Below are 70,478 nucleotides of genomic sequence, written 5' to 3'. Positions count from 1 at the left end.
ATCCTAAAATTCACTACATTCATAGTGGCTTGACTGAATAAAGAGGATGAGGATAATGATGATGAAGATAGTGGTCTGTCATAGTCTTCATAGTGTGTTGTTTGATGGCTATCTCACCTGTCCTCTAATAGAGAGGTCCAGACCTGCTTTTGTTGTTTTTGATTGGCCAGAGCCTGCCTGTGGTGCTTCAGCATCCCTGTCAGGACACTCTCTGCCTCATCCAGCTCCCCAAAACGACCAATGATTGCATCCAGCCGACTCCCCAATCTGGAAACAAAACAACCTCAGAACTTCAGAGGGAAGACTCAGAACCTTAGATAGCATAGCAGTCAAGAGCATTGTGCTGAAAGGTTGCTGGTTTGAATCTCCGAGCCGACTAGGTGAAACATCTGTTGATGTATCCTTGAGCAAGGCACTTAATCCTAATTGCATCCTGTAAGTCACTCTGGATAAGAGCGTCTACTGAATGACAAAAATTGTAATATTGTCTGGTAGCGCTGTATGTTTAATACGATAAAGAAATTACAAGGTATTTGTACTGTAAAGTGGCAATTATATATATTTTTTAATTCTTCGGGATTCATTAAAACAGCCACCACTAGGCACGTTGTGGTACATAGGGAGGTACCTGGTAGTATGATATATACCTCATAACTTTCCAGACTCCAAGAAGCCTTTTAGAGAGGTCCCCTCTGAAAACATCCTGTAGCTCTCTATTAAAACACTCACTCCCACACATGCACTCTATACACTCTCCTATGCTTCCACAGACACAAATACACACAGGAAATGATGTTAGCTGTTGCGTGATGAGTGAGTGAGCGAGGTGTTATTTTAAAAAGTGTCTAAAATAGAAAGCAAATGGCTACTCTGGTATCAGTGCAGGTCCATGGGTAATACTAGAGTACTCGTCCACATTGTATTTCTTCTATCTACTTTCTCAGTACAGCGAACAGTGCATGATTATGGACTTGATAAAAATACACTCTGGTTGATTTTATTCACAGAGTGGTTGGCTGGCTGATGTACCGTCTATGGTTCTGGTGAGCGGTGGAGTAAAATTGTCCTTAGTTTGGTTTTACCACCGCTGTGGTTGCAGCACACAACATGGGGGGAGACCGTTGGCCTCAATTTGGACATGGTGTCTAATCTAAACATCTGTTCATTATAATATGTAGGGAAAGCCTAGTATATGCAGTAGTAGAGCCTATGGATGGTAATCTACTAATCAGATGCTAATCAGATGCATTTACATTAGCTGGACAGCAGGGGAAAGTAGTGTTTAATCAACATTATCATCATATATTAATAGTAATGCTCAATTGTTGAGGTAATGTGTTAAAAGAAGGTCTAATGTTTGTTAACCTGTTTAGCTAAAAAAAAGCTAAACAGGTGGGGCTCAAAACAGGTGGCTCTGCCCCACCTGCCCTGAATGAAGGGTCGCCACTGACTGCACCTAATACCAGTCAAAAGTCTGGACACACCAACTCTTTCAAGGGTTTTTCTTTATTTGTACTATTTACTAGAATAACAGTGAAAACATCAAAACTATGAAATAACACATATGGAATCATGTAGTAAGCAAAAAAGTGTTAAACAAATCAAAACATATTTTATATTTGAGATTCTTCAGCAGTAGCCACCCTTTGCCTTGATGACAGCTTTGCACACTCTTAGCATTCTCTCAACCAGCTTCATGAGGAATGCTTTTCCAACACTCTTGAAGGAGTTCCCACATATGTTGAGCCCTTGTTGGCTGCTTTTCCTTCACTCTGCGGTCCAACTCATAGCGAACCATCTCAATTGGGTTGAGGTCGGGTGATTGTGGAAGCCAGGTCATCTGATGCAGCACTCGATCACTCTCATTCTTTGTCAAATAGCCTTTCACAGCCTGGAGGTGTGTTGGATAATTGTCCTGTTGAAAAACAAATGATAGTCCCACTAAGTGCAAACCAGATGGGATGGCGAATCACTGCAGAATGCTGTGGTAGCCATGCTGGTTAAGTGTGCCTTGAATTCTAAATAAATCCCTGACAGTGTCACCAGCAAAGCACCACCACACTATCACACCTCCTCCTCCACGCTTCACAGTGGGAACCACACATGCGGAGATCATCCGTTCACCTACTCAGTGTCTCACAAAGTCACGGCGGTTGGAACCAAAAATCTCACCTTTGGACTCATCAGACCAAAGGACAGATTTCCACCAGTCTAATGTCCATTGCTCGTGTTTCTAGCAAGTCTCCTCTCCTCTTGTTCTTTAGTAGTGGTTTCTTTGCAACATTTCAACCATGAAGGCCTGATTCACACAGTCTCCTCTGAACAGTTGATGTTGAGATGTGTCTGTTACTTGAACTGTGTGAAGCATTTATTTGGGCTGCAATTTCTGAGGCTGGTAACTTTAATGAACGTATCCTCTGCAGCATAGGTAACTCTTGGTCTTCTTTTCCTGTGGCGGTCCTCATGAGAGCCAGTTTCATCATAGCGCTTGATGGTTTTTGCGACTGCACTTGAAGAAACTTTCAAAGTTCTTGAAATTTTCCGCATTGACTTACCTTTATGTCTCAAAGTAATGATGGACTGTCGTTTCTCTTTGCTTATTTGAGCTGTTCTTGACATAATATGGACTTGGTCTTTTACCAAATAGGGAAAGGGGGATAACTAGTCAGTTGTCCAACTGAATGTATTCAACTGAAATGTGTCTTCTGCATTTTACCCAACCCCTCTGAATCAGAGAGGTGCGGGGGCTGACATAATCGACATCCACGTCTTCGGCGCCCGGGCAAATAGGGCTATCTTCTGTATACCACCGCTACCTTGTCACAACACAACTGATTGGCTCAAACACATTAAAAGAAGGAAAGAAATTCCACAAATTAACAAGGCACACCTGTTAATTGAAATGCATTCCAGGTGACTACCTCATGAAGCTGATTGAGAGAATGCCAAAAGTGTGCAAAGCTGTCATCAAGGCAAAGGGTGGCTACTTTGAAGAATCTGAAATATAAAATACATTTTGATTTGTTTAACACTTTTTTGGTTACTACATGATATCATGTGTTATTTCATAGTTTTGATGTCTTCACTATTATTCTACTGTCGTGTCTTTAGCATCATTATAGGTGAAGACTGTTATTTTATCAAATCAATTCTCTGTAATTATTATTACGTGATTAAACTAATCATGTAAATGTAAGAAGAGAAGGGGGTTTTGGAAGGAAGACTAAGGAACATTTGTCTTTATCGGACCTGGAAAGCTATTCTCACATAAATACATGTGGAATCTTCCGTGTCGTCGTGTGAGAAGCTCACGTGGTCTGAGAGGTTCATCTCACTCTGGAGATTCGTCCACGTCTGTCAGTGTTCTCGTACTAGATTTGCTACATTTCCAGCTGCAGTCTCTTAGGCTGTCATCTAGGACTCACTTCTTGAGTGATCAATAGTTCAGAGTTCATACCATTTTACGTGTAGAGCAAGCTCCCATGTTTCCTGGCCTGTATGGTTGACATGGTATTTGGAACTCGAGTGACTTTTCGTTATGTAGAGTGGATATTCAACTATTCGCCACCACAGCTCACGCTGGGGTTTGCTTAGTCCAACATGAATTGGGTCACGGGGACTCTTATAGAAATGTAGAAAATGGGTTGCTTCATAATTTCCAACCAATGCCTATTCACTTGGGAGTGGCTACTGACTTAGTTAAACTTTACAGGGAAGACGATTTTCTAATTTTAAAAGGTAACATCACATTACATCACTTCGCAAATAGTTTCGTCTTTACTCATTCATTTTATACAAGAATTAGATGCAAACCTCATAACTGAGGCACCTGTATAAACAAAGTTAGGGTAATGTGGCTGTATTGTCTTTCATGAGGTCCTAAACATGAAACAAAACGGACCGGGTGGTAGTTGGCTTCTCCACCGACCATTCTCAAATTCTGGGATGTAGTAGAATTGGGCGGGAGAATCCCTTTGTCTTACTGTGAATCTCTCTCTCCATACTGCATGGCCAGGGAGAGTCTCTTTACGGAATTTATGACGTGGGGGTTAAGTCATAAAACTGCCCCCTCCCTAACAGGAGATGTTCACATCTCTGCTAGCCAATTCACTGTAAGGGCTAGCATCATGACACTACAATTTAGAAAATAGTAAAAATAAAGAAAAACCCTTGAATGAGTAGGTGTGTCCAAACTTTTGACTGGTACTGTGTATATACATCTTTTGTTGTTGCCTGTTTTGCATGTCATTTTGCCATTAGTACGTGTCACATATCAGTTGGCAAACAACATAAAAAAAATAGAGGTAAGACATCTCCAAAATGCAGATATTTCAGCCTAGCTCAGTGCTTTCTGTGGTGGTGAGGCAGCCAGCAGAAAATGCGGAGCATAGGGGTTGGTAATGTTCTCTAGTCGTGTTGTGATTTGCTCAGTGTTCTGTCACTACATCACCACAAAATCTACGGGGTGAGCTCTAAAATTCAAGACCCTTGGGTGCTGCCATAGAGTTACATTAGAAGTACCCATCCAAGAAAGCTCAAGGTCATTGGCCACAGAAAAGATGATCATGCCAACATCACACTTTTAAAACCTTAGCTAGCAAGCTACACAAGCAGTCATCATCATGAATCACATCAACTATCTACTGGCAAATCCTTTTCAATCCTTGTCATATGAAGAGAAATTATAAATAAAACGTATCGGTTTCACACCCTGATCTGTTTCACACCCTGATCTGTTTCACCTGTCCTTGTGATTGTGTCCACCCCCTCCAGGTGTCACTTATTGTCCCTGGTGTATTTATCCCTGTGTTTCCTGTCCCTCTATGACAGTTCGTCTTGTATGTTCAAGTCAACCAGCGTGTTTTTCCCCGTGCTCCTGCTTTTCTATTCTCTTTTACTAGTCCTACCGGTTTTGACCTTTGCCTGTTTTTCTGGACTCCATTCCCTCCTGCCTGACCATTCTACCTGCCCTGACCTTGAGCCTACCTGCTATTCTGTACCTCTGGAACTCTGAACTGGTTTTGACCTTTTGCCTGTCCACGACCATTCTCTTGCCTACCACTTTTGGATTGTTAATAAACATCTTGGACTCTAACCATCTGCCTCCTGTGTCTGCATCTGGGTCTCACCTTGTGCCCTTATAATCGGTGCTCATCGGCCATTGGACATGAACATTACACAACAAGTTGGAGATTGCAAATTCAACAATGAGTGGTTTGGAAGGAATCAGTGGCTAACTGCAAGCAGATGCAAAGCAATCACTAGATTGCTATTCAGTGGAGTGGGTGTTTGGTCCAAGTCTGGGTTTATGAGTATCTTTTCCAAGCTTAAGGATAAACATTCAACACCATGGGCCAGAAAAGTTTGAATACATTGACTTCTGCCGCGTTCAAAACAACTGGAAACTCGGAACAGGGAAATCTCAGACTTCAGTGAGTTCAAGACAGCTGGGAACTCTGAAAAAAACAAGCTCAGACTGGGAAAATACGGATTGAACTGTCATCCAACTCGGAATTCCAAGTCGGGAACTCAGGCCTCTTTCTAGAGCTCCGACCTGAAGATCACTGATGTCATAATTCAACCTTCTTTTTTTCAGAGTTCACAGTTGTGTTGAAAGCACCATGAATCCAGAGAATGTACAGTTACATGACCTACAGCATTGTCAAGCAAGTAAATGTTTCTGAGATTTTCGGACCACTAAACAACTATTGATTTAGAACCACAGAGAATTTCCACAAGGTGCTAAGAAAACAGGAGCTGCCTCTACTCTTCCAGCACCATTTCAACTTCAACATTTCAACATCATCAAATCACCTCTGCCTAGTCTAATAAAGTGACAACCAAAAGATACCAAAAACAATTTAGTCCAATCAATGCAAACTAAATATCTTGTGGCTGTCCATGGTTCTGATTTGTGTGTGTGTGTGTGTGTGTGTGTCTGTGCGCGCGCATTCGAGCAAGTAGAAAAACATGTTGACTCAGCCTACTTGTAGAGAAACGCCAATGCCATCCTCTCTTTCATGTTGATGAAATGGTCTATCACTCTGTCATACTATACACACTTTTAATTTTTGTTGTCCTAGGCTACCTGGCTAAAATGCTTGCTCGCTAGCCTAACTTCTTTTCATGGTCAACATTTGCTAGTTAACACTATCCTTTTACATCTAGCTACATATTGAACTTCCATCCTCTCAGGCCAGGGGCACAAGAATGTATGAATTAATGGTTGGATCAGAATCGCCATTATAATCATTGGCCAGTATGGAAAATTATGTAAAACCACAAATCCAAATTCCTATCTCCACCCATGGCTAATTTAGGAAAGGGCCGACTAGCTAGCCACCGGAGAACAACAACACAACGAGATGCAACAATTCAAGTTTTTCTGTCAATGACGTATGTACTCAATGGGATTTGATAGGAGTGACGCCAAATCCAAGATGGCTTCCCTTGACCCTTTTTTTTGGGTCCCCCAGGACCATTCACATTCGCTCAGTTTAACTCAACACTGACTGGCACATTTTTTTATACTTTTTTTGTTTAAGGAGACCAAATGCTTGCTGGCTTCCTTTGTCTTGAATGCTATGGGCAGCAACAATGTCATACTCGTTTGGACCAGACAGCATCAGATACATGGCCTACATGTAGAGAGACAGAGGGTCGCTGTTTCGCTTGCACTGATGCTTTCTCCTGTGAGATACATTCAGCCTCTTGCGATTTGAAGGAAAATTATAGTCCGTTTTTTGGGGGAAGCCTGGCTTCCCTTGGCATCCATGAATACACGCCACTGCATATACAGTGCATTCGGAAAGTATTCAGACCCTTTGACTTTTTCCACATTTTGTTACGTTACAGCCTTATTCTAAAATATATATATTTTTTAATTCTTCATCAATCTATACACAATACCCCATTTGCGAAAACATAAATACTATGTTTACATTAATATTCAGACCCCTTGCTATGAGCCTGGAAATTGAGCTCAGGTGCATCATGTTTCCATTGATCATCCTTGAGATGTTTCTACAAATTGATTGCAGTCCACTTGAGGTAAATTAAATTGATTGAACATGATTTAGAAAAGCACACACCTGTCTATATACTGTAACCAAGCCATGAGGTCGAAGGAATTGTCCGTAGAGCTCCGAGACAGGATGGTGCCCACCAAAAACCTTGTGCAGCATTGAAGGTCCCCAAGAACACAGTGGGCTCCATCATTCTTAAATGGAAGAAGGCTTGAAGACTCTTCCTAGAGCTGGCCGCCCAGCCAAACTGAGCAATCTGGGGAGAAGGGCCTTGGTCAGGGAGGTGACCAAGAATCCGATGGTCACTCTGACAGAGCTCCAGAGTTCCTCTGTGGAGATGGGAGAACCTTCCAGAAGGACAACCATCTCTGCAGCACTCCACCAATCAGGCCTTTATGGTAGAGTGGCCAGACGGAAGCCACTTCTCAGTAAAAGGCACATGATAGCCCGCTTGCGGTTTGCCAAAAGGCACCTAAAGGACTCTGACCATGAGAAACAAGATTCTCTGGTCTGATGAAACCAAGATTGAACTCTTTGGCCTGAATGCCAAGCATCACGTCTGGAGGAAACCTGGCACCGTCCCTACGGTGAAGCATGGTGGTGGCAGCATCATGCTGTGGGGATGTTTTTCAGCAGCAGGGACTAGGAGACTCGTCAGGATCGAGGGAAAGATGAAAGGAGAAAAGTAAAGAGATCCTTGATGAAAACCTGCTCCAGAGCGCTCAGGACCTCAGACTGTACGAATGTTCACCTTCCAACAAGACAACACCCTTAGCACACAGCCAAGACAACACAGAAGTGGCTTCGGGACAAGTCTCTGAATGTCCTTGAGTGGCCCAGCCAGAGCCAGGACTTGAACCCGATCGAACATCTCTGGAGAGACCTGAAAATAGCTGTGCAGCGACGCTCCCCATCCAACTTGACAGAGCTTGAGAGGATCTGCAGAGAATAATGGGAGAAAATCCCCAAATACAGGTGTGTGAATGCATTCAGTTGTACAACTGACTAGGTATCCCCCCTTCTCTTTCCCTTTCCCTTTCAACAAAGTACTGTGTAAAGGGTCTGAAGGCTTATGTAAATGTCATATTACCGTTTTTTTATGTATACATTTGCAAAAATTTCTAAAAAACTGTTATCGCTTTGTCATTATGGGTGTTGTGTTTAGATTGATGAGGGAGGAAAACTATTTAATAAACTTTAGAATGAGGCTGTAATGTAACAAAATGTGGAAAAAGTGAAAGGGTCTGAATACTGTAATGACCTGACTAGATCATGAAGGAACAATTGTCCAGACAGAGGATGGAGTTAACGAATGGACGGTTTATTAACACAACTTAACACAGGCTACTGTTTGGCCGTAGCCCACGCCAAATAAATGAAAGGTACCCTACAAACGAACCGTGACCTTCTCTTGTGAAGCCCAGACGTAAGAGAGGGAACAATGGCTAAACCCGGTCTTAACTTCCAATGCTCCATCCCCCTGCCCAACCCCCCTTCACGCCACTCCGCCAACCACCAGGCTGCCCGGTATCCAAACATTCCAGGCATTCCCGTGATTGGCAGATAGCAAGTTGATTGGCATGACCCCGCGAACACTGGTAAGTACGACACAACCCACTAATAGCCTAACACATAACCCACAACTGTCTGTGCGGGTCGCTACACAGCCCCCCCACCACGAAGTCCCTCGTCCCCGAGGGAACAAACAAAGTCTCTGAAGCGACCCGGAGGTCTCCTTTGCCTGCGTGGCCGTGATGGTCGCAGGCAACTACATCCACTCCCACCCTCTCCATGGGAGCCCCCACTGGGAACTGTTGGAGCTGAGCATGAGAGCGGCCTGGGGGACCCTTTCTCGCTGTGCAGTTGTCACAGCGGCGGCAAAAGTCCTCCACATCCCTCTTGTGCTGCCCCCAGTAAAAGCCCTGACGGAGGCGGCGGAGTGTTTTTGTGACCCCAAAGTGTCCAGTCCCCACCCCCCCATGAGTACTCTGGAGCACAGCCTCCCGCAATGCTTTTGGGACCACCACCTGCCACCTCTCCTCTCCCGTAGCTGACTCCTTCCATGCCCGCTGTAGCAGGCCATCAGCCAGCCGCAGTCTCTCAAACTTTGACCACAACCCTTTGGTCGCGAGTGAGAGCGCTGTCACCTCTTCCCATGGTGGCCTCACCTGTGCCTCTACCCACTGTAGCACTGGCTGTAGGTCTGTGTCCCGTCCCTGCTGCTGCCCCCATTCAGCCACGTCGACAGTCTGCAGCTCACAGCAGACAGGGCCGCTCACCCGACACACTGTGGCACAGACCCCCTCCTCTGCACTCAGCGCTCTCTCCCGTCCCTCTCTCCGTTCACAGTGGCGGCAGCCATCTGCAGTACAGGGCCGACGGGACATGGCGTCGGCGTTGGAGTGGCGTGCCCCTGCCCTGTGCACCACTGTGAAGTCATATGGCTGAAGCTCCTCCAACCAGCGTGCCACCTGCCCCTCTGGTTCTCTGAACGACATGAGCCACTGGAGAGCAGAGTGGTCAGTCCTCACAGTAAATGGCAGGCCACCCAGGTAGTACTTGAAGTGTTTGATGGAAGCCACAACAGCCAAGAGCTCCCGCCGGGTGACACAGTAGCGGCGCTCATGTTTGTTAAATGTTCTGCTGAAGTACGCCACCACTCTCTCCCCCTCTGGCCCCACCTGGGCCAGCACCCCACCCATGCCCACATTGCTTGCGTCTGTGTCCAGGATAAAGGGCAAGGTGAGGTCAGGGGGGGCGAGCACAGGGGCCTCGATCAGTGCACATTTGAGGGTGTTGAAGGCCTCCTCACACTCCCCTGTCCAAGTGAAGGCCTTGTCCTTCGGCAGCAGGCGGTTCAGGGGAGCAGCGACGCTTGAGAAGCCCCGTACAAACCTCCTGTAGTACGAGGCCAGGCCCAGGAAGCTCTTCAGCTGACGCTGGTCGGTGGGGGTGGGCCAGTCCCGGACAGCCCCCACCTTGTCCTCCATGGTGCTGATCCCCTCCTTCCCCACTCGGTGGCCCAGGAAGGACACCTCTCTCCTCATGAAGTGGCACTTCTCGGGGTGGAGCTTCAGACCTGCGGCAGCCACCCGCTCCAGCACACTCCGTAGCGCCACCAGAGCTGACTGGAAGGAGCTGCCATGGGCCAGGATGTCATCGAGGTATACCAGACACTGCTGTCGGGGGATGCCATCCAGCACCCTGTCCATCAAACGCTCAAAAGTAGCTGGAGCGTTGCACAGGCCGAAGCACAGGACCTTGAACTGCCAGTGTCCTCTGTTAGTGGAGAACGCAGTTTTGGCTCTGGCCTCTGGGGAGAGGGGCACCTGCCAGTAGCCACTGCGGAGGTCTAGTGAGGAGAACCAGGAGGACCCCCTAACCAGGTCCAGCGACTCATCGATACGTGGTATGGGGTATGAGTCCTTCCTGGTTACCTCCATTCAGCCGCCTGTAGTCCGCACAGAACCTCAGCTTGCCCCCCATCTTAGGAACCATGACAACCGGCGCCGCCCAGGGGCTGTCTGAGGGCTCGATGAAGTCTGCCCGCTGCATCTCCAACACAGCCTTGTCTGCCGCCTCCTGGCGTGCCAGCGGGATACGGCGGGGACGCATCTTGATGGGTCGAGCATCACCTGTGTCGATCTCATGCTGCACCAGATGAGTCTGACCCACCTCTCCCTCACTCAGCGCAAAGCTGTCTCTGAATTCAAACAGCAACTGCCACAACCGTTCCTGCTGCTCAGGGTCAAGACCAACACAGTTCCTCCCCCATATCTCCCTCACTGCAGACAGTGTCCTCTCCTCTCCCATCTGGGGTAGCTGGACTGGGGGGGTGCGGCCCGGGCTCACGGTGGGCTGTGTCGTGGGGGTAGCTGGGGGAATGTAACACACAGCCGTAGGTGACAGGGGGACTGGAGAAAAGTCACACACAGATGTGGGGGAGGGGGGGCAGCCATGAGTCTCTGCTGCTTTAACTGTTGGAGTAAAGGGTTTGTTGGGTTGAGTGTATGTGATATTAGGGGGGGCCATGGTGACTGCAGGCCCTCCCTGGAAGCTCAGTATCTTCATTCGACCACCCCCTAAAATGAGCTAACAGTTCAAACTGAGCATGAAAAGCTTCCCAATCCGCCTTACCGGAATACTTTGGGGTCTTAACGGATACGGACGCAGCCGGGGGCTGGGCGCCGCCATGTTTGTTTACATCCTGAGCCCCAGATTCCTCGTCCCGCCGCGTCGACGTCACCCCTTCGGTCCGCCCACCAGAATCCGCGCGAAACACGTTAGACGAAGCACTCATGCCCGCTTCAGCCGCCATCACTCTAACGTCCTCCCTCAAGCGGCCTCTGGGATCCGACGCCCTGGCGATCTCCTCAGCCAGATCCTCCGACGTCCATGCACACGCACCTCCTTGGCCATAACCGTCCCCTACCTCCACCGTCACTTTTGGATTCCCTTGAAGCATTTTCAACCCCGTTCTTCACCCACGTTAGCTAGCCACCGAAGTCAGCTAGCTGGCTAACTTCTATACACGTTTTTACTTCTGACACCAGTGTAATGACCTGACTACATCATGAAGGAACAATTGTCCAGACAGAGGATGGAGTTAACGAATGGACGGTTTATTAACACAACTTAACACAGGCTACTGTTTGGCCATAGCCCACGCCAAATAAATGAAAGGTACCCTACAAACGAACCGTGACCTTCTCTTGTGAAGCCCAGACATAAGAGAGGGAACAATGGCTAAACCCGGTCTTAACTTCCAATGCTCCATCCCCCTGCCCAACCCCCCTTCACGCCACTCCGCCAACCACCAGGCTGCCCGGTATCCGAACATTCCAGGCATTCCCGTGATTGGCAGATAGCAAGTTGATTGGCATGACCCCGCGAACACTGGTAAGTACGACACAACCCACTAATAGCCTAACACATAACCCACAACTGTCTGTGCGGGTCGCTACAATACTTTCTGAATACACTGTACAGTATTGTAATGAAACAGGCAGGGAACAGGCCTCGAACCGTCGACCTTCTATAGCCCGAAGTCTGTGCCACAGAAGCATTCTCCAGCGGCAGAGTCGATATCCGCGCTTATAAACCCAGGGTATTTACACTATGTAGCGAATATATACAAGAAGCGGGCATTTGAAAGGTCAGTCGTATCATCTAATTAGATTGCAAACTGTTTTAATGCGCGGACTCTGTCTAAAACCTGTGATTCAGTATCATCTGCCATATCCTGGATTATACACGTCACAGTGTTATTGTAAAGTGGGATTTCACTGACTTTTGCAGCAGCAGTTGGGACTAAAACTTTCGGCAAGCATCCATGACTAGCTTGTCAACTATAGTAAAAGGAGCCTGGTCTTGGAAATGTTATGAGAGTACGAAGCCTTCAGTAAAGTGTCGTTGTCTGTAAAATTATTGCGCAGCATTTTTGTTTAGTTGGACATCTCATCTCTTTTTGGTAAAACAAAATCTCATATTTATACTTGAGATGGTGAGGCTTTGTTTCTAAATGTCTGCGCATTTTCAATGGCTTCATAGCATCGTTTCTGAGGCAAGTCTGACAGACAGGTTTTGGTGTGCAGCTGTCATTTTAAACAAATCCAGGGAGAGAGTGAGCGTGCATGCTGCGCGGCAGGGCTATACTAGTATGTGTGTGTGCTTAGTGTAGCTATACTTCGTCATGGCAACACAATTAGTTTACGGCAGCCTCGGTTCAAAATATATCCCATCTTTATCCTAGACTGCAGCATGCATAGTTCAGCGCATTGCGCAAGTAGGCCCACCTCAAATTGGCCTATTTATTGAAGTCAAATATGTCGCGGCCCAAAAATGATATTCATTACAAAATATTCCTCCACGGACCGGTTTTGTCTGGCTGCACTAGACTACCTGCCACCTATTATATATTATACCATTATATATTAATACATAATAGTAATGCTCAACAGTTCAGGTAGTATGTTAATAGATGGTATGTTTGTCTAATGTTTTGTAAACATGAATATTGTGTCAGGAAGACGGCTCTGATTCACCACCTGATAATCTTTATTCAGGGTAAAACATTTCTTCACATTACCAGGAAGTCATTCAGAGATAAACCTAAAACAGTGCTCAACACGTGGGCTAAATACCAGTCGAAACAGTTAAACACAAATAATTTCCATTTGAATTTCACATTTAGATTTTATTAACAATAAATTACTTCTTACATAATGAAATTACACAATTATTTAGTAATTATTTCATCACATATTGAATATTCAAGGCTTACAATACACATACTGTACTCATCACACACACGTTTTGTCACTCGCATGCCATTGCAGTTCTGTCAGTGTGCTGGCACATTCTGTGCAGATACTTCAGGACCTGGTGTCTGGAGGGTTTTTGGTGTTAGACAGGTTGTGCTGGATTTCCCCAAGTGTTTGTTTGTGTGTGCGCGTGTGTAAGTAGCATATCAGTATTGGCGAGGGAACTGACCCCCAGAACACGTCCTCTGTGTAAGCAAGGCCTGTGATTCTGTAGTGCTCGTCTTCGCCAGTCGATTACCTCCAGCCCAATACTGAGCACCCAGTCATGTGATTGTTCTCTTTACTATACAGAATCATGAAACATTCATGGTTAATTTCCATTCAATGCTGGTGGCCTGTTTTTAAAACTTGCTTCTTGAATGGTTTCAATAGGAGGAGTTGCTCTTTACAAAAGGGTGGATCGCCAAGCCATTGTTCTGGGGGATTTAACTCTCAAGCAAAGAAGCGCTTTAAAAAAATGAAAGAACAAAATCACACCCATGCAGTTGAGGCAAGGTTACGATACATTCACATGCTGCCATCCCCTTGAACTGTTTCTGTGGTTATCCTCTCCCCCCATCACATGCATAGCTCCTGTTCCACCGGAGCCTAGCTTTACAGTTAGACTTAGTGCTTTATCATTCCACTGGAAGTAGTGTAAGACATGCAGTGTGTTGGAGTTATGGACGAAGTGCTCTGATCGTAGGACGCATCAGGGGAGCCTGGGACCCTAAACCCTGGAGCCTGGGACCCTGCAGCCTGGGACCCTAAACCCTGGCACACCAAAACCACCGGAGAAGGGGAAACAGTTAACAGGAAATAATGTCATTGCATCACTTCCTCCAATGCAATCCCATGCTGAAATCACATGATCTCTGTCATTTGACCCATGTGGTCCAGTAAAGATTGGTTGGAACCCCCTGGCAGCAATCACTTTCAGAGTGGAATATTATGTGCTTCACTGGTCCTCCTCTGACTGGTCAGTCCAGGTACCAAAAAAGTTGGAGACTTTGGGTGTTTTGGGGGTGCGTCTGGCCCCCCTGGAGCCCAGTCTGGCCCCTGAGGAAGCACCCCCTCCCTGGGCCAGGTGGATCCTCTGGCACTCCCTGAGGTTCTGGGCCCGCACTTCCTGGTTCTGGATCTCCTCTACCACCCGACAGGGGAACCAGCCCCTCTCTCCATCATGGAGCCTCTCACCCATCATCCAGCCTGAGGGGGTGATAGAGAGGAAAAAGCGAGAGATATTAAATAACAGGCAGCCTGGTGAATCTACAGTAGAGGTCCTAGTAATAACATCTCCCAGGAGATATGTTGTCTGGTCTCACCATCATCTGTCCTCTCCAGGATGTTCAGCAAGTCAGCCATCTCAATGGACAGCTCATCTGGCTCCTGAGACGAGTACGACTGAATACACTGGACCTGGGGAGAAGCTGACCACACACACACACACACACACACACACACACACACACACACACACACACACACCCCATGGCCCATTAATAACATACACTATATACACAAAAGTATGTGGACACCCCTTCAAATTAGTGGATTTGGCCATTTCAACCACATCCGTTGCTGACAGGTTTAAAATAGAGCACAAAGCCATGCAATCTCCATAGACAAACAATGGCAGTAGAATGGTCTTACTGAAGAGCTCAGTGACTTTCAAAGTGGCACCGTCATAGGATGCCATCTTTCCAACAAGTCAGTTCGTCAAATTTCTGCCCTGCTGGGGCTTCCCTGGTCAACTACACTTATTGTGAAGTGGAAACGTTTAGGAGCAACAACGGCTCAGCCGCGAAGTGGTAGGCCACACAAGCCCACAGAACGGGACTGCTGAGTGCATAGCACATAAAAATCGTCTGTCCTTGGTTGCAACACTCACTACCAAGTTCCAAACTGCCTTTGGAAGCAACATCAGCACAAGAACTGTTCGTTGGGAGCTTAATGAAATAGGTTTCCATGGCCGAGCAGCCACACACAAGCCTAAGATCACCATGCGCCATGCCAAGCATCAGCTGGAGTGGTGTAAAGCTCACCGCCATTGGACTCTGGAGCAGTGGAAACGCGTTCTCTAGAGTGATGAATCACACTTCACCATCTGGCAGTCCGACGGACAAATCTGGGTTTGGCGGATGCTAGGATAACGCTACCTGCCCCAATGCATAGTGCCTACTGTTTGGTGGATGAGGAATAATGGTCTGGGGCTGTTTTTCACGGTTCGGGCTAGGTCCCTTAGTTCCAGTGAAGAGAAATCTAAACTCAACAGCATACAATGACATTCTGGATGATTCTGTGCATCCTACTTTGTGGCAACAGTTTGGAGAAGGCCATTTCCTGTTTCAGCATGACAACATCCCTGTGTACAAAGCGAGGTCCATACAGAAGTGGTTTGTTGAGATTGTGGAAGAACTTGACTGGCCTGCACAGAGCCCTGACCTCAACCCCATCAAGCACCTTTGAGATGAATTGGAATGCTGACTGCGAGCCCGGCCTAATCGCCCAACATCACTAATAATATTGTGGCTGAATGGAAGCAAGTCCCCGCAGCAATGTTCCAACATCTAGTGGAAATCCTTCCCAGAAGAGTGGAGGCTGTTATAGCAGCAAAGGGGGGGGACCAACTCCATATTAATGCCCATGATTTTGGAATGAGATGTTCGACAAGCAGGTGTCCACATACTTTTGGTCATGTAGTGTATATACCACCTGGTATTTGGTACCTAAGAGTTCAGCTGTGAGTAGTGGATGTGATCTCTGAGTCGGTGTGTGTCATCTTTGTGTACGTCTCACCTGGTTGATGGGCGCTGGTGGACATGAATCGTGTGCGGCGATTTGGCGTGAGAGCACAAATCCACCGCAGCTTATCACTCCTGGCAGCAGCACACAGGAACACATGGGAGATTGATTCGTTATAAACAATGACATACAGAGAAATACTGTACACTAGGTGCCGAGGGGTCTTGAGACTCATATAATACTATTAGTTGTAGTCGCTCACATGCTGGAGGTCTTGAGCATGTAGTTGACAGGCCTCTCCTCCTGGTTCTCCAGGAGTTTCAGGTTGAACACATTGGCCAGCATCTGACCCTGGTCTTCCAGGTCCTCAGTCCTCAGCATAGCCCGCGTGCACGAGTCTAGCACCTGGAACTTCTCACCACTGACACACACACATACATATATAAACAAACAAACCCTGCTGTGAGCACAGGGCAGTTTGGCAGGTAGTAGACTTCGAAACTGCCTGTATACAAAATAATGTGACGTGGGGGAGCAATAGAAAGTCCCAGACTGAAAGTGGGTGTGCTGTGACCACCAATGACCACTAGCTGTCTGTGTGATGATGTCATGTGCTGACCTGGAGCTGCGCTTGGTGATCAGCAGCAGGTTGTTGAAGAGGAACAGGTAGACAGGGTGGTGGAGCTTCTTGCTCCGCATGGTCCTAGTGCTCTTGGGCCCGGCCATCTGCTGCACCTCACCCTTCTTCAGCAACCAGCGGGAGTGGGAGATCACCGGCACCGACTGGAGGGAAAGGGTCACAGTTCACAAGGTCAGAGTTCAACTCAGGGTTATTATAAATCATGGAGATCTTTTTTTTTTACAATAGTTTTTATATTTGAAATGCCAACATTTTTGGTCCATCGACCTCCTTAAAGGATTCAAACAGACAATAACCCTAACTGCGATAGATAACCTTTGACTAAGTCTGTTTGTGCCAGTCTGGCAGTGTAACTGTTTTTCTATACAGAATATTGACATGCTGTCACATGACTGGCAGCTGCAGGTACCTTAGACTTGAACTCCAGTGTTTTCTCAATGCTGATGAGTTCCTCTGTACGACTCATCTTCCTCACACCCTCGTTGCACTCCTTCACAATCTGACATGCACACAAACAAACCATTAAATATAAAGGAACACATCCCAAGGCTCCCTTGGAATTGTTTTTAGTCAGTTAAGACATGCTCCAGAACTTTGGCGACTAAGCATTTTTTAAACCTCCCGCTTTGAGCTGGATGTAAGGGATAATCAATGAGGGGCTATGCGTTCTATGGAAAATAATGAATGACATGGAAGTTTTTCCAAGACGCGCTAAAGGAGTGGAACACCAAGTTGATTATCCCTTTAATACCATGGCTATAATTAAACACATTTGCCACTATAAATATATGTTAATTTGCCAGTAGAAATGTGTTCAACACCCACTGAAGTATCTAGCAAGTTTACTAGATAGCTACAGTAGTTGCCGTGGTAACCAAACAGACCTACTAGTTTAGCTAACCAAACCATCAGTCCTTGCTTGCTATTACGAAAATTGAATTCAACAGCAGCTCAAACAAAACATGTAAAAAGGAAATATAACCATTGAATTCTGACTTGCAAATATACCATGCGTTATAGGGACATAATGGGTACTCTAGAATGCCCTTCAAGCCAATCAGAAAGGAGTATTCAACAATGCCATTGTACAAACATGCATAATCTATAAACAGAATTACTGTCTTACCTCAATTAGCCACAAATTCCCTAGTTTGAAAGCGACTGTTTACTGGAAGCTAAGCGGCGCCATTTTCCCTAAATTTTCCCACACGGGGGCCAGCCCCCTAGCAATTCCAGTTCTAGCCAATGAGTTTCAGCCCTCGCCATTTGAGAGGCAGCTAGCAAGGTGCACAGACAGAAGAGCGAGAGAGAGAGCAATGATGTGGTTAACATATCTGCACATATGTGACGTAGTACCACATTTTCGGGCACCACTTTTGGCTCGTGAGCACTACTTTCAGAACTACTGGCAAAAATGTATACAAAAGTACCGGAGAGTCTTTTTAACAGAACATTACTGGGAGGTATATAATATATGCAAAATGTGAGTCCAATGGAATGGGTGCTGAACCTGTTTCAGAGCGCAAACCCTATGTTTATGTCTATGTTTATGTAGGCTATGCTCCAATTAAAACCCTATGTTTATGTAGGCTATGCTCCAATTAAAACCCTATGTTTATGTAGGCTATGCTCCAATTAAAACCCTATGTTTATGTAGGCTATGCTCCAATTAAAACCCTATGTTTATGTAGGCTATGCTCCAATTAAAACCCTATGTTTATGTAGGCTATGCTCCAATTAAAACCCTATGTTTATGTAGGCTATGCTCCAATTAAAACCCTATGTTTATGTAGGCTATGCTCCAATTAAAACCCTATGTTTATGTAGGCTATGCTCCAATTAAAACCCTATGTTTATGTAGGCTATGCTCCAATTAAAACCCTATGTTTATGTAGGCTATGCTCCAATTAAAACCCTATGTTTATGTAGGCTATGCTCCAATTAAAACCCTATGTTTATGTAGGCTATGCTCCAATTAAAACCCTATGTTTATGTAGGCTATGCTCCAATTAAAACCCTATGTTTATGTAGGCTATGCTCCAATTAAAACCCTATGTTTATGTAGGCTATGCTCCAATTAAAACCCTATGTTTATGTAGGCTATGCTCCAATTAAAACCCTATGTTTATGTAGGCTATGCTCCAATTAAAACCCTATGTTTATGTAGGCTATGCTCCAATTAAAACCCTATGTTTATGTAGGCTATGCTCCAATTAAAACCCTATGTTTATGTAGGCTATGCTCCAATTAAAACCCTATGTTTATGTCTATGTTTATGTAGGCTATGCTCCAATTAAAACCACATTCCTTTGTTTGTGGCGACGACAATTAACCTCATGACAATCATCATTCCATACAAAGCATAGAGAGGCGTGACAAGACTAAGTCTTCTCAACATGATGATGGCGATGATTGTTTTTTAATGTAACACTCAACACCATGACATGCCCTGAGCCTATAATCACCACCAGCACTACTTCCTCCAACACGCCCCAGGCCAGTACTGAACCAAATCCAGCATGCTTTCATCTCTCCCAGACTGGTTTGGTACTGTAAACTGGTTTGGTACTGTTACTGTACCTGCGTCAGTACTGGACCCAAGCAAAGTCAGCACCCCTCACTACTGTACCTGCTCCAGCTGCTGGTGAGCCTTGATGGCATTAGCCTCAATCTCTGAATTCTCCTCTGCCTTCTTCAGAATGTTCTGCAAGCAAACACAGCATCAGAAGTTCAAAGCAAAACCTACATCCTGAATACTGATACTGCAATATGTTAGCACACAGTAAAGCATTATCACAACTATTATTAACTTTTAAGAAGCACCATGTTTACCTGGACCAGCATTTTGAGTCGTGTGATCCTCTGGAAGGGGAGGATGAGGAAGGATGTGAAGGACAGGCCTCGGACACACGGATGGTTCTCCAGCTGAACCATGGCCTCCCGGAATAACTGATTTCCCTGTCTGGACAAAACACAGGCATGTTCAAACCACCACAAAGACAGCCAACACAAAACACAGGCATGTTCAAACCACCACAAAGACAGCCAACACAAAACACAGGCATGTTCAAACAACCCCAGACTGAATCAGTGATGTTGTCTGACCCCATACGGTCCACGCAGAGAGTAGACAAGCTTCAGAGTTGATATATGTTGCAGCAGACTACTACATGAGCAACAAATCATCACACTGACGTCATCCAGGCAAGTCCAAACACACAGACCTCACAGATCCATCCTTCCATACAATGTGACCTACTGAAAACCACAGCCACCTGCTGACTATGACTTCACACTGTCTTGGCAGTACAACCAACTGCCCAGCAGAGGTCTCCCTCGCTAAAGTTAGCTTGATCTCTAGCTCAGCAAGCTTAGTTCTTTCCACACAGTGTTTAATAAGAATTAGAGGGTTTTTTGCATAGAGAGGACAACAATCGCCTTTACAAAATTTTGACGCAAGCTACATGCAGCCTGTCAATAATCGGGTTAGGAATGAGAGGCATCAGTGAAAACCTCTTAAGAATCTCCCAGCCAGCAGGGCTAAACAGCTGCTCACACTAACGTCACCAATACCTTGGTGACTCAGAACACAGTCACTGACGTTCTATATGTCATTAATGGTCGTTAATGCTATGCCGATGATCGCTATATCACATTATATGGAATATGTCAATACAGCACATACCGGTAACTGCCAAAATAATGGAAACACTTGAGTAAATAATGGATACAAAGTACATTGAAAGTAAGTGCTTCCACACAGGTGTTGTTCATGAGTTAATGAAGCTATTAACATCCCATTGTGCTTAGGTTCACGTATAAAAATGCTGGGTAGTCCATTATTTTGGCTACCATGGCTATTCCCCCAAAGGATGACAATGCCCCCATCCATAGGGCACGATTGGCCACTGAATGGTTTGATGGAAGAATGGTGTCGCATCCCTCCAACAGAGTTCCAGACACATGTAGAATCTATGCCACGGTACATTGAAGCTGTTCTGGCTCATGGTGGCCCAACACCGTATTAAATCAAATAAAACGTTATGTCACATGCACCGGATACAACAGGTGTAGATTTTAGTGAAATGCGTACTTACAAGCCCTTAACCAACGATGCAGTTAAGAAAATTGAGTGTTAAGAAAATATTTAATAAAATCAACTGAAGCAAAAAAAAAAGAATTAAAAAAATAAAACGGTAACAAGGCTATATACAGGGGGTACTGGTACCGAGTCAATGTGCGGGGCTACAGGTTAGTTGATGTAATGTGCATGTAGGTAGAGGTAAAGGGACTATACATAGATAATAAACAGAGAGTAGCAGCAGCGTAAAAATGGAGGTGGGTCAATGCAAATAGTCCAGGTAGTCATTTGATAAGCTGTTCAGGAGTCTTATGGCTTGGGGGTAGCAGCTGTTAAGAAGCCTTTTGGACCTAGACTTGGCGCTCCGGTACCGCTTGCCATGCGGTAGCAGAGAGAACAGTCTATTACTCGGGTGGCTGGAGTCTTTGGCAATTTGTAGGGCCTTCCTCTGACACCGCCTGGTATAGAGGTCCTGGATGGCAGGATGCTTGGCTCCAGTGATGTACTGGGCCGTACGCACTACCCTCTGTAGTGCCTTGCGATCGGAGGCCGAGCAGTTGCCATATCAGGTCAGGATGCTCTCGATGGTGCAGCTGTAGAACTTTGAGGATCTGAGGACCCATGCCAAATCTTTTCAGTCTCCTGAGGGGTAATAGGCGTTGTCGTGCCTTCTTCACAACTGTCTTGGTGTGTTTGGACCATGATAGTTTGTTGGTGATGTGGACATCAAGGAACTTGAAGCTCTCAACCTGCTCCACTACAGCCCCATCGATGAGAATGGGGACGTGCTCAGTCCTCAATCATCTCATTTGTCTTGATCACGTTGAGGGAGATGTTGTCCTGGCACCACACGGCCAGGTCTCTGACCTCCTCCCTATAGGTTGTCTCATCGTTGTCGGTGATCAGGCCTACCACTGTTGTGTCATCCGCAAACTTGATGATGGTGTTGGAGTCGTGCCTGACCATGCAGTCATGAGTGAACAGGGAGTACATGATGGGACTGAGCACGTCCATTTTGTGGAATTTCTTTCTTTCTTAATGCGTTTGAGACAATCAGTTGTGTTGTGACAAGGTAGGGACGGTATACAGAACATAGCCCTATTTGGTAAAAGATCAAGTCCATATTATGTCAAGAACAGCTCAAATAAGCAAAGAGAAATGACAGTCCATCATTACTTTAAGACATTTAGGTCAGTCATTACAGAACATTTCAAGAACTTTGAAAGTATCTTCAAGTGCAGTCACAAAAACCATCAAGCACTATGATGAAACTTGCTCTCATGAGGACCGCCCAAGGAAAGGAAGACCGAGAGTTAACTCTGCTGCAGAGGAGTGCTTTGCACAGTTCAAATAACAGACATCTCAACATCAACTGTTCAGAGGAGACTGGGTAAATCAGGCCTTCATGGTCGAATTGCTGCAAAGAAACCACTACTAAAGGAAACCAATAAGATGAACGGACTTGCTTGGGCCAAGAAACACGAGCAATGGACATAAATGGTGGAAATCTGTCCTTTGGTCTGATGAGTTCAAATTTGATATTTTTGGTTCCAACTGCCGTGTCTTTGTGAGACGCAGAGTAGGTGAACGGATGATCTCCACATGTGTGGTTCCCACTGTGAAGCATGGAGGAGGAGCTGTGATGGTGTGGGGGGGCTTTGCTGGTGACACTCAATGATTTATTTATAATTCAAGGCACACTTAACCAGCATGGCCACAGCATTCTGCAGCAATACACCATCCCATCTGGGTTGCGCTTAGTGGGACTATCATTTGTTTTTCAACAGGAAAATGACCCAACGCGCCTCCAGACTGTGTAAGCGCTATTTGATCAAGAAGGAGAGTGATGCATCAGATGACCTAGCCTCCATAATCACCCGACCTCAACCCAATTGAGACAGTTTGGGATGAGTTGGACCGCAGAGTGTGCAAAGCTGTCATCAAGGCAAAGGGTAGCTATGTTGAAGAATCTCAAATACTATTATTCTACAATGTAGAGAGCGCGCGAGAGCGCGCGAGAGCGCGCGAGAGCGAGCGAGAACAATCTCTATAGGCACAGAGACCAATCAGCCCAGACACAAGTAGGGACACATACACACACACACACACACACACACACACACAGATAGAGGGGTGAAGTGTGTGTGTGTGTGTGTGTGCTTCATCCAGATCAGGACAGGTGAACAAAATGTTATTCAATGCAGAGGTGTTCTGTTGTTATCATAGCCACAGCTCAAGGTTCTTTCTCAAGGATTTGTTCTGTTCAGTCAATATGATGGACAGCCACTTTCCACTGTGCTGAAAGTCATGTGTTATTCTGTCAGGTATGCTGTCATACAACTCACAGACCATTTTATTCAGTGAGTACACATACAGTACATAGGTCTACTGCACATAAACCACATAGATAGTCTTACTCAACAGTCAACTCTAAATTGAAAACAATGATCTGTGATGATCAACAGTTTGGCACAGCTGCCATACCAACCACAACACCATCTCTATTGTATTACTGCATAGAGAGGTTATACAACATATGGTACTACTGTAGACAGTTGGAGGGTTACCCACAGAATGCGTCGGTAGTTCTTCTCCTGATACACCTGGTTGATGACGTAGGTGATAAAGACATGGAAGTGCTTGACGGCGTGCTGGTGGACGATGTCACACACCTCTGAGATCTGGAGGGACTGTTCGATGCGGTTCTCCAGGTCCATTAGGAACCTAAGGAAGGATGAATAGTATGACGTCAGCAGCAGGGGACAGGTGAATAAATATCACCATACAACTATTACAGTATGATATGGAATGAAAGATGATTAAGGACTTGTTTGCTTTTTACTTTCAGAAAGCTTAACAGCAGTTTAGTGGTGTCAGTAATCAAACATTGCAGAGAGGATGGGGGGCTGATTAGTCAGACAAACGCTTCTCTTACCTCTCGCTGGCCTTCATCACCTCCTCAATGTTGGAGAACAGGAAGTGCATGTCTGATTGGCTGAGTGTGTTGACCAGCACAGGGTTCTTCAGGAAGTGGGTCTCCAGCACCTCCAGACTCTTGTAGTAGGACGCCTCTGAGGTTACCAGCTCAAACATGGCCTAGAGAAGAGAGAGAAGACACAGGTCAAGAAGGCACTCACTTACCATTCAGGTAAGACCTCTGAACTTTTTACCCTACAGTATAACCTTTCACCTCTCTCTGCTGTACAGCCCTTCCCTCTACTGTATGACCTTTGACCTCACACCTCTTGTATGATGATCTCTCTCTGCGGTAGCTGGGTGAGCAGGCCGCTCTGCTGCACAACCTCCAGGTTCTGCCACAGACTCAGAGAGCGGGAGTTGTTCCTCAGCTGCAGCTGCAGGGCTGGTGGGGACCTCACCCCTAGCCCTGCGCTGACCCCATAGGTCAACCCTTCCTGCTGCCGTCGCTGCTCGATCTCCTGCTGCTTGGATGTGTCCCGGTACTCCTGGTACAGGAAGGCTGGAGGGAAAAAAGGGACAAAATAGAAAGAAAAGACAGAAGGAAGACAACATGAGTCTGAGCACATGGTCAGGTTTGATAATATTATATTATTAGGGATATTTAGCTGACACTTTAGTCTGAAGCCACATCACACAGCATGTGGCCCATGGGGGAATCAAACGTATAACTCACAACTACACTTGTCTTTACATTGACCCCCGTTACCTAGAACTAAAATGTTCCCTTTATATTTATGTGAAATCGTAGAGTTGTAAGGACATGAGTTATTGTGTACAGTCAATTTGGAAAGAATGGATCTCATCTCTTATGCAAGAATGGATCTCATCTCTTATGCAAGAATGGATCTCATCTCCTTTGCAAGAATGGATCTCATCTCCTTTGCAAGAATGGATCTCATCTCCTTTGCAAGAATGGATCTCATCTCCTTTGCAAGAATGGATCTCATCTCCTTTGCAAGAATGGATCTCATCTCCTTTGCAAGAATGGATCTCATCTCCTTTGCATATTGGCAGGCCACCAATGGCTGACTGACTTCACATTTCTCTATCAGTCCTCTTTACCTTTCCCTCAGCCAGTTTCAGGTGAAAGAGGGCTGGATATTTGCACATTGATAAGCGAGGTGGTTAGCTGTGGAGGAGAACATTGGCACTGTGTGTATGTGTGAGTGTGTTCTGTCCTCTCACCCTACATAGAGGTTAAGGTGACGTTGAACAGCAGGAAACAGTTGCATAAGCCCCCTAAGTCAGATTCAAATGCTAACCTATTGTAGGTGGGTGTCTGGTATTGACACTTATATAAGAGAGGGAGAGAGAGAAGAGGGATATAAAGACAGGCAGAGTGAGATGGAGAGAGAGGGTAAGATTGAGAGAGAAGGAGAAAGAGGCATGCTTGAACCAACATGTTGACAAGAAGCACTTTCGCCTGAGTTCTTCTATTAATGCATCTGTTCAAAGGACATCCTTTTATTTACACAACAGAACAGGTGTGAAGCACATGATCTTTCACCCTGCAAGTGTGCAGCACCTGACCTTTGACCTTGCTCTGAACTCATCTATACCCATTACTGTAAGTAAAGAGAACAGAGCCCCGCCACACACTAAACTTAACCTTCAACCTTGACGGATGCACAGTGATATTTTAAGTGATAGATGGATGCAACTTCAGGGAAATCTTGTTCTTTTTAAGGCAATGTCATAGGATAGATAGGTTGTTGTTAACAGCAGAACAGAGAATATCATTACATCAGTGCAGCAGCAGCTCTGGAGGTTGAAGTGCTATGGGTGGAATACATATGTTACCTCCAACTTGCATGGAATTGACACTTCTACTGGCTACATTTCTCACCAATGTTCTTGACAATGTTGAGACTGTAGCAGATGGATTCTATTTTCAATGGTGTTGAGCCCTTTCTTTCCCCATTGCTCACCAACCTGAGTAGAGAGAGAGAATGAGAGAAAGAGAAAAATAAAGACGAGAGATGAGCAAGGAGATGCTTTGACGTCAACGGCAAAGCACTGTTCATCCTATAATTTACAACAATTCGAGGACAATCATTGGAGCATCTGGAGGTCTATGAGAGTCAGATTGAGAGCACTTCATTTCACATTGTCCAAATACCATCTGTTCATTATGTGTGGCCTCCTGACACTGCATGAGAAATGTTAGATATTCACATCTCAACAGGCTACCAATAGATCCTTGTTCCCACAGACATTCCTTCTATGTGAGATTCCATCCACAAAATCAATAATATGCATTTTAAAAAGATTCACATAAAATAAGGAATATATTCATGTCGCAAGATTTAAACCAGAGCCCAGGGACTCCTTTTTGCTACCAATATGGATTTGATAGAAGGTACAGAAATGCTGCAACTCCCACTTCCTCTCATTCTACAGGCACAAAAAAAAAGAGTACATGTTTATCCCCACACTGCCTAGCTCACTACGTACTGTTTTAGTACTTCACTGAGCACCTCTTCAAAAAGCTCACCCTCTTCAGCATATTATTACACAGAAATAAATCACCTGCAACATACTGCACTTTCACTAATCAATTGCCAATTAGCACATAATTACCACTTGCAGAACCCAACAGTTCTTCTCCCCATCTTTTTACCTGAGTTTGACTCCCTCTACGTCGACCCCCTGTTCTGCTGATTGCGGTGACTGCGTGTCCCCTCCGGGCTCCCGTACAGAGCAGGCGGCGGTGCGTTCTGAGAGGCTCTCCATGTCTTCAGTGTGTGCGTGCATGCCATGTGTCCGGTACAACAGAGCGCTAGAAGCGGAGATGGAGGAAGTGGAGCCCCCTCCACACTGACCGCTAGCTGGAGAAGCATATACGCTCTTCCTCCCTCCTCCGCTCCTCATCCAAAGAGGGGAAGAGGCCCCGCTAGAAAGTATGTGTGGGCTCCTGGGCTCCCCGTTGCTTGGCAACACAGTTCCAGAATGGAGTGGACGTGGAGATGTTGGCATACTACATACAACAGGTACACAGTAATAAGCAGCTGCAACAATAAGCAAAAGAGATCTCTACTTGAAGATGAGGCAAATATAACTAACTGTATTACAGTAACAAAAAAAGTATGAAAATGTATGCACTCACTACTTTAAGTCACTCTAGATAAGAGCATCTGCTAAATGACTAAAATCTAAATTTAACTGTAACACTCAGAAAACAGATATTTCTTGACACAATATATGGGACAAAGAGCAGTGCAGCTTGCTCTAGGCTCATCTCTCACTCAATGGAAAGGCAGCTCATAAAAGACAATGATAAATTGGTTGCTTCTCAGTTTGAGTCTGTGTCTGTGTGTGAGTGTCTGGGTTTGAATCAGTCTGTCCTGGCTTATGGCAAGGCTCACCGTCGTGCCCGGGGAGATAGGGGAGTTTTCTGGAGATCAGGGACACTGAGGGTGCTGCTGCCTGACCTGCTGGCTGGGCTGGGCTCTGGGCCAGGCCTCAGAGAGACTGCAGGGCCTGAAAGAGGGAGAGAAGATAATTAAGGGAAAGGGGTGTGAGAAAAGAGGAAACATGCCACACACACACAGTGAGTACAGAGCTGATTGGCAGGTGGTCATGACTTTGAAACTTCCTTTAGATGGAAGAATGTGTTGCTAATAGAGCCTCCTGAGTTGGATTGAGAGAGAGAGTGTGTTTTCACATGAATAACTGGGTTTTCCTCTGTGCTGAACTAGTCTACTTAGTGATTGTTTTTCAATAGCACTGTTTGCCTGGCAGCTCCATTCTGGTTCTATAAAAGCTGCTGCACCACTGACTAACACCGTTCAGGCCTGAATTTCCTCTGGCAAACTGACACCAAGTGGGTGTGTTAAGTGAGTGATTATCTCACAAGAACACTCAGAGTGAAATTTGATTTAGTCAGCTTTAAGCTCTTGATAAACAGCTGTGTGAATCCAATTTAACAAAAGAGATGTTGAGATGTGTCAACAATTGTCTATACAACTAAAACAAAGGACAATATTATATTTTGAATGTTGTACATGAGCTCACAAACACATTGGACTTTCGGGGTGGTAGCATTTTTGGTCAGGAAACTCGTCCTTAGCTAGCTGAATCCTCTACTTCCTGGTTGCTGACTCAGACAGACCATAATATTAACCCAGAACTCCTCAGAAGAGTATAAGCTTGGCAAACTGTCACCACTTAAAGGATTAAGGGAATAAGGTAAATCGAGTATGGAGATGGGATAGCATTATAAGATTCTGGCCAATGGGCATAGAGTTTGAACTTTCAACACTCCAGTGGCCAAGGTACCTCCTGTTCTTTGACCCATCTAATCTTCACTGACATGAAAGAGCTTGATAGGTCAGTGCTATCCGGGATCCTTGGGACGTCCCTACCCTAAACCTTAACCCTTACTTTAACCATTTAAAAAAGTCAATTTTAATGAGGTAGGGACTTTCCAAAGACCTCAGATTACATGGACCAATCTGGATAGCTAGCCTTTCAAATTCCCCTTTTTTAAGATTACCGCCTGTTTATTTGGGGTCAATTGCTTCCATATGTTCCAGGTTATTGTTGTTACAGAAGTTCTATGCACCCACCCATTAAGTAATGAATGATATGCATCAGTTAAGTGCCACCTTTTTCTGCTGATCTAAGACCAGAGGGCAAAGGCACATGTTCTAGTTAAGTGATAATGCCCGAGAAGCCGGTGTTGAGGGTATATTGGCACGGGTTCGTCTTGGACAGGTAACCATACCAATATATCCTCCAAACACCAGCTTCTCTGGCATTATCACTTTCATACAACGGGTTACCAACATATTCAAATAATGATTGACATATTTTCATTGAAATCTTTATGTCCTTATTCATACTGTTTAATACTTCCATGAGATATAGTCCAGCCAAATCAATGGTTGGTACCCAAGCCAGCTTGTCATTCGTTCTATCGGTTGCCAGAGAGGCAACCCAGGCATTAGGTTTTTTTGTTCTACATCTATGGACGCGACCCAGTCGTTCTTTCTAAAATGTTCCGTTGCCATGATGGTTGGTAACGTTCTTATCCCTTGCTTGCTAGCCAGCTACTAACAGTCACGCCTAACAGTGTAGCCAGAATAACAGCAAAGTAGCTGCATTTGGGTTTAATCTCTTGTCTAGTGATTTTTGGGGGATATATCCATAACAATGAGCTAATGAGCAGCTGGAAATTGAATTTCAATGTTGAAACAATGTTGCAAATATCAGAGAGACAGCCAGCAAGGTAATTACAAATCTCTATTGTTGAAAACCCAAATGCTTGTCTAAAAGAAACAGGAGATAATGTCTAGACACTTTTGACAGTGTAGAGCTAGTATATAAATTGCCTGGTTTAGCTGATAAGACAGTGGATTGCGCAGTCAGATGGAACAGAGTAAATAGGCATTTCAACATCATAGATTTACCTGGCGGTAACTTCACCTCAGTAGCTATAAAACAGCCAGTCCAGTCGCACACACACACACACCTCAGTAGCTATGAAACAGCCAGTCCAGTCCCACACCTCAGTAGCTACTGTTGGGTTCTGAGAATATGAAATATACTTATTCCTGTCACTGAGGGAGAGAGGGTAATGTATAACATGTACATTATGTCAGGATATGTTGTTATTAGCCATCAGGGATCCTATGGGAGGGATCATCTGGGAGGAGAAGAGACACTGGTACCAATCACCATGACAGCCTTGAGTTGGGGAGGAGTGAGCACTTTGGGGCAGAGGTCAGGTCAGATGAAGTGAGGAAGAACAGGTATCAATAAGGTTCTGTCTAGCAACAAATATGCATTGGCTGTTCAGATGTGTAGGAGGAGACTCCGCATAGGAGAAAATATTAAATATCAGTGCTTGTGTGAATACGTCGTTGTCTGTCCAGCTGTTTGTTCCTTTGGGAAGAATAACTTGGTTTGGGCTTTCATAGTGTCCGTTGAGTTCTTACTCTGATAATTAGAACCAAACACCACGAAACAGCCAGTCCAGTCCCCCACACACACACACCTCCGTAGCAATGAAACAGACAGTCCACTCCCACACACCTTAGTGGCTAGGAAAAACAGCCATTCCAGTCCCATACAAGGGCACCCACTGCACTTGTTCATAGCAACATAGAGAAAAAACATCCACAATCCAGCACTAAAAATGCAGCTGTCCCAGTACTGTAAGATCATCCACAACAAACTCCTTACTAGCCAACATGTAGGTCATTTATACAAACATCAACCTATCTAAACTCATCCAACCATTACTGTACATCATTCCTGTAGATTCAAGATTGTTTTGAGAGCATATGGGGAATGAAAAAGTTAAACAATTATTATACAACTCCCATAATAAGAAAGAGCACTTGGACAGAGATAAGATAATCCCCAAAGTGAAAATCGTAGCCAGCTTTGACTATAGGTTGAATAATGGTTTGACTTCATCTCAAAGGACTCAAATCCTTCAAGAATGAAATGTCAACGGCTACAGTCTTTGATGCTTAGGTCATCTAAGAGTATCACCTCTTCTCATCCTATTTTAGAATGGTCCCATATGTTTTATGAAAAGTTATACAACGTACTCTTGTTTAACTAGGGCACCTGACTCCTGACCTAACTGGTCATAAATAAAGCCATTTCCCTCACATCCTAAAAGCCTATCCCACAGGCTGGGCAAAGTCTACCAGGGACCAGGAAAGAGTCCTGGAGAAATGAACGGTCTGTCTATTCCTGGAAACCTGCACCACGTACAGGTGTCACCTTTATTTGGGGATATAAACAAAAATGGGGGGGGATGGTTGTGTCACAACTTATGGATGAGCCCCCACTTGTCACAGGCTGGCTCATAACCTGTGGCAAAAATGAGAGGACATCAACAACTGGTATAGGCCAATTCAAAAGTTCTTTATAGTTAATAGTTTTGTTTTATAATAAACAAAGAAAAAGGAATGAGGTGTGGAAATGTCATAATGTAAGGTGCATGGATGCGTGAATGTGTGTGTTAACATGACTGAATGGAAACTAACTAAACCAACAAAGGAACAAACAAAACCAGATCATACCTGGAGAAGCAGGTAGAAAGAGAGCAAGCGAAGCAAGCCAGGACAAGACAGAGAGGTTAGTGGAGCAGTTTGTTAAATACCCTGAGCCCAGGTGGCTCCAATCACACCAGCTGCAATCACTAACGACCCTCCTCTGCCTGCAGGGGGAACCACCCCTGCACTGCAGAGGAGAAGCCGTGACAGTTGAAATAAAAACAGCATGCAATACTGCCATAGAATGCACTAGTGTAGTCACACAGTTCATTGTCCATTGGCCTACACATTCATGTATCTGAATACTTTGTTGACAATAGCAATATATTATGGTATGTAGTAAATGTTAACAACCCACTGGGAACAGACGTCAGTTCAACGTCTAGTTTTGATTTTCACTTGGTTGAGTTGTCAACTAGTGGGAATTTAACTTGAATTCAATGTGAAGTCAACAACAAAAAATGTCACCCTGTTATTGAATTTCAGTTAATAGAAAACTAAATTCCCTTACGGGTTGATGACTTTTTGTAAATCCAATCAGTTTTCCAAGTTGATTCAACGTCATCACATTGTAATTATGTGGAAACAACGTTGATTCAACCATTTTTTGCCCAGTGGGAAAGGTGCATTTCAGTGGTGGTAGCTCTCCTCTCCAGCCTCAGGCTATATGAAGCTTGTAAGCTGGAGGTTAAAGGCGGGTAGCTAGAAGAACACTGGAACCGGTTCCTCTGGTTTCATTAGCTTTCAGGACCGGCCGACTGTCAAGCCTGTGTTCTCTGTAGAACAATACAACTGCTCCTGTTCTGTGGTCTATGGAACACCACAGAATAACAACTATTTCTATTTTTGACAACTTTTACTGCACCACATTCCTAAAGAAATAAGGTACTTTTTATTCCATACATTTTCCCTGACACCCAAAAGTACTCCTTACATTTTGATTGCTTAGCAGGATAGGAATATTTTCCAATTCACACACTTATCAAGAGAACATCCCTGGTCATCCTTACTGCCTCTGATCTGGCAGGCTCATTAAACACAAATGCTTAGTTTGTAAATGATGTCTGAGCCCCTGGTTATCTGTAAATAAAATAAAAATGTTAAAAAATTCATGCAATCTGTTTTGCTTAAAGGGATACTTCAGGATTTTGGAAATTAAGCCCTTTATCTACTTCCCCAGAGTCAAATGAATTCGTGGATACAATTTTTGTATCTGTGTGCAGTTTGAGGGAAGTAGCTAACAAGCGTTACCAATTGCTAACTAAACTCAGCAAAAAAAGAAACGTCCCTTTTTCAGGACCCTGTCTTTCAAAGATAATTTGTAAAAATCCAAATAACTTCACAGATCTTCATTGTAAAGGGTATAACCTCTTCACTATAGGGGGCAGTATTTTCACGGCCGGATGAAAAACGTACCCAAATTAAACTGTCTCCTACTCAGACTCAGAAGCTAGGATATGCATATTATTAGTAGATTTGGATAGAAAACACTGAAGTTTCTAAAACTGTTTGAATGATGTCTGTGAGTATAACAGAACTCATATGGCAGGCAAAAACCTGAGAAAAATCCAACCAGGAAGTTTGACCTCACATGGTTGTAGTCATTTCAAATTATGTTCTATCTAAACTACAGTGTCTGTGATGTCATATTGCACTTCCTAAGGCTTCCACTAGATGTCAACAGTCATTAGAACTGTTGAGGCTTCTACAATGCAATTTGATTGAATAATACCCGGAACAGTAAGTGGTCGACCTGGTGTCATTGACTTACCTCGTGCGCGCTCACGTAGGGCTAGCCATTTTTATTTTTCTTCTGTAATGAATCTGCTATTGTACGGTTGGAATATTATCAAAATTCTACGTTAAAAACACCCTAAAGATTGATTGTGAACATGGTTTGATATGTTTCTACAAACGCTGAGGGAACTTTATAACTTTTCGTCGACGGTGGATAGATGCATTTTGGAATGGTGATCTGGACGCGCCATCAAAACAGATTTATTTCGACATAAATTATGGACTTTATCAAACAAATTCAAACAATTCTACATTTCTTGTGGAAGTGGGAGACCTTCCGAGTGCATTCAGCCCGAAGATCAGCAAAGGTAAGATAATATTTTTAACATATTTCAGCGTTTTGTGGATGCTGTGGCTGGACGGCTAACTGAATAGCTTGGGGCTCAGTACTCAGAATATTGAACAATGTGCTTTCTCCGTAAAGTCATTTTGAAATCTGACAAAGCGGTTGCATAAAGGAATAGTTAATCTATACTTCTTTAATTAATTGTTATATATTTTGTCAACTTTTATGATGAGTATTTCTGTAAATTATGGTGCCCGTTCACCGGAAATTCTGGGGTGAATACATTTTCTGAACGTCACGCGCCAATGTAATTTTTTTTGGGGGGATATAAATATGAACTTGATGGAACAAAAAATGCATGTATTGTCTAACAATGTGGGTGTCATCTGATGAAGATCGTCGAAGGTTAGTGCATCATTTTAGCTGGTTTTGTGCTTTTGGACGGCTACCCTTGCTTGGAAAATGGCTGTCCTTGCTAGGAAAATGGCTGTGTTGTTTTTTTTTGCTGTGGTGGTATCCTAACATAATCTAATGTTTTGCTTACGCTGTAAAGCCTTTTTGAAATCGGATAATGTGGTTGGATTCAGGAGAGGTTTATCTTTCAAATGGTGTAAAATAGTCGTATGTTTGAGAAAATTTAATTGTGGTATTTTAGTTGTTTTTGTATTTCGCGCCAACGATCCCATTGGCTGTTGGCTAGGGGTTCCGCTAGCGGAACGCCTAGATGTAAGAAGTTAAACACTGTTTCCCATGCTTGTTCAATGAACAATTAATGAACATGCACCTGTGGAACAGTCATTAAGACACTAACAGCTTACAGACGGTAGGCAATTAAGGTCACAGTTATGAAAACTTAGGACACTAAAGAGGCCTTTCTACGGACTCTGAAAAACACCAAAAGAAAGCTGCCCAGGGTCCTGTCACACTCGTCGCAGTGAGGGGACCAAGATGCAGCGGGTATGTGAATCATCTTCTTGTTTATTAAAGAAATGAACACTGAACAAAAGACAGACAAACAGTTCTGTAAGGTACACAGACAATACATGGAAACAAACACCCACAAAACACAAGCTGAAACCCCTACTTAAATATGGCCTCCAATTAGAGGCAACGAAGAACAGCTGCCTCCAATTGAAGGCCAAACCAAAACCCTGAACATAGAAATACATGACATAGAACAGTAGCCAAAAATCCCAACAACACAAAACAAACACACCCCTGCCACATCCTGACCATACTACAATAACAAAATTACCCCTTTACTGGTCAGAATGTGACAGGTCCCTGCTCATCTGTGTGAACATGCCTTAGGCATGCTGCAAAGAGGCATGAGGACTGCAGATGTGGCCAGGGCAATAAATTGCAATGTCCATACTGTGAGACTCCTAAGACAGCGCTACAGGGAGACAGAGGCAGAGGCAGAACAGTGGTGTAACAACACCTGCACAGGATCGGTACATCCGAACATCACACCTGCGGGACAGGTACAGGTTGGCAACAACAACTGCCCGAGTTACACCAGGAATGCAGAATCCCTCCATCAGTGCTTAGGCTGTCCGCAATAGGTTGAGAAAGGCTGGACTGAGAGCTTGTAGGCCTGTTGTAAGGCAGGTCCTCACCAGGCATCACCGGCAACAATGTTGCCTATGGGCACAAACCCACCGTCGCTGGACCAGGCAGGACTGGCAAAAAGTGCTCTTCACTGACGAGTCGCGGTTTTGTCTCACCAGGGGTGATGGTCGGATTCGCATTTATCGTTGAAGGAATGAGCATTACACCGAGGCCTGTACGCGAGATCGATTTGGAGGTGGAGGGTTCATCATGGTCTGGAGCAGTGTGTCACAGCATCATCGGACTGAGCTTGTTGTCGTTGCAGGCAATCTCAACGCTGTGCATTACAGGGAAGACATCCTCCTCCCTCATGTGGTACCCTTCCTGCAGGCTCATCCTGACATGACCCTCCAGCATGACAATGCCACCAGCCATACTGCTCGTTCTGTGTGTGATTTCCTGCAAGATAGGAATGCCAGTGTTCTGCCATGGCCAGCGAAGAGCCCAGATCTCAATCATATTGAGCACGTCTAGGACCTGTTGGATCGGAGAGTGAGGGTTAGGACCATTCCCCCCAGAAATGTCTGGAACTTGCAGGTGCCTTGCTGGAAGAGTGGGGTAACATCTCACAGCAAGAACTGACAAATCTGGTGCAGTCCATAAGGAGGAGATGCACTGCAGTACTTAATGCAGCTGATGGCCACACCAGATACTGACTGTTACTTTTGATTTTGACCCCCTCTTTGTTCAGGGACACATTATTCAATTTCTGCTAGTCACATGTCTGTGGAACTTGTTCAGTTTATGTCTCAGTTGTTGAATCTTGTTATGTTCATACAAATATTTACACATGTTAAGTTTACTGAAAATAAACGCATTTGACAGTGAGAGGACGTTTATTTTTTTGCTGAGTTTAGCATTAGCACAATGACTGGAAGTCTATGGTATCTATATCGCAATGACTGGAAGTGTGTGGTAACTGCTAGCATGTAGAAAATATCGTAGACTTCCAGTCATTGCTCTAACACCAGTTTGCATTGGCTCGCGAATACCTCTAACTTCCTTCATACTGGATGCAGAGACATAAAAAAGGTATCCACGAGTTCATCTGACTCTGGGGAAGTAGAAACAGGGTTTCATTGCCAGAATCCCGAAGTATTCCTTTAATATAAGGAATTTGAAATTATTTAAACTATTACTGTTGATGCTTAAGTATACACTATATATACACAAAAGTATGTGGATACCCCTTCAAATTAGTGTATTTGGCTATTTAAGCCACACCGTTGCTGACAGGTGTATAAAAATTGTGCAAACAGCCATGCAATCTCGATAGACAAACATTTGCAGTTGAATGGCCTTAGTGAAGAGCTCAGTGACTTTCAACGTGGCACCTTCATACGATGCCACCTTTCCAACAAGTCAGTTCATCAAATTTCTGCCCTGCTAGAGCTGCCACAGTCAACTGTAAGTCCTGTTATTGTGAAGTGGAAACGTCAAGGAGCAACAACAGCTCAGACACAAAGTGGTAGGCCACACAAGCTCACAGAATGGTACCGCCGAGTGCGGAAGCGCGTAGTGCCTAAAAATCATCTGTCCTCGGTTGCAACACTCACTACTGTTCCAAACTGACTCTGGAAGCAACATCAGCACAAGAACTGTTCGTCGGGAGCTTCATGAAGTGGGTTTCCATGGCCGAGCAGCTGCACACAAGCCTAAGATCACCATGCTCAATGCCAATCGGTGTTAAGGAACTTGACTGGCCTGCACAGAGCCCTGACCTCAACCCCATCAAACACCTTTGTGATGAATTGGAATGCAGACTGCGAGTCAGGCCCAATCGCTCAACATCAGTTGTGGCTGAATGGAAGCAAGTCCCAGCAGCAATGTTTCAACATCTAGTGGAAATCCTTCACAGATGAGTGGAGGCTGTTACAGCAGCAAAGGGGGGACCAACTCCATATTAATGCTGATGATTAATGATGAGCAGGTGTCCACATATTCTTGGTCATGTAGTGTACTTTAGCAATTAATTTACTTTTGATACTTAAGTATATTTCAAACCAAACACTTTCCGACTTTCACTCAAGTAGTATTTTACTGGGTGGCTTTCACTTTTATTTGAGTCATTTTCCACTAAGGTATCTTTCCTTTTACTCAAGTATGAAAATTGGGTCATTTTTTCACCACTACTAAAGAGATCCAGTTAACCAACCAGCTCAGGTTTAAACTCTAGAATTAGGGCCTTACATGAAATTAGATGGAGACAAACTTTAGAACTTTCCTAAAACTGCTGTAGACATAGATTATCAGATTTCCATGCTACCTAAATCCCAGGTATTTTCAAACTGAATGAGTTATTGTATTCTCAAACTTAATGACTCTCCACTGTAGCATACAAAAGACACAGACACTTGGTGAAATTCCGAGCGGAAGGGAAGAGGGGGGTATTCTATTCTTACTGTCAGGTTGTTCTGACGAGGCCATCCTCTTCTTCCTCATGGAACGGTAGAAGCGGGAGTTCCTGCGGATGGGGGCGATGACCCTGTCATCCTCCTCATCCTCCTCGTGATTGCTGGAGTGCACGGCTGCTGCGGGCCGCTTCTCAGGGGGCTCCTGTGACTTTTGACCCCACTTGCCCCTGAACAGGGCCGTCATCGCCATGACAACGAGCTCCAAGCTCCGTTTGGGGTGTGTGTCCCACTCCTGTTCTCAGATCCGGGACTGTGGGGTTGTTCCTGTAGGGTTTGGCTTCAGGGCAGAGGGGAGTGTAGAATCCATCAAACGTTAGCCTGAATCAAGGAGCAAATCCATCCCTGTCAATCTCAAGTCCCGGTGAGGCAACACAACAACACAGCACACACTTCAGGGCTCATTCTCACATAGGTTAACAACTGCATGGCACACTGAGGCCAGTAGCTCTCTCTCTCTCTCTCTCCTCCCCCTGCCTGTGGGGCAGGAGTGTTGTTAGTTACCCATGGAGCCAATCAGAGTCAGCCCCCTCTCTCCTTAAGCTAAATGATTCCGTGTATAACCCGCCCTCTCTTTTTCTTTCTCCCTCTATCCTTCTCACCCAGTCGTATTCAAACTTTTGCAACGAGGGCCCCATTTCTTCCGCCAGAATTTCTGGGGACCCCATTTTTTCCCCCTTGCAATAATTTCTTATAACCCCACCCCAAATACAAAGACACAACCTTAAAATTAGTACAATTCGATTTTTAAATCAACAAATAACTTTTTTTTTTCTTTACATTTTCATCTCTTATCAAAATGGAAAGAAACCAATAAATACATTTTCTAATTATCTTTCTCAAAAACTTTTGTATATTGTCCCATACAATAACCTGTACTCTTAATTTGTATTTTATTTTGAAAACACCACTGCAGACCCTACTTTCATTCCAGAGCCTAGCCTGGCCTCACCTGCATGTCTGACTGTCTCGGCTCTGCTCTTCTGTGCCCTGGAGAACCAGAAAAGCCACTTACCTGTGCCAGGGAACACTGATCCCTCCTTTAGGACTTTTCTTTATATCCCTCCTCTCAAGATCTTCGATGTGTTCCCCAGTGGTGTATACCATATATTCTCCTGTATAGGGGTTATTATCGCACCTCAGAGAACACATTAAAAGCCAGTACACCTGCCAGTTCTCCTGTAGGTCCTCCAGTGTGGTACAAAACTGCGTCTCCAACTGACGTGTCGCGTGTTGTCCTGCTTGTCGTGTGGCGGCCTCTCTAAACCCGCTCCCCGCTGCCTTCCTTATCTCCAGGTAGCTGACCAATAGAGTTCAAAGTTCGCTCTATATTTCTCCACGCAGCAGCAGCAGATAGTATTCCAGGGCTCCATTATGACATAATGCAGAGAAAGAGACTCAGCGAGGCCTCGTATGAGCAGAGTGCTCGCCTCGAACCATCAAACTCCCTCCCTCTAATCAGACCAGGCGGAAAGGGGCTGGGGGTCAAACACATTTACACAACATCCAAAAGATAGGGGAAGAAAGGCTGACAGAGTAACAACACAAGCTCTCTGAAGCTGCATGTCTTATACAGAACGCCACAGGAATATCTGTTTCTGTCTTGATCATCCAACCACAATAGTTATTGTGTCATTAAGAAATATACTCATTTCTAAAAATAGATTAGAGGCACAATAAGGCACAGAGATCTTCTTGACGTCTCAATAATAACAGAAACAATCTCACGTCACATCAACAAAACAACAATGGGGATGGATTTAGGAAGGCACAGTCACCACACCTTTCCAGACTCACCTTACTGACTCCTCTCCTCAGACCGGCGTGGTGTGTGTTTGTGTGAATCACACAGCTTTGTTGACTGGATCTACCCAACCAATCATATTGAGCTGTTCTGTGAGGTCAAAGGTTATAGTTGGGTTGGACAGGGTTGGGGGTGTTTGGAAGGGATTTGGGGTTGAGGGAGGATCTATTTGAAGGATATTTTTTATTTTCCCAGAAGTTCTGAGTTATGTAGTAGGATTTAGAAATGTGGAGCTAATGTTGTAAACCAAGATTGACCACACACTTCTGCACAGTAGGTGGTGACATGCACCTTTAACATTGGTTTGCACACCGCCATTATATCAAACAAGAAGAAGACAAAAAAGAAGAAGAAGATTATAGTTGTCATGAAACCAACACACTCTCCTGTGGAAACCATTCCCTGTAGGTACATACAGTATCTACTTGAGTAATGTTTGAATAGAGAGAAAGTGTGTAGGGAGGAGAGGTACAGTAGAAAGAAGGAAAAGACAGAGAGGGAAAGTGTAAAGGATGTTTACTTATTGTGACTATCAATACTCTCATCCTCCTTTTGTCAACAGTATATTGAAAAGTTTGGTTTCTTAACTGACAGACAGTGAGATAGAGAGAGAGAGCAACAGTGAGAAAGAAAGAGATAGATAGACAGAGAGACAGACAGAGAGAGAAAGAGAGAGCTGGACAGAGAGAGAGAAACAAACCACACGGCTAACAACATTGGATACGTTATGGAACACAAAGCCTTCACTATTTCATTCGAGAATATCCGAGGCCTGAGGTCATCTGCCTTTGGCCTAAAGAGTAGGAACCTGGACTTCCCCAAAGAAATCAGAAATACAGACATTGTCATCCTACAAAAAACATGGTATAGAGGAGATGGACCCACTGTTTGCCCTCTAAGTTACAGAGTCCCATCCACCAAACTACCAGGTGTGAAACAGGGAAGGGACTCAAGGGGTATGCTAATTTGGTATAGAGCAGACCTAACTCAATCTGTTAAATTCATAAAAACAGGAACATTTGGCTAGAAATTCAAAAGGAAATGATCTCAACAGAGAAAAATGTCCTCCTGTGTGCTCCCTATATCCCTCCACAAGAAGCCCCATACTTTAATGAAGACAGCTTCTCCATCCTGGAGGGGGAAGTCAATCATTTCCAGGCCCAGGGACATGTACTAGTCTGTGGTGACCTAAATGTCAAAACTGGACAAGAACCTGACACCCTCAGCACACAGGAGAACAAACACCTACCTGGAGGTGACAGCATTCCCTCCCCCATATGCCCCCCTAGGCACATCTACGACAACATAACCAACAAAAACGGGTCACAACTCCTGTAGCTCTGTCGCACGCTGGGTATGTAAATACTCAGGGGTGGAAAAAGTAGTCAATTGTCATACTTGAGTAAAAGTAAAGATACCTTAATAGAAAATGACTCAAGTAAAAGTGGAAGTCATCCAGCAAAATACTGCTTGAGTAAAAGTCTGAAAGTACACTGCTCAAAAAAATAAAGGGAACACTTAAACAACACAATGTAACTCCAAGTCAATCACACTTCTGTGAAATCAAACTGTCCACTTAGGAAGCAACACTGATTGACAATACATTTCACATGCTGTTGTGCAAATGGAATAGACAACCGGTGGAAATTATAGGCAATTAGCAAGACACCCCCAATAAAGGAGTGGTTCAGCAGGTGGTGACCAGAGACCACTTCTCAGTTCTTATGCTTCCTGGCTGATGTTTTGGTCACTTTTGAATGCTGGCGGTGCTTTCACTCTAGTGGTAGCATGAGACGGATTCTACAACCCACACAGTGGCTCAGGTAGTGCAGCTCATCCAGGATGGCACATCAATGCGTGCTGTGGCAAGAAGGTTTGCTGTGTCTGTCAGCGTAGTGTCCAGAGCATGGAGGCGCTACCAGGAGACAGGCCAGTACATCAGGAGACGTGGAGGAGGCCGTAGGAGGGCAACAACCCAGCAGCAGGACCGCTACCTCCGCCTTTGTGCAAGGAGGAGCAGGAGGAGCACTGCCAGAGCCCTGCAAAATGACCTCCAGCAGGCCACAAATGTGCATGTGTCTGCTCAAACGGTCAGAAACAGACTCCATGAGGGTGGTATGAGGGCCCGACGTCCACAGGTGGGGGTTGTGCTTACAGCCCAACACCGTGCAGGACGTTTGGCATTTGCCAGAGAACACCAACATTGGCAAATTCGCAACTGGCACCCTGTGCTCTTCACAGATGAAGCAGGTTCACACTGAGCACATGTGACAGACATGACAGAGTCTGGGGACGCCGTGGAGAACGTTCTGCTGCCTGCAGCATGACCAGTTTGGCGGTGGGTCAGTCATGGTGTGGGGTGGCATTTCTTTGGGGGGCCGCACAGCTCTCCATGTGCTCGCCAGAGGTAGCCTGACTGCCATTAGGTACCGAGATGAGATCCTCAGACCCCTTGTGAGACCATATGCTGGTGCGGTTGGCCCTGGGTTCCTCCTAATGCAAGACAATGCTAGACCTCATGTGGCTGGAGTGTGTCAGCAGTTCCTGCAAGAGGAAGGCATTGATGCTATGGACTGGCCCGCCCGTTCCCCAGACCTGAATCCAATTGAGCACATCTGGGACATCATGTCTCGCTCCATCCACCAACGCCACGTTGCACCACAGACTGTCCAGGAGTTGGCGGATGCTTTAGTCCAGGTCTGGGAGGAGATCCCTCAGGAGACCATCCGCCACCTCATCAGGAGCATGCCCAGGCGTTGTAGGGAGGTCATACAGGCACGTGGAGGCCACACACTACTGAGCCTCATTTTGACTTGTTTTAAGGACATTACATCAAAGTTGGATCAGCCTGCAGTGTGGTTTTCCACTTTAATTTTGAGTGTGACTCCAAATCCAGACCTTCATGGGTTGATAAATTGAATTTCCATTGATTATTTTTGTGTGATTTTGTTGTCAGCACATTCAACTATGTAAAGAAAAAAGTATTTAATAAGATTATTTCATCAATTCAAATCTAGGATGTGTTATTTTAGTGTTCCCTTTATTTTTTTGAGCAGTATATTTGGTTTTAAATATAGTTTTTATTTTATTTATTTATTTATTTCACCTTTATTTAACCAGGTAGGCAAGTTGAGAACAAGTTCTCATTTACAATTGCGACCTGGCCAAGATAAAGCAAAGCAGTTCGACAACATACAACAACACAGAGTTACACATGGAGTAAACAACATACAGTCAATAATACAGTAGAAAAAAAATAAGACTATATACAATGTGAGCAAATGATGTGAGATAAGGGAGGTAAAAGCAAAAAAATGCCATGGTGGCAAAGTAAATAAAGTATAGCAAGAAAAACACTGGAATGGTAGATTTGTAGTTTGAAGAAAGTTCAAAGTTCAAATATAAATAATATGGTGCAAAGGAGCAAAATAAATAAAATAAATAAATACAGTAGGGGAAGAGGTAGTAGTTTGGGCTAAATTATAGATGGGCTATGTACAGGTGCAGTGATCTGTGAGCTGCTCTGACAGCTGGTGCTTAAAGCTAGTGAGGGAGATAAGTGTTTCCAATTTCAGAGATTTTTGTAGTTCGTTCCAGTCGTTGGCAGCAGAGAACTGGAAGGAGAGACGACCAAAGGAGGAGTTGGCTTTAGGGGTGACCAGAGAGATATACCTGCTGGAGCGCGTGCTACAGGTGGGTGCTGCTATGGTGACCAGTGAGCGGAGATAAGGGGGGACTTTACCTAGCAGGGTCTTGTAGATGACCTGGAGCCAATGTGTTTGGCGACGATTATGAAGTGAAGGCCAGCCAACGAGAGCATACAGATCGCAGTGGTGGGATGTATATGGGGCTTTGGTGACAAAACGGATGGCACTGTGATAGACTGCATCCAGCTTGTTGAGTAGGGTATTGGAGGCTATTTTGTAAATGACATCGCCGAAGTCGAGGATTGGTAGGATGGTCAGTTTTACGAGGGTATGTTTGGCAGCATGAGTGAAGGATGCTTTGTTGCGAAATAGGAAGCCAATTCTAGATTTCACTTTGGATTGGAGATGATTGATGTGAGTCTGGAAGGAGAGTTTACAGTCTAACCAGACACCTAGGTATGTGTAGTTGTCCACAAATTCTAAGTTAGAACCGTCCAGGGAAGTTATGCTGGATGGGCGGGCAGGTGCAGGCAGCGATCGGTTGAAGAGCATGCATTTAGTTTTACTTGTGTTTAGGAGCAGTTGGAGACCACGGAAGGAGAGTTGAATGGCATTGAAGCTCGTCTGGAGGGTTGTTAACACAGTGTCCAAAGAAGGGCCAGAAGTATACAGAATGGTGTCGTCTGCGTAGAGGTGGATCAGAGATTCACCAGCAGCAAGAGCGACATCATTTATGTATACAGAGAAAAGAGTTGGCCCAAGAATTGAACCCTGTGGTACCCCCATAGAGACTGCCAGAGGTCCAGACAGTAGGCCCTCCGATTTGACACACTGAACTCTGTCAGAGAAGTAGTTGGTGAACCAGGCGACGCAATCGTTTGAGAAACCAAGGCTACTAAGTCTGCCGATGAGGATGTGGTGATTAACAGAGTCAAAAGCTTTGGCCAGGTCAATGAATACGGCAGCACAGTATTGTTTCTTATCGATTGCGGTTACGATGTCGTTTAGGACCTTGAGCGTGGCTGAGGTGCACCCATGACCAGCTCTGAAACCAGATTGCATAGCGGAGAGGGTGCGGTGGGATTCGAAATAGTCGGTAATCTGTTTGTTGACTTGGCTTTCGAAGACCTTAGAAAGGCAGGGTAGGATGGATATAGGTCTGTAGCAATTTGGGTCAAGAGTGTCACCTCCTTTGAAGAGGGGGATGACAGCAGCTGCTTTCCAATCTATGGGAATCTCAGACGACACGAAAGAGAGGTTGAACAGGCTAGTAATAGGGGTTGCAATAATTTCGGCAGATAATTTTAGAAAGAAAGAGTCCAGATTGTCAAGCCCAGCTTGGCCAGCCGTAGAAAAATGCTTATTGAAATTCTCAATTATAGTGGGCTTATCGGTGGTGACAGAGTTTCCTATCCTCAGTGCAGTGGGCAGTTGGGAGGAGGTGTTCTTATTCTCCATGGACTTTACAATGTCCCAGAACTTTTTAGAGTTGGAGTTGCACGAAGCAAATTTCTGTTTGAAAAAGCTAGCCTTGGCGTTTCTAACTGCCTGTGTGTATTGGTTTCTAACTTCCCTAAAAAGTTGCATATCGCGGGGGCAGTTCGATGCTAATGCAGAACGCCACAGGATATTTTTGTGTTGGTTAAGGGCAGTCAGGTCTGGGGAGAACCAAGGGCTATATCTGTTCCTGGTTCTAAATTTCTTGAAAGGGGCATGCTTATTTAAGATGGAGAGGAAGGCATTTTTAAAATATAACCAGGCATCCTCTACTGACGGGATGAGGTCAATATCCTTCCAGGATACCAGGGCCAGGTCGATTAGAAAGGCTTGCTCGTTGAAATGTTTCAGGGAGCGTTTGACAGTGATGAGTGGAGGTCGTTTGACCGCTGACCCATTACGGGTGCAGGCAATGAGGCAGTGATCGCTGAGATCTTGGTTGAAAACAGCAGAGGTGTAATTAGAGGGCACATTGGTTAGGATGATATCTATGAGGGTGCCAGAGTTTGCGGCTTTGGGGTTGTACCTGGTGGGTTCATTAATAATTTGTGTGAGATTGAGGGCATCAAGCTTGGATTGTAGAATGGCTGGGGTGTTAAGCATGTCCCAGTTTAGGTCGCCTAGTAGCACGAGCTCTGAAGATAGATGGGGGGCAATCAGTTCACATATGGTGTCCAGAGCACAGCTAGGGGCCGAGGGGGGTCTATAGCAGGCGGCAACGGTGAGAGACTTGTTTTTGGAGAGATGGATTTTTAGAAGTAGAAGTTCAAATTGTTTGGGTACAGACCTGGATAGCAGGACAGAACTCTGCAGGCTATCTCTGCAGTAGATTGCAACACCGCCCCCTTTGGTCGTTCTATCTTGTCTGAAAACGTTGTAGTTAGGGATGATGATTTCACAGTTTTTGGTGGACTTCCTAAGCCAAGATTCAGACACAGCTAGGACATCCGGGTTGGCAGAGTGTGCTAAAGCAGTGAATAAAACAAACTTAGGGAGGAGGCTTCTAATGTTAACATGCATGAAACCAAGGCTATTACGGTTACAGAAGTCATCAAAAGAGAGCGCCTGGGGAGTAGGAGTGGAGCCAGGCACTGCAGGGCCTGGATTCACCTCTACATCCCCAGAGGAGCAGAGAAGAATAAGTATGAGGGTACGGCTAAAAGCTATAAGAATTGGTCGTCTGTGACGTCCAGAATAGAGAGAAAAAGGAGCAGGTTTCTGGGGGCGATAAAATAGCTTCAAGGTATAATGTACAGACAAAGGTATGGTGGGATGTGAGTACAGAGGAGGTAAACCTAGATTCAGTAATATTTCAAACGGACGGTTCCTGTGTCTTGAAAAAGGTTTGGAACGGGAGGATCCAACCTCATGAACGCGTTCCAAAAAATGATGTCACCCCCTGCCTCAACAACTTCCCCTCCTTCTCATTCGGTCTCTGTTCATCGTAGATACTTCAAACAACTTTGTAAAGACTGTCGACATCTAGTGGAAGCCGTAGGAAGTGCACAATTATTACTACATCACTGTGTATTCAATAGGAAACGACTTGAAGAGAGCCCATGCATCCAGATTTCCACTTCCTGGTAGGATTTCTCTCAGGTTTTTGCTTGCCATATGAGTTCTGTTATACTCACAGTCACCATTCAAACGGTTTTAGACACTTCAGAGTGTTTTCTATCCAAATCTACTAATAATATGCATATCCTAGCTTCTGAGTTTGAGTAGGAGGCAGTTTAATATGGGCACATATTTTTTCCGAAATTGTCAATACTGCCCCCTATCCTTAAGGAGCTGTAAGAGGTTAAAGAGGAACCAGACTCTGAGGGGTGGCCAGTCCTCTTCTGGCTGTGCTGGGTGGAGATTATAACAGTACATGGCCAAGATGTTCAAACGTTCATAGATGACCAGCAGGGTCAAATAATAATAATTACAGTGGTTGTAGAGGATGCAGCAGGTCAGCACCTCAGGAGTAAATGTCAGTTGGCTTTTCATAGCCAATCATTCAGAGTTAGAGACAGCAGATGCGGTAGAGAGAGAGTCCAAAACAGCAGGTCCGGGACAAGGTAGCACGTCCGGTGAACAGGTCAGGGTTCCATAGCTGCAGGCAGAACAGTTGAAACTGGAGAAGCAGCAAGTGGACTGGGAACATCAGGTGGACTGGGGACAGCAAGAAGTCATCAGGCCAGGTAGTCCTGAGGCATGGTCTTAGGGCTCAGGTCCTCCGAGAGAAGAGAGAAAAGAAAGAAAGAAAGAAAGAAAGAAAGAAAGAAAGAAAGAAAGAAAGAAAGAAAGAAAGAAAGAAAAAGAAAGAAAGAGAGAGTTAGAGGGAGCATACTTAAATTCACATAGGACAACGAATAAGACAGGAGAAATACTCCAGATATAACAGACTGATCCTAGCCCCCCGACACATAAACTATTGCAGCATAAATACTGGAGGCTGAGACAGGAGGGGTCGGGAGACACTGTGGCCCCGTCCGACGATATCCCCGGACAGGGCCAACCAGGCAGGATATAAACCCCCCACCTTGCCAAAGCACAGCCCCCACACCACTAGAGGGATATCTTCAAACCACCAACTTACTACCCTGAGACAAGGCCGAGTATAGCCCACAAAGATCTCCTCCACAACACAAATCTGAGGGAGGCGCCAACCCAGACAGGAAGATCCCGTCAGTGACTCAACCCACTCAAGTGACGCACCCCTCCTAGAGACAACATGGAAGAGCACCAGTAAGCCAGTGACTAAGCCCCCGTAATAGGGTTAGAGGCAGAGAATCCCAGTGGAGAGAGGGGAACCGGCCAGGCAGAGACAGCAAGGGCGGTTCGTCGCACCAGTGTCACTTTTTCACCTTCACACCCCTGGGCCAGACTCCACTCAATCATAGGACCTACTGAAGAGATTTGTATTTGTATTTGTATTTATTATGGATCCCCATTAGCTGCTGCCTTGGGAGCAGCTACTCTTCCTGGGGTCCAGCAAAATTAAGGCAGTTCATACAATTTTACAAACATAACAATACATTCACAGATTTCACAACACACTGTGTGCCCTCAGGCCCCTACTCCACCACTACCACATATCTACAGTACTAATCCAAGAGATGAGTCTTCAATAAAGACTTAAAGGTCGAGACCGAGTCTACGTCTCTCACATGGATAGGCAGACCATTCCATAAAAATGGAGCTCCATTGGAGAAAGCCCTGCCTCCAGCTGTTTGCTTAGAAATTCTAGTGACAATAAGGAGGCCTGCGTCTTGTAACCGTAGCGTACGTGTAGGTATGTACGGCAGGACCAAATCCGAAAGATAGGTAGGAGCAAGCCCATGTAATGCTTTATAGGTTAGCAGTAAAACCTTGAAATCAGCCCTACCTTTAACAGGAAGCCAGTGTAGAGAGGCTAGCACTGGAGAAATATGATCACATTTTTTGGTACTAGTCAAGATTCTAGAAGCCGTGTTTAGCACTAACTGAAGTTTATTTAGTGCTTTATCTGGGTACCGGAAAGTAGAGCATTGGAGTAGTCTAATCTAGAAGTGACAAAAGCATGGATTCATTTTTCTGTGTCATTTTTGGACAGAAAGTTTCTGATACAAACACATCTTTGTATTAGCAACTGATAATTATGAACTTATATGGTATTAAAGTTAAGGCACATCACCCTGGGCAGGGTGAACCATAGTAGGGGATAAAAAGGGAAAACACCATCTTTAGAACTGAGTGTCTTGCTTGCAAATTACTGTAAGTGTATACTCCGGGTTGCAATCCTTATTAAACAAACTAACCTCTAATCAAATAAGTTTCCTGTGGTCTCTTGTATGAACATATGGCATAAATGACTTACATGAGTCCACCAGATCAGATGCAGTAGGGATGCCAAAGGATGTTCTCTTGATAAGTGTTTGAATTGGACCATTTTCCTGTCAAAACGTAACGAGTACTTTTGGTTCAGGGAAAATGTATGGAGTAATAAGTACATTGTTTTCTTTAGGAATATAGTGAAGTAAAAGTTAAATAGTAAAGTAAAGTACAGATACCAAAAAAAACGACTTAAGTATTATTTTTACTTACACCACCGTAATTAGTCAATGGTAGGCTTCGAGGGGACTCCTACGGTAGGTGCACCTATAGCTCATCTCTTGGCAGTAGTACTGCAGACTACTTTATCACTGACCTCAACCCAGAGTCTCTCAGAGTGTTCACAGTCAGCCCACTGACACCCCTATCAGATCACAGCAAAATCACAGTCTACTTGAACAGAGCAATACTCAATCATGAGGCATCAAAGCCAAAGGAACGGAATAATATTAAGAAATGCTATAGATGGAAGGAAAGTAGTGTGAAAACATACCAAAAAACAATTAGGCAACAACAAATTCAATCCCTTTTAGACAACTTCCTGGACAAAATGTTTCACTGTAATAGTGAAGGTGTAAAGTTAGCAGCAGAAAACCTAAACATTATATTTGTCCTCTCAACTTCCCTATCAAATCTAAAAATTTCAACCAGAAAACTTAAGAAAATCAACCACATTGACAAATGGTTTGATGAAGAAAGCCAGCATCCCGGAGTCACCTCTTCACTGTTGACGTTGAGACTGGTGTTTAGGTATTATTTAATGAAGCTGCCAGTTGAGGACTTGTTCACCCGATATGATTGAAAATAACCTAAAATTAAAGCTGACATTTTAAAGCCAAAGTGCTGGAGTACAGAGCCAAAACAACAAAATTGTTACTGTCCCAATACTTTTGGAGCTCACAGTAGTTTATTAGGATCTCCATTAGCTATTGCACATGCAGCAGCTACTCTTCCAGGGTTCACAGACAACTTAAAAATACATGACTGAGTACAGAACAGTTATAGATAAGAACAACATAAGATAACATTACATTACGTTTAAAAAACAAACGAACAAACAAAAACCTATTAGGAGTAATACAGTGCAAAGTATTCAGACCCCTGGACTTTTTCAACATTTTGTTACGTTACAGCCTTGTTCTTAAATCGATTAAATTGTTTTTTCCCTTCATCAATCTACACACAATACCCTATAATGACAAAGCAAAGACAGGTTTGAAAATGTATTTAAAAAAAAAATGAAATATCAAATTTAAGTATTCAGACCCTTTACTCAGTACTTTGTTGAAGCATCTTTGGCAGCGATTACAGCCTCAAGTCTTCTTGGGTATGACGCTACAAGCTTGGCACACCTGTATTTGGGGAGTTTCTCCAATTCTTCTCTGCAGATCCTCTCAAGCTCTGTCAGGTTGGATGGGGAGCGTTGCTGCACAACTATTTTCAGGTCTCTCCAGAGATGTTCGATCGGGTTCAAGTCTGAGCTCTGGCTGGGCCACTCAAGGACATTCAGAGACTCCTGCGTTGTCTTGGCTGTGTGCTTAGGGTCGCTGTCCTGTTGGAAGGTGAACCTTCGCTCCAGTCTGAGGTCCTGAGCGCTCTGGATCAGGTTTTCATCAAGGATCTCTCTGTACTTTGCTCCGTTCATCTTTCCCTTGATACTGGCTAGTCTCCAAGTCCCTGCCACTGAAAACATCCCCACAGCATGACGCTGCCACCACCATGCTTCCCCGTAGGGATGGTGCCCGGTTTCCTCCAGAAGTGACGCTTGGTATCCAGGCCAAAGAGTTCAATCTTGTTATCATCAGACCAGAGAATCTTGTTTCTCATGGTCTGAAAGTCATTTACGTACCTTTTGGAAAACTCCAAGTGGGCTGGAAGGTTCTCCCATCTCCACAGAAGAACTCTGGAGCTCTATCAGAGTGACCATCGGGTTCTGGGTCACCTCCCTGACAAAGGCTCGTCTCCCCTGATTGCTCAGTTTGGCCGGGCGGCCAGCACTAGGAAGAGTCTTGGTGGTTCCCAACTTCTTCCATTTAGGAATGATGGAAGCCACTCTGTTCTTGGGGACCTTCAATGCTGCAGACTTTTTTGGTAACCTTCCTCAGATCTGTGCCTCGACACAATCTTATGGATGACCAAGACGGCCAAAATCAAAAATAAATGAATACATAAATAAATAAATACATCTATAAATATAGATGCACGTAAATGTAAAAATAAATGTATTTACACGGAAATCAATCAATAAATAACACAATTTGATATAAATGAGTACTTTTGCATTTACTTATTTTTCCAAAATATGTATTTTCCTAATTATTCATTTCCCTATTTCTTTATTTGCCTGTTTATTTATTTCCTTGACCATTTATTCCTGTATTTATTTATTTATTTATGTATTTATTTATTTTTGTCAACTTTTATTTATTATTTTATTTACTTCTGTATTTCTTCGTCCCTATGCAAATGATGAGGCGGGACTTTAAAATTCAGGCATAGCAACATGCACAGAGTGCTGATAGGCTGTAGATCCTCCCTAGATAGGGAGAAAGAGGCTGACTGTGATGTCTACAGTGTCAGTGTCTGAGCTTCTTCGAGAGGCGGCGGATTGGCTTGGAGGAATAGAGTACTGTAAGTATAATGACACATACTCTGAAAGTATAAATTCGATTTTTGCTGGGCGTCAGTTGAACATTATTTCACGTGTACGTTTCGCGCACATAGAAACCACATGTTCAGACCGCTAACGTTAACTTAGCAAGCAGACTGACTAAAGGAACATATGTTCACCAAAGGGAAGAGTGCAGACTGGTAAAAGCTAGCTCTAATCACTTGCTTTTCACTCCACTGTTGTAGTATTAGTTAGCAAGCATGGTGATTTGTCTAGCAGTCCACAAAGAAAATAGTTGAATATTTCCCTAGGTAGATTGCCAGATATCTCTGAAATAGTGCGGTCAAGTTTAGAGGTAAGCATGGGTAATTTAGCAATATACTCCTCTACAGTTTGAATGAAATTGTATAGCTACATATTTTATTCCGTTGATATGTAGGCCTAATGGTGCATGCTGATCATATGTATTGTACAATTTCATTGTCAACAGCAAGTTCATCTGGAACCTCATCTGGCGCTGCATCTAGCGTTTCATCTGGCGCTGCATCTAGCGTTTCATCTGGTGCTGCATCTAGCGTTTCATCTGGCGCTGCATCTAGAGTTTCATCTGGTGCTGCATCTAGCGTTTCATCTGGCGCTGCATCTAGCGTTTCATCTGGTGCTGCATCTAGCGTTTCATCTGGCGCTGCATCTAGAGTTTCATCTGGCGCTGCATCTAGAGTTTCATCTGGCGCTGCATCTAGCGTTTCATCTGGCGCTGCATCTAGAGTTTCATCTGGCGCTGCATCTAGCGTTTCATTTGGCGCTGCATCTAGCGTTTCATTTGGCGCTGCATCTAGAGTTTCATCTGGCGCTGCATCTAGCGTTTCATCTGGCGCTGCATCTAGAGTTTCATCTGGCGCTGCATCTAGAGTTTCATCTGGCGCTGCATCTAGAGTTTCATCTGGCGCTGCATCTAGCGTTTCATCTGGCGCTGCATCTAGCGTTTCATCTGGCGCTGCATCTAGCGTTTCATCTGGCGCTGCATCTAGCGTTTCATTTGGCGCTGCATCTAGCGTTTCATCTGGCGCTGCATCTAGCGTTTCATTTGGCGCTGCATCTAGCGTTTCATCTGGCGCTGCATCTAGCGTTTCATCTGGCGCTGCATCTAGCGTTTCATCTGGCGCTGCATCTAGCGTTTCATCTGGCGCTGCATCTAGCGTTTCATTTGGCGCTGCATCGAGCGTTTCATCTGGCGCTGCATCTAGCGTTTCATTTGGCGCTGCATCTAGCGTTTCATCTGGCGCTGCATCTAGCGTTTCATTTGGCACTTCAAGGGGTTGAGTAGGCCTACACCATGTTGATGGTGAGCTAGCTAATATACAAAGAATAATGTATTATAATTAATATTATAATATAATTTATAACCAAGTGTAAAGTAAGATTGTGCCTCCGATGACTGACATATCACTTTTCTGTTATAGCCTAACTTACTTGTGCATAAGTCTAGTGTACTTCAAATATTAGACAACATGACACAAGCTAAGCTGATCTATTGGTTTAGAATGTATTTTTTCTATAGCTGAAGTTCCAAGACTATTTGGTGTGTATAATAACCGAACAAGGTCAAGGCGTCAACCAAGGATCACCCAAACAAACCCATTTCCACTTACACCCACACATTTTGCTGTCTTGGGCGGAAATACACAACTACTGTCCCAAGCAGGATTGGCAAAGAGCACCTCCAGCTAGTGGGGTTGGGTGAGAGGCGCCTGAACTTTGGAGGTATGCCATCTGACAAAAGTTGTGCTGAAAAAGAATCATGGTCACATCACTTGATAGACAAAAGGGAGCCCTTAAACCAGACGTTTAACGTCAATCAAGAGTGAACCAAATTGTTTTGTGCAATATTTTGACAATTAGATTTGTGCATGCCTATGCACACCATAAATCAAAGTTTTAGAACATATAACTTTAATATATAGGGAGTTTCTTGTTGAAGAGATTCTTGCATATTTGAATTCAATTTGCATAGTGTATAATACTGACCTTAGACACCTGTACTCTGAGAAGCCTGATAACTTCGATGGCTATTAAATATTAAATCCTACTCATGTGATTAAAACTAGTCTGGGCATGTAGCTATCAAGCTTCTCAGAGTATGGGTGCCGATCTAGGGTCAGTTTTTCTATCCAGCAAAGAATAAGGATAGAATATAGATGGGAAATTTGATCATAGATCTTCACCATAGTGCAAGAAGCTGGACAGCTGGCCCAAATATCACACCATTTTGAAGGTCTTTTTTTGAAGGCGTGTTAACACAAATGGCCTGCTCCTTTGAACAGCGAATAATGTGGCTGCCTGCAACTCAATCTATAGAGTAGAGAGCTTTAGTTGTTGCTCGACCAAACAGAACGGGCAAGATGCGTAATCCAATAAACTTTTTTTCCCCACCTTTATTTAACAAGGTAAGATAGTTGAGAACAAGTTCTCATTTACAACTGCGACCTGGCCAAGATAAAGCAAAGCAATGCGACAGAAACAACAACACAGAGTTACACATGGAATAAACAAGCGTACAGTCAATAACACAATAGAAGGGGGAAAAAAAGAGTCTATATACAGTGTGTGCAAATGGCATGAGGAGGTGAGGCAATAAATAGGCCATAGTAGCAAAGTAATTACAATTTAGCAGATTAACACTGGAGTGATAGATGATGACGATGTGTAAGTAGTGATACTGGTGTGCAAAAGAGCAGCAAAGTAAATAAAAACAATATGGGGATGAGGTAGGTAGATTGGGTGGGCTATTTACTGATGGACTATGTACAGCTGCAGCGATCAGTTAGCTGCTCAGAGAGCTGATGTTTAAAGTTAGTGAAGTCTCCAGCTTCAGCGATTTTATATATATATATATATTATTATTATTTATTTATTTTTCTATTTTTTTGTCATTTTTTTTTGCAATTCGTTCCAGTCACTGGCAGCAGAGAACTGGAAGGAAAGGCAGCCAAAGCAGGTGTTGGCTTTGGGGATGACCAGTGAAATATACCTGCTGGAGCGCGTGTTACGGGTAGGTGTTGTTATCGTGACCAGTGAGCTGAGATAAGGTGGAGCTTTACCTAGCATAGACTACCTATAGATGACCAGGAGCCAGTGGGTCTGGCGACGAATATGTAGCGAGGGCCAGCCGACTAGAGCATACAGGTCGCAGTGGTGGGTGGCATAAGGCGCTTTGGTAACAAAATGGATGGCACTGTGATAGACTGCATCCAGTTTGCTGAGTAGAGTATTGGAATCTATTTTGTAGATGACATCGCCGAAGTCGAGGATTGGTAGGATAGTCAGTTTTACTAGGGTAAGTTTGGCGGTGTGAGTGAAGGAGGCTTTGTTGCGAAATAGAAAGCTGATTCTAGATTTAATTTTGGATTGGAGATGTTTGATATGAGTCTGGAAGGAGAGTTTACAGTCTAGCCAGACACCTAGGTATTTGTAGTTGTCCACGTATTCTAGGTCAGAACCGTCCAGAGTAGTGATGCTAGTCGTGCGGGCAGCGAACGGTTGAAAAGCATGCATTTGGTTTTACTAGCGTTTAAGGGCAGTTGGAGGCCACGGAAGGAGTGTTGTATGGCATTGAAGCTCGTTTGGAGGTTAGTTAACACATGGTGGTTCCAGCATCTCAGAAACAGCTGCCTTCCTGGGATTTTTACGCACTACAGTCTCTAGAGCTTACAGAGAATGGTGCGATAAGTGAGTGGCTGTTCTGTGGTCAAAAACACCTTGTTAATGAGAGAGGTCAGAGGAGAATGTCCAGACTTATTAAGCTAACAGAAAGGCCACAAATGCTCAAATAACAGCTGTTTAAAACAGTGGTGTGCAGAAGGGCATCTCTTAATGTACAACACTGTGAATAATTCAGGCTGTTGTGGAGGCAAAAGGGGATTCTACCCAGTACTAGATAGGTGTACCTAATAAAATGTGTAATAAAAAGTGTATATAATGATAAAAATCAGGTTTGCAAGTTATGTAAAAAATGTTGCTTGTCATTATCTCACAGGTAATCAAGAAAGTTCATAAGTTCATTTTAATTTTGTTTCCAAAGTTGAGAGACGCTGGCGGGTTCGAGCTGCTGAAAATGTCTGGAACTACACAGAGCTATCATCTCATACCTGTCCCATGCCCCAATCAGGGCTACAGTATGAGATATCTGAAGACCCTTGTGTCGTGCTACTCTGTACATTCGCCCGCTGTAAAGGAATTTGATTATGGAGCATGTAAGTCTAATTTCTCAGTTTATGTACTTTTAATGAACTTTAGAGCACTTACTAATCCAAAGTAAATATGTTTAGTGTTAAGCAATATTTACAACAGATGATAACAAAAATCTATAGATGAAAAGTGTCTTCTCTGTTTTTTTTGTGTTTATTTATATAATTTTCTCATCAATTAGGAACTGAATGATTCAGTTGTTGCTCAAAGTGGAACCCTGACACAATGTCTAAAATGTGAAGAACGACTTCCCTTTGCACAAATAAGAAGACACAGTGAAGCCTGCTCAAGGTAATGCTCTGAATGGGAAATGAATCATGGTGATGTTGGGAAAATATGATATTATCCATTTATGGAAGGTTCACTCATCATTACAAATTATGGTATGGCCATGTTGCACATCAATAACAGAACTCTTAAGTAGTTTCATCATTTGTTAGTTTAGATGTGGAATAGGCACAATTTAATTGAGCAGTTATGGGTGTTAATTTCTTGATTCATTATTGCTGTACATTTCTTTATGATAAAGACAATAATTACAACAATCCACTTCACTATCAGGCTGGGAGCTGTTGTAGAGGGGTGTTATGAAAATGTTCTGTTTAGAATACTGTTAGTATCTAATATAACTATCTCCTCGGCTCGACTCTTCAAGTCAACCACAGGTTGAAAGGGCAGGAGAGAACGAAAGGGAGAATGAAGGTGCAGCTGTCCCTAGAGCCAGTGGGACTAGTGCCTCCACCGGTCAGCATCCAGCTGTAGATTTGGTAATGGAGGAGAATGAAGGTGCAGCTGTCCCTAGAGCCAGTGGGACTAGTGCCTCCACCGGTCAGCATCCAGCTGTAGATTTGGTAATGGAGGAGAATGAAGGTGCAGCTGTCCCTAGAGCCAGTGGGACTAGTGCCTCCACCGGTCAGCATCCAGCTGTAGATTTGGTAATGGAGGAGTGTCTGGAGACAGGTTCAGATGAGGGTTTGTATTCTGAAGGTTTACAGATCCGTTTTAAGGGATAAGTCATTTAGCACATCTTAGGGCTAATTATTAATGTTACGATTTTCAGGTGTAGTACTTTTTATATGATACATTTAGTTGAATTCAATCGTCTTTCTTTACAAACACATTCAATGCACTAACACTCACCTCATGAAAATGGTGTGGACATAATGATGCATACTGATTATTTTATATTTTTAATATCAACGGTTCATCTGACACTTCAGCAGCAAGTGGTCCAGTATACACTGTTGATGGTAAGTACAATGTTCAGAAGAACCTATTATTTAGTATACTGTATCAACTGTCTCTGATGGGAAAAGTTTACACAAACATTTATTTACTTGTCACACCTTATTGGACTGCTAATTCTTGCACGTTTTGGACATTGCGGGTGATTTAGTGAATCATTTATTTGCATTTAATTTGCACTATAGACAGTGGTTTGGGTATGTATCTATACCTCAGAGAAATGCAGTTAACATTCTATATTGCTGTTATGCTTGGGTTACAGAACCAAATCCGGTCAAGGCAGCTCAGCTGTTCACATACTGGACACTTCAGTCCCACGAGGACAAAGACCTCCTGAGCTTGAGGGATTCCTTAGTGGAAAGGAACAGGGCCATAATCCTTTTCTCAACAATGGCATCCAATGGCTTGGTTTGCTGAGCTTGTGTAACTCTACATTGAATGATTTCAAATATGTTTACAAGGTGACTCTGCCATTGGAGAGGGGGTCACTAGGTATGTCCTGTCCACTGTTATGGAAAATCTTCAAAATGGATTCCTACTTGATGAAGAGAAAGGTATTTTTAATATATTGATTTATAGACTTGTAGATTATGTGAAACAGTTTTTCCCCAGGTCAGTCAAAAGGACATCTGTTTATTTATGAAGACCTTGCTCTTTGAGGGTGAGCAGGACCATCTTGTTCCTTCCACATCTCAGGCACTTTTGGAAAGTCGTTTTTGTTGTAGTAGCTGGGTGCATGATTGGGCACTTTTTTTGTATTATTATTATTATTATTTTTTTTTTTTTTTTAAATGGTGGCCCACACCTTGCAGGACTAAGCCCTGCTATCATACATGTACTGTTTGGCGGAGAATCAGAGACGGCACCGATAACCTTATCTGACTGTGTGGACCATGATGTCCGGGATGTCATCCAGTTGGTTCGGAGAAACATTTTTATCTTTTGTGTGTGTGTGTATATGTGTGTGTGTGTGTGTGTGTGTGTGTGTATATATATATATATATATATATATATATATATATATATATATATATATATATATATATATATATATATATATTGTAGGTTCATCAGAGGCCCTGAAGAGTTTGTCCGAGGTCCTGAAGAGTGCTTTTTTTTAACCTGAAGCTGTCGAAAAATACTATGACTTATGAGGATTTTGAAAAAGATCAGATGGCAAGCATCTCCTCATCCTACTCTGGGTTTGGTCTGTTTTGATTCAAAGCCCTGCAGGAAGACACAATTCTTCACATCAGCTCAAAAGTTTTATAGAGCTTTTTACTGTTTGTTATTTGATATACTTTACACTAGGTATAGAGTTTAGTAAACAGTGATACAGACACTTTGATAAAGTGGCTTACATTTTACATCCTACATTCAAATGGTAATGGTTAACCAAAAAAATCAAAGCTGTACAATTTGAAAGATTAGAGAGAGCTAGATTAAAGGTAGTGCTCACTACCTCGTCAATTCCCAATGGCCTTGCAGGCAGATGCATTCTAGATCCTATTGGAGGAGGAACCTGCAGCTGGGGCCAGTTCAAAGGCCTACCCTCCATATCTACTCCCATTATCCCTATTTAAAAGTCCTGTCAATGCTAATTGTGACTAACAACTCCTCTTTATAAACAATTTGACTTTTGAAGCCAGGTGGGGTTTTCCAACTGTGGGAAACATACTGTATTAGGGAATATTGTGTGGTATATCAGAATTCCCATGCACTTGTTCTATGCCTGGCTACACTACAAGGTGAACTGTAAGGCAAGTTACCCTCAAACTGTACAAGAGACTGAAATAAAAAACTGATGCTTCATCTGATGTTTGAATATTTTTGATATATGTACAACATATCCACTCGATATGACTGCATTTACCCTGAAATATGTTTACCGCCACACTGAGGGAGAAGGTGTCTCAACTGGCCAATCAACGTTAGAGGTGCCCTTGACAAACGAGGCCCATCGCTCGTCCAGTTTAACATGACCTTCACCTGCCTGCGGCTCTGCTGGAACCACTTTGCTCCCGTTTTCTGCAATAAAGCGCCTGATGCATATTAACCAACATTGGTGTTCATAAGGTCCAGAGTCTCAAAGGCCTGATAAAGACAAATACCTCCACTTTTTCACCAGATGAGGGGTTTCTTTATTGCCGTGAACTGGGTCTGAGAGGAGCAGGACACTAGAGGCCACAATGAAATGAAAAATGGATTCTGAAAGCTGAAATTAATTCAGAAAAATATTAAAATGTGTACAGGGTTCAGTACAGGGGCATCCCAACTGCCTGTGTACACTCTGGCTTGTATAATTCAACTGAACAGGTCAAATACTGTTTTGAGGAATTAACGCAGAGGCCAGGGGAAATCTGGGTGGCCTAAATGCTAAAACCCAGCCAGTGACTTAAATGTAGCATGCCCATGGCTAAGGGGCCAGATCCAAGCCAAAGCAATGTTCTAAATTCAAACCGGCATCTTTCTGCCTTGTTATGTCTCACTTCCTTAGAAAAACATTGGAATTTGTAAATGTTTCTGCGTAATTACCGAGTTACCTCAAACAAGCCTGTCTTGAATTTAACAAGTTTTAGGAAGGACAAGCCCTTCTGAATAAACAACAAATTATGACTGCGTGCACTCTGCAGTTAGGAAGTCTTCTCTGCCTTGTACTGTAAGACATGGAAATTATAGCTCTAAAGCTGTATAAATGTTCAAACAGTGTGGGACAGAGTGATAAGACATGACTCTTATTTTTCAGCCCTCTGCCTTTTCTTTATATTGAAATATGCCGCAAGGCCTTTGGCACAGTTCATTAATACCGTAGGATCCAGTATATCATGAATCCATTATTTGGGGACTTTGAGAATATGTGACTGCAGGTAATTGCAGTCATTTGATTGATTTACACTATCACATTGGAGTCACGAGGATAATTAAGGCCAACGGGTTTAATTCAGCACCCAGTAGACGGTGTTTCCTGTCACACACAGGGATGAACACGTGAGCTGTGTCTCAAGACCTCCCCAGTGTTAGAAATCTGACAGTAGAGAGGCAGTGCAGCCGTTTGACCCCTGAACTCTCCTGATGAGAGATGGTGGTGTTTCGAGGCGATGATAAGGGCTTTAGCCCAGGGAATCCTGACACTGAATAAACCTGATGTAGTGTATTGTAACAGAAGCCAGATTTGGGGTCGCTCCACTTGCACTTCCACTAACACCTTATAACAAACTTCCCTCGGAGTCCAAACATTTAAGGAAGAAAATGATACAGTCTAGTGTGAGAGAGTCAGAGAGTGAAAAGGGAGAGGCCTATTTACATGTATTAGTGTGCCCTACCAAGGTGACTGGCTTCAGTTGGTCTTGATAGGGTTTGGAGCACCTGATCCTGTTTGAGGCCCCTGCTCACGTTCCATCCCTTGCTCCCCACGCTGTGATGTGATGTCCTCGTTCCATGGCCTGGCTCAACTTGAAATGACAAGTTGCTCCAGAGTCCGTTCTGGGGGTCTGTAGAGAGCAGGCTGTGTCGGCAAGCCTTTCCACACTGTTGCAGTGTTCGCCCCAGATTATTGGTGAGGGTGGTATTTTGAGTTTGCTTGTGGTGAGGGTGGGTATTTTGAGTTTGCTCATGGTGAGGGTGGTATTTTGAGTTTGCTTGTCTCAGGAGGGGCATGATTGATAGTTTGACGTACACCAGAAATAAATGTTTTAATGTATTTTTTAAACAGTCATGAAGAAGACATTCAGCTGAAGTTGAAGTGACACTTTTTGTTCTACTGTAGTTGAACTGCTCAGGCGGGTCTGTCTGCTCACTAGTGTAAAGACAGCAGCATGTCTTATTATTGACTTTCTCACCGCAGTTTTACTGAGATAGTCAATGAGGACAGGGCAAACTGTACAAATTCAAATTAAAGAATAGAATTGAGCAGTTATTGAACACCCTTTCTAAAGGCTCCACAAGTAAGCATCAGTAATGTTTGTTTACCATGCTTCCTCCTGATGTACTTTGGGCTTAAATCAGATTTTTAAAGGCAAACTCAAAATTGGTGATGACAGTTTTTTCACAGAACAGCACTTTCACAGAACAGCACAAAAGTAAAGCACTTCGGCAAATGAATACACCCTAGACAAGTTGTCAGACAATCGATGATTGATTTTACATCACATTCACTCATTCTTTTGGGAGGTAAAATGCTTTGGAACTAAAATCAGCCATATACAACACATTTTACAGAGTACCATCTGACTCACTGTTCAGCTTATAGTTTCTTATTACAGTGTTTTGCTTGTTGCATGATGAGTTTGAATGAGTGGCACTCAATTGTTCAAATTTCCATCAATTTGTAAATAACCTTCTTTAGCTAAAGCCTACTAATTTTCTGTCAGAAATCACAGCTTGTTTGTATCATAATAGATAGCACTTGTCTTATCAGTCAATTGCATGTTATTTGCAGACAATTGCACCTCGGATGGGGGACTCCCAGACTCCGACCTGCCCTCAGTGTGAATGACTCAATGAGAACAGCCAAAACAGCTCAAACAGCATTTGCTGTTACATAGAAACTATCAGCATTTGAAATTCTCTTGGAGATAGTTTGACCAATCCAAATACTAAAATCAATTCAATTCTCAGACCCGGGCTTTTAAACATCTCCAATTATATCTGATAATATGGCAACTCACTATAGACATTTAAGACATTGGAAAAAGAACCTTGCGCATCTGGCAATGTGTGCACTTCCATGTCAGTCAATGGCCGTAGAAGCTGAACCTCAGGGACTGTAACTCCTTCATGATAGTGACCATAAGCACCTCCCCAGTCAAGGCCGTATTCCATGTCAACCTAATGTGAGATCAACAGTAAAATATGAGCATGTCTATTCTATGCAAATAATAAAGGAATGCCAAGCACAATAGAACAAGGTCATTTGGCAATACAATGTTTGCTTGCAGTGTAATTTTTTTTACCACAGGTAGTTGCAATTTATCTCTAATCATGTTAAATAAAATGTGGTAAAATAATGTTTACCAATTTTATCATATTATTATTTGCATCATTGATTGCTGCTTACATTCATACTTATTCATACGTACAAATGTGTGTGTTATGCATTAGAAGTGTACTTGCTAACACTGAAGTACAAACCTGGACGGATCATGATTTCCCTTACGTTGATTCTGAATCCATAGCTGCAGTGGTGACTGATTCCCCTCAGAGCGCAGTCGATGGTGGTTCCAGCCGACCTTGAAGAACTGCAGGTGCCTTTGGATTTGTGGAAGGAAGCTCCAGTGGAGGGTATAGATGTGGATCTCTTCATCTAGGTTGAGTTCACCCTCCCTCTCCGGGTTGCAGATAGAAGTCTAGAAGAAGGCAAACACAGTCGTTCTATCCTGGATAAAGAGACAAAGCAGAAAAGCATAAGAGTGTGAGGGAAAGAGTTGGGGGAGAGAGATATGTTATTATTGTTATTCATAAAATCACCACAGTTGTCTACAGTCACAACTCTTTCTATGCAAAAAAGTTGTAAGAATGTTTAATAATCAGAGCAATTTAGCATGTGACCTAACACAAACCTAACATAACCACAATATCAATCTGATAACTCATTTGCTTCTTAAACATGTTTATCTGCAAATTAACAAAACACAATTGGCCATTTAAGCTAATAAGGTTGATTTGAAGAAGTATGAAAATATACACAATTATTACAAAAATGATTATACCTCTGGTTGTGTGTACTTCTACCAGTGAGATGGGAATTCCCTGTTTAGACCTCTGGTGGACACCATGAAGTGTGCCACTTGAACATTTTCTCCTCCTTTGTCAGACCTAACGCGTGATGGCACTCCATAGGGTGTTGACTGCTTCAAGGAAGCGGTTCATCACTGTTGAGGCCCGGTTGTTGGTGGCAGCGCTGAGGTACACGATTAGATGGCTAAAACCGTCAGTGCCACCATGAATTACAAATCGCCATCTGTAATAAAGAAATTGCATTGCTTCGTTTACTGGAATATTAAAGGTCCCATCTAACATAGTCAAAATAATCTTCACTCTTCAATCACTGGATGGATGTGTTATTTTTTCTTCGACTGACATTTTACATTGGCTTTACACAAGTCTTCAAGACAGTAACGCAAATGGACATGATGAGTGAATTAGTAGTAAATCTATAACAAATACATCCTGATCATTGTCCCAGCTTGTTGAATAGGCCTCTGGCATAAACGTTGCTCTGTGGCAGTTAGTAGAGCACTTAATGCAGCGCAGGCGCCACCCCAGTGGCATGACTTCAACTGAGAATGGAGGGGATGGGTGACGTCCCCCAAGATGATGAGAGTTTGCTCGTAGAACGAGGCCTGGATACGGAGGAGCACACCAGTGACTTTGCAGCAGGTTTTAACAATGGGTTGGAGACCTGTTTGGTTACCAAATTGCTGAACGCTACAAAGTCAACCTCTGTGTCAGTAGATGCAGCTAACTGGAACTAATTGTCAGCCAGAGACTCCACACGAAAAAGTAAATAATCAGATTCAGCACAAGCATTTTCAGCATGATTAGCCAACACTCAAATCTCTGGCTATCTCTTGCATTCGTGTAGCCATATTGCGTAGTGTCTGTGTCATAGAAACCATGCATGTGAAGTCGATCTTCGTACTCTCTCCAAGGTCATTCATTTATTTTTACATTTACCTGCATATATATTTATGGATTTATTTATATATGGATTTATTTTTTGATTTTGGCCGTCTTGGTCCTCCATAGACTGGAAGATCACTCATTCAAAGTAGGAAAAGTGAGATGGAAATGAAATGAGGATGTGGTAGTGGTGGTGATGTATGTCGTAAGGACATTGTTCTCTGCACTACAGTATCAGACAGACCTCTCAGGAAAAAGTCTACTTCTACTTTCAGGCAAGAACCCTGGTTTCCAGAGAGCTAGATTACATATTTAGTAGTCATATTTCAAACACACACACACACACAGGCAAACATGAATTTTAGTTGGCTCCTGACAGTGTACTCAAGATGTCCCCGGACTGTTCCCGTGGCTCCCTCTAGTGCCTCTTTGTATGAAACGATAACATTATATTTCACTGTTTCAGACTTTTCCAGTCACCCACTCACTCATACTGTATGTGAATGTGTGCATTAGCAATGACAATGATAAGATTTACAATTGAAAAACTTTTTGTATACAGCTTGGTTTCTTCTAGAAAATACTAAAAGAAAAACTCCAACCTGCGTAGGAAACGTATATAATTATATCAATGGGAAACCCCTTCTGTTAACATACACATCTTACAAAGGCAGTGAAAGGTTTCACATCAAAAAACAACAGAGCATGCTAAACCACGTGAGCGTGGCCTACGCAGAAACTGTTTTCCATGGTATGTGCTCAAACCACACAATACTTGATGACTGTCTTCCTTTAACTATGCAATCTAGTCAACAAAAGCAAAACTAGCCTAGAGCAGATTGCAGGTGCAGTGCAGTTCCGTTTTTTTGTGTGTGGGGGGGGGGCGTTCAACGGTTTCACTATAAATCAGAGGAAGAAGTATTGGCATGACAGGCTGTCTATTGTAGGTTAAAGTGTGTCTTACCAAACAAGTATTCAAGCCAAAAGGTTTGGTTCTAGTTGAGACGAGATAATTATCCCAACACGACTTCGGTGAGTGTTTTTTTTCTGTAGCCTACTGTAATACTTTTGGACAGGAGTTTTGCTCCCAGTTCGTCACTGCATGCTTTATAGAATTAAAAGCACATCATACATTTACATTCACCCGCGGTTTCTGCTATGCTGTTGTGAGATGTCATATAATCTTAAATCCTCTAGACACATTTAAATGTCACTATCCCTAAAACAATGGAAATACATTTTAAACACAGGCACTTTCTACAATGGGGAAAAGTCACACTGTTCAGACCTATACAGTAGTGATGGGCATTCCGGCTCTTTTCAGTGAGCCGGCTCTTTCAACTCAGCTCACCAAAGTCAAGTCAAACAGATTGTGATAGTTTGACTATGATTGGTGTTAAAACAATTCTAATTAAATGATTAAAGGAAATCATACTCTACCCTAACCACAATGTATTTAAAAATGCATTGGTTTGTTATGAAAAAGAATGCTATTAAACATTTGCATTTATAGTATAACTTTTTAATGTATATTAACAAAGTCCATATAAATCTAACCATTCAAAATGAATATAATCTGAACAGTATAATAGAATATTGCACCATATCAAAGAAAAATAAATGACAATTTGCAAAACTGCAGCATCCCACAAATTGAAATACATGTAACAAAGAAGGATGCTATTACACATGTGCATTTAAAGTATAACTTTTTAAATGTATATAAACAAAGTGCATATAAATGTAACACTTCAAAACGAATACAATCTGAACATAATAATAGAATATTGCACCATATCAAAGAAAAATAAATAACAATGTGCAAAACTGCAGCATCCCACTTAAAACATTAAACTGGTTCCTCTTTTCTCTCTCTTCTTTATTGCCATGTTATAACCAGCAGCACACAGCAATGCTGACCATATTTTGCTTTTATGAGAGATTTGCATTCAGAAATACAAGCTGCCTTACTTTCGAGGGGCTGATGTGGTTTCGTCTCTCAGTAATTAGTTGTCCCGTTTTCGAGAAGACCCTCTCAGAGGGAACGGATGTGGCCACTATGCAGAGTCTCCCTGTCATGACTTCAGTAAACTGTGGGTAGACAGAGGCCTTGTTCTTCCGCCAGCTCAGAGGATCTGCAGATGGAGGAGGGGCTCCTCCAAATAGGATCGGACCTCCATTATGGCATCTGCTGAGGGATTCCTTCGTGCTGCATCCCCAGTTGCTCTCTCGTCAAACAGCATCCAAACAGCAGATGTTTGTGGCACTACTGCTGGTGCTTCTGCTCCATCTGCTCCCTCTTCTTCCTGTTGCCCTGGTGCCTGAGCCAGCTGACTGCTGGGGCTGTCCCTCCCTGCTGCTGAGGTTATTCTTTGAATAGCCTCATCAATTGCTCTGGCATCACTGAAGGCTAACTTCTTAAACCAGGGGTCAAGTGCAGCGGTTTCACATGTCGTGTGGTTACATTTGCATCTCTCTGGCGGCTGACTGTGATTCGCTGCAGACCCTTACACATGTGTATCATTTTTGAGGTTGTCACATAGCTGAAAAGAGAGAACAGTTCAGGTTCATGTTTTGTCTACTGATACTACATTCTCATCTACATATACATATATAATACTGGATTAAATAATGATGTAGTAATAACTGCTTACTGTACCTCTCTCCACTGATCTCCACAGTGACCTGCTCAAAGGGTTCCAGGACTCTGCACACCTCCTCCACCACCTCCCATTCCTCTTGGGTCAGACATTCAACAGGTGCATTGCCAATGGCCAGGGTAGAGTGGATGGCATCCTTTGACTCAAGTAACCGCTTCAACATATAAAATGTTGAATTCCACCTTGTAGTTCAGTCTTGTTTAGGCCACAGCTCAGGCATCCCCATCTGGCGTTGTGTAGACTTTAGTTTTTCAGCACCTACTGTGCTCCTGTGGAAGTATTCCACAGCTGCTTTCACTTTGTCCACAGTGGGCTTCATCACCTTCAAAGCATCTCTTACAATCAGGTTGATTGTGTGGGCAAGACATGGATGATGGGTCCATTTAAACATTTTCATGGCTTTGGTTATGTTAGCTGCATTGTTGCTAACACAACAGACCACTTTTCCATCTACTGCCATTCTCTGGTCACTCTCAACAGTTCCTCTGCCAAGTTCTCTGAGGTGTGTCTGTCGCTGAACTCAAAGCAGTCCAGAAGACAGCTAGACATCAAAAAATCTTCAATGAATTGACATGTAACTGACATGTAAGAAGTGGTTACCTTTGATGTCCAGCAGTCAGTGGTAAGGCAAACTGCAGTAGCTTTTTGGACTCTTTCCCGCACTGAAGCCTATGTGCTCTCGTGTAGCTGTGGAATAAGTGATTTTGAAAGGGTTTTCTTGCTTGGAATTGTGTACATTGGATTTAGACTATTGCTATAGTTTCTAAAACCTCTGTCCTCCACGATCGAAAATGGCTGGAAATCGGTGGCAATAATTTTAGCAAATGCAATATCAATTTGGCCTTGTTTTGCTACAGACATAGACTTTGGCATAAACTGGTCCATAGAAGACTGCGTTGCTGTGGGTCGCGGAGTAGGCCTACTTGACTGAGTGGATACATCTCCACGTGTGGAGGTGCTGGCTCCACCACTATCACTAGCAGGCCCGCTAGATTCTCGAAGCTCCGCTACAGCTAGCTTCACAGTTGGGTGCACAGTTCGCATATGCCGGTGTAGGTTGTGCGTAGAACCGGCTTTATATGAGATTTGTTTTGGCAAATTCTACACTGTGCTCTAACATTGTCTACATTCTTAAAATGCATCCAAATGCTACTGTGCTTCCGACTCATTTTCCAGCTGTTGTTTTCACAGTTGTCCTTCCTCTCTCTCCTCGGCTGCTAAGTGTGTGACTGTGAGTGTGTTGGCTCGGCCCTCCCTCACGCATCTTTGGTTGACACTGCGTGTCTGATTGACAGGAAAAACAGGTGAGGCTGTTAGTCTGAGCAGACAGAACGAATGTGTGTGCGCGCTTGAGCATTTAGGCCTATATTATTTTATTTATTTTTTCGTTCTTTGAATTAGTTAATTTTATTCATTTCAATCTTTTGATTATTCATATCTTTATTTTTTTATTTTTTTATAAATAGATTCAGCTCTTCTGATATGCGAGCCAGCTCCCAACGTTCACCTACAAGAGCCGGTTCTTAGAGCCGATGGCAGGGTTTACAGACAATCACGGACTACAAAGAGAAAACCAGCCATGTCGCGGACAACGACGTCTTGCTTCCGGACAAGCTAAACACCTTCTTCGCCCGCTTTGAGGATAACACAGTGCCACCGACACGGCCCGCTACCAAGAACTGTGGACTCTCCATCTCCATGGCCGAAGTGAGTAAGACATTTAAACGTGTTAACCCTCGCAGGGCTGCCAGCCTAGACGGCATCCCTAGCCGCGTCCTCAGAGCATGCGCAGACCAGCTGGCTGGAGTGTTTACGGACATATTCAATCTCTCCCTATCTCAATCTGCTGTTCCCACTTGCTTCAAGATGTCCACCATTGTTCCTGTACCCAAGAAAGCAAAGTTAACTGAACTAAATGATTATCGCCCCATAGCACTCACTTCTGTCATCATGAAGGGCTTTGAGAGGCTAGTTAAGGATTATATCACCTCTACCTTACCTGCCACCCTAGACCCACTTCCATTTGCAATTTGCATCTGTGGACCCCAATAGGTCCACAGACAATGCAATCTCCATCGCACTGCACACCGCCCTATCCCATCTGGACAAAAGGAATACCTATGTAAGAATGTTGTTCATTGACTACAGCTCAGCATTCAACACCATAGTCCCTCCAAGCTCATCATTAACCTCGGGGCCTTGGGTCTGAACCCCGCCCTGTGCAACTGGGTCCTGGACATCCAAACAGTCCGCCCCCAGGTAGTGAAGGTAGGAAACAACACCTCCACTTCGCTGATCTTCAACACTGGGGCCCAACAAGGGAAGCATTCTCAGCCCCATCCTGTACTCACTGTTCACCCATGACTGCGTGGCCACACACACCTCCAACTCAATCATCAAGTTTGCAGACGTCACAACAGTAGTAGGCCTGATTTCCTGCCCTCCAGGACACCTAGGCAAACTACCTGCCCTCCAGGACACCTACAGCACCCATTGTCACAGCAAGGCCAAAAAGATCATTAAGGACCACCCGAGCTACTGCCTGTTCACCCCGCTATCATCCAGATTGCGAGGTCAGTACAGGTGCATCAAAGCTGGGACCGAGAGACTGAAAAACAGCTTCTATCTCAAGACATCAGACTGTTAAATAGCCATCACTAGCCAGCTTCCACCCGGTTACTCAACCCTGCACCTTAGAGGCTTGCTGCCCTACATACATAGACATGTAATCACTGGCCACTTTAAGAATGGAACACTAGTTACTTTAATAATGTTTAAATAATGTTTACATACTGCTTTACTCATCTCATATGTATATACTGTATTCTATTCTGCTGTATTTTAGTCAATGCCACTCCGACATAGCTCAAACTAATATTTATATATTTCTAAATTCAATTATATTTCTTTTAGATTAGTGTGTATTTTTGCGAACTATTAGATACTACTGCACTGTTGGAGCTAGGAACACAAGCATTTTGCTACACCTGCAATAACATCTGCTAAATATGTGTATGTGATCAATACAATTTGATTTGATTTATTTCATAAGTGAAAGTGCAATGACATTTATATGCGTATTCTATTTCCCTCTCTGTTTGCAGTAAAATGCCACTGTGTGAAAGGGACGTGTGCTATATACAATGGATTGTCTACGTCCCCACATTCGTGGTGGGTTTACCCCTCAACCTGGCCACCCTGTGGCTCCTCCTCTTCAGGATCCGTCGATGGACTGAGTCCACAGTGTACCTCAGCAGTCTGATCATCAACAACAGCCTTCTCATCTTTTCTCTGCCCTTCAAGATATACGCTTTCGGCCGCACCTGGGGCCTTAGCATGGGCTTCTGCACCTTCCTGGAGAGCCTGGTGTTCGTCAACATCTATGGGAGCATCGTACTGATCGTGTGCATCTCGGGCGACCGATATGTTTCTCTGCGGTTTCCATTCAACGGCAAACGTCTGCGCTCGCCACGGAAGGCTGCCCTGGTATGCCTGGCTGTGTGGGTGACGGTATTCGCTTTCACCACACCCGTCTATGAGCTACACAACAAAAACACCACTAGCCTGCACAACAATGAAACCAGGTGTTTCGAGGGATTCTCCAGGGAAACCTGGGGGAAGAAATGGATCATTGTCGCCATGGAGACGGTGTTCACAATCAGCACTGTCACTATGTTGTTCTTCTCGGTGCGCGTGATGCAGATCCTGAGTGACATGCGGCGTCGGAACCCGCTGGACGAGAAGGTGAGGGACAACAAGTCTGTGAAGATCGTCCTGAGCAACCTGGTGGCCTTCATGCTGTGCTTCATCCCGTACCACGTGGCTGCAGTCGTCTACTTCCTGGCCAAGAACCGCACAGAGAACCCAGACGTCATCAACCCCCTCAGAGACTTCGTCCACATCAGCACCTGTCTGGGCAGTGTCAACTGTCTGACGGACGGGGTCTGCTACTACTTCATCCTGAAGGAGAACCTGCTGACTGCCAGCCAGGAGAGGAGGAGGATGTCCACTAGAGGGAACAATGTGGCAAAGCCTGGGGAAATCAACCAGCATCCGATGGACAACATCATGGTCAAGGGACCCGGAGAGACAGGATCAGACACTCAGGTCACTGGAGATCGATAGAACTTGCTAGAGAGATGTGGTTTATCGGAGTGGAGAGCAATGTGGAGAGCAGGGTGGAGGCGATTTCCCTGTAGATGGATGGCTATCACCTCTATCTGGGAAACGGAAACTCAGATCCCCACAACAGAGAGGAGAAAGACTCTCGAAGAATGAATGACTGGTGTTAGGTTCTAATTTTCAGAGTAAAAAACTCAAAGGACATTTATGAAAGCTTAACCAAGTTTATTCTGCCCAGAGGGTCAATACAGCTGCATTCATACAAAAACATTTTCACACAAGCACTGATATTTAACTGTTCCTCGTAGGCTGTCTCCTCCTACCCATCTGTACAAACATAATTTTTTACTGCTAGGCAGGACACTAGTGATACGGGCCATAAACTTTTATTTCTCCCTTAACCTCTCTGGGACATGTGGGACGCTAGCGTCCCGCGGGACACACTGCCAACAGCCAGTGAAATAGCAGGGCGGCAAATTCAAAACAACAAAAATCTCATAATTCAAATTTCTCAAACATACAACTATTATATCCCATTTTAAAGATACACTTCTCGTTAATCCAACCACATTGTCCGATTTCAAAAAGGCTTTACTGCGAAAGCATAACATTAGATTATGTTAGGACAGCGCCTAAACAAGAAAAACCACACAGCCATTTTCCAAGCAAGGAGAGGCGTCAGAAAAAACAGAACTACAGCTAAAATGAATCACTAACCTTTGATGATCTTCCTCAGATGACACTCCCAGGACTCAATGTTACACAATACATGTATGTTTTGTTCGATAAAGTTCATATTTATATCCAAAAACCCCATTTTACATTGGCGCGTGATGTTCAGAAATGTTTTGCCTCCCAAAACTTCCGGTGAATGAGCACATCAATTTACAAAAATACTCATCATAAACGTTGCTAAAATTTACAACAGTTATTGAAAGAATTATAGATACACTTCTCCTTAATGCAACCGCTGTGTCAGATTTCAAAACAGCTTTACGGCGAAAGCACATTGTTCAATATTCTGAGTACAGAGCTCAGCCATCAAAGCAAGCTATACAGTTACCCACCAAGTTCTGGAGTCAACAAAACTCAGAAATAGTATTATAAATCTTCACTTACTTTTGCTGATCTTTGTCGGAATGCACTCACCGGATTCCCACTGCCACAAGAAATGTTCATTTTGTTCGATAAACTCCATATTTATGTCCAAATACCTCTGTTTTGTTCGTGCATTCAGATCACTATTCCAAAGGCATAATGCGCGAGCGCAAAACC

At 43.9% G+C, this 70,478-nt stretch overlaps 2 protein-coding genes across 10 annotated transcripts; one reads left to right on the top strand and one right to left on the bottom strand.

Moving 5' to 3' along the window:
* Positions 1-13,194: 13,194 nt before the first annotated feature.
* On the bottom strand, positions 13,195-38,684 carry LOC115163658 (ephexin-1). 3 transcript variants are annotated; one of them, XM_029715710.1, is made up of 16 exons: positions 37,906-38,684; positions 36,882-37,211; positions 27,138-27,252; positions 26,393-26,749; positions 25,619-25,704; positions 24,036-24,271; positions 23,729-23,889; positions 23,365-23,517; positions 19,545-19,674; positions 19,342-19,416; positions 17,122-17,211; positions 16,692-16,855; positions 16,335-16,493; positions 16,127-16,206; positions 14,653-14,757; positions 13,195-14,536 (listed from the first exon to the last, which is right to left on the bottom strand). In XM_029715710.1, the coding sequence occupies exons 2-16, from the start codon at positions 37,081-37,083 to the stop codon at positions 14,286-14,288; spliced, it is 2,364 nt and encodes a 787-aa protein (XP_029571570.1). In that variant the 5' UTR covers positions 37,084-37,211; positions 37,906-38,684; the 3' UTR covers positions 13,195-14,285. The 3 variants fall into 3 exon arrangements, with proteins under 3 accessions (XP_029571570.1, XP_029571571.1, XP_029571569.1); XM_029715711.1 differs by lacking the exon at positions 37,906-38,684 and adding an exon at positions 37,843-37,868; XM_029715709.1 differs by lacking the exon at positions 37,906-38,684 and having other exon boundaries at positions 36,882-37,453.
* A 24,545-nt stretch (positions 38,685-63,229) lies between these two features.
* LOC115163657 (lysophosphatidic acid receptor 6-like) lies at positions 63,230-69,465 on the top strand. Of its 7 annotated transcripts, none has more exons than XR_003869787.1 (2): positions 63,230-63,453; positions 66,548-66,647. XR_003869787.1 is itself a non-coding variant. In XM_029715707.1 (2 exons), exon 2 carries the CDS (start codon positions 68,190-68,192, stop codon positions 69,204-69,206), a length of 1,017 nt encoding a protein of 338 aa, XP_029571567.1. In that variant the 5' UTR covers positions 63,230-63,453; positions 68,186-68,189; the 3' UTR covers positions 69,207-69,465. The 7 variants fall into 7 exon arrangements, 3 of the variants coding, with proteins under 3 accessions (XP_029571567.1, XP_029571566.1, XP_029571568.1); XR_003869786.1 differs by lacking the exon at positions 66,548-66,647 and adding an exon at positions 66,273-66,313; XR_003869785.1 differs by lacking the exon at positions 66,548-66,647 and adding an exon at positions 65,103-65,265.
* Positions 69,466-70,478: the final 1,013 nt, after the last annotated feature.

This window comes from Salmo trutta, chromosome 26, assembly GCF_901001165.1.
Source record: "Salmo trutta chromosome 26, fSalTru1.1, whole genome shotgun sequence".
NCBI lineage: Eukaryota > Metazoa > Chordata > Actinopteri > Salmoniformes > Salmonidae > Salmo > Salmo trutta.
Note: the sequence above shows the minus strand (reverse complement) of the source record. Positions and strands in the feature narration are given on the sequence as shown.

Bases quoted from the DNA above. Each gene is read 5' to 3' on its own strand.
- LOC115163657 (XM_029715707.1), top strand. From the start codon at position 68,190: ATGCCACTGTGTGAAAGGGACGTGTGCTATATACAATGGATTGTCTAC.
- LOC115163658 (XM_029715710.1), bottom strand. From the start codon at position 37,083: ATGGCGATGACGGCCCTGTTCAGGGGCAAGTGGGGTCAAAAGTCACAG. The intron at 27,253-36,881 runs GTAAGAATAGAA...TCCCTCTTTCAG, and splicing joins CTCGTCAGAACAACCTGACA to GCCCTGCAGTCTCTCTGAGG. The intron at 26,750-27,137 runs GTGAGCCTTGCC...TGTTGTATGTAG, and splicing joins CTATCTCCCCGGGCACGACG to TATGCCAACATCTCCACGTC.